Source organism: Lethenteron reissneri, chromosome 6 (genome assembly GCF_015708825.2).
Source record: "Lethenteron reissneri isolate LAM-NWPU_2019-01 chromosome 6, ASM1570882v1, whole genome shotgun sequence".
NCBI classification, from domain to species: domain Eukaryota; kingdom Metazoa; phylum Chordata; class Hyperoartia; order Petromyzontiformes; family Petromyzontidae; genus Lethenteron; species Lethenteron reissneri.
This window is the reverse complement of record NC_083784.1, coordinates 5,699,106-5,770,937: the sequence shown is the minus strand read 5'-3', so window position 1 is coordinate 5,770,937 and position 71,832 is coordinate 5,699,106. Positions and strand designations below refer to the sequence as shown.

Below are 71,832 nucleotides of genomic sequence, written 5' to 3'. Positions count from 1 at the left end.
AGCAAAGCCACAACACATTTACAATCCGAGTACGACGTTTCGCCAGTTATTACAACTAGCATCATCAGGCGACAGCCAGATTTGTGGAGGGAAACTGCCGTTATGTTTACGAGATCCAACCCAAAAAAGTTGAATCGTGGATATTGGTTGCGAAAGCCGACGTGTTAAAACAAACTAAACTATAAACATGTTTTTATTTTCCCAGGTAAGGTCCACTGAGCCTGGTATACATGACGTCGTGGGCTCGATCCCGACCCTGATGCCCGTTGTGTACTTTGAGTTGGCAGGTTCTCTCTTTCTCTCCCACCGTTGGTCGCACAGATTTTTGTTTGTCTCTGGGTCCTCCGGTTTTTCCCTCCACATTTAAAATCAACGCGCGCTTCGAGTTTTTTGCTGCTGTACATTTCCACGTTGACAGTGACAAGACACTTCGTTGAGCTGCTATCAGTTGCGGTGGCCAGGTCGCTTCTGAAAAAGAGCTAGGATAGCGAAGTGGGGCCTTACCTGGTGAAAATAAAAAGTAAAAAAATTAACCCGTAAAAACAAAGTTTTTCACTATAAATCATTTATATGCGTGGCATCGGTTTTATTTTATTATTCATTTCTGTTTTTCTTGAGTAAGAGTTTCATTTTTATAACATTGGTATTTTAAATTAAATATGAAAAAAAAATTCCTAAAAAGTGGAAAATTTGGGAATTTTTTTTGCACAAAAATAAATTGTCACGCACAACGAGTCTGTGTGCTAAATGTCAGCTCCGTTGGATCACGGGAAGTGGGTTAAAATCGACCGAAATATTTGCACGGTTGTAAGCGCGCAAGCAAGCAAGCAAGTGAACTTAATATAAAGGATACAAAAAAAGAAAATGATCTGCTCTTTGTGCGTGCGTTCGTCATTCCCACCAAGCTTGGAGCGAACTCCTCGTCAAGATTGTGCTTCGTTCCCACGACCTCGTGCATGCCGGGCGAGGTGGTCAATGGGTGCACACGTTTCTGATTCAGTGTTTGGCGCAACGACTCCTCCGGGTGGAGTGGAAGTCGCTGTTGAAGATCGGCGGCGCGAGCATCGACGGAGGCGATCACGCAGTGCTTTGGACGTCGGAGGGGGTTGCAGCTGGGGTGTGTCATTCAGACGCTGTCTTCTCGACAGACCTGTTCTTCACCTGAGGACGGCTGCTTGCGTTGGTGGCCGAAACGTCGTGATAATTATTTTATTATAATTGGTTTTTTTACCCTTCTATCTGGCAACGAAACTGACACCTTTTTACAAGGAGTCATGTTTGCATAGACCTCAATACCTGCAGTGCCCTTTTGGCGTCATCTGGTCCAACCCATGTGAGACTAGGCTCTCAGGAAAGCTGTCTCGGGTGTGGACCAATCAACCTCAAGGACAGTGCACATTATCAGAGTTATGTCTTTTGTTTATATTATGACTGCAGGTATTGCGGTCTATGCAAACATGACTCCTTGTAAAAAGGTGTCAGTTTTGTTGCCAGATAGAAGGGTAAAAAACCAATTATCAAATTTTTACTGGCAAATGAGGTTCCCATGGTGTAAATTATTTTATTATGTTTTATTTTTATTATTTTATTATTTCCCTTCTACGTGACTTTACCGAAAGAGCCAAGAAGAGGGGTTGCATCTGTCAAGTCGTCGCACGTGCCACGCCGTGTACAACAACCTCTACGTGTGTGCGCGAATAAATAAATACACACACACTCACACTATCTCTCACTCTCTTCAAAAAAGCACCGGTTCATCAACACCACGAAAACTGTAAATAACCACATTTATTTTGTTATCACTTTAGCTTCTGTTGGTTCGTAACAATCAATGAATCGGTTCGCGATGTGCCACTGCAGCTCGGCGTGGTCTCTGGTTGTTAATATCCCTCCCCCAACCACCCTCCTACTCCTATCCCGCGCACTTCTCCCACGTCTCTCGCTGCCTTTGGCTCCGAGTCGTTGACGGATGTTGCAGCCCCCAACAATATTGGCGGAAAGACGACAGAAACATTCTGGACTTTTAATTTCGCAGCAAAAAAATTAGGCGAAAACCCGCCGGTGGCGCCGCTGTGGCTTGGAGATGTTGACTACCTCGCCTGGTACACAGGAGGTCGTGGGTTCGATGCCGACCCTGATGAGATGTTGACTACCTCGCCTGGTACACAGGAGGTCGTGGGTTCGATGCCATCCCTGACGCCTGCTGCTGCTGTATATTTGGAGTTTGCGTGTATCTCTCTCTCGCATCATCATCACGGTGGCTAGGAGATGTTGACTACCTCGCCTGGTGTGCAGGAGGTCGTGGGTTCGATGCCGACCCCGACGACGCCTGCTGTATATTTGGAGTTTGCGTGTCTCTCTCTCTCTCATTGTTAACTCCCTCGCCTGGTGTGCAGGAGGTCGTGAGTTCGATCCCGACCCTGACGCCTGCTGCTGTATATTTGGAGTTTGCGTGTCTCTCTCTCTCGCATCATCATCACGGTGGCTAGGAGATGTTGACTGCCTCGCCTGGTGTGCAGGAGGTCGTGGGTTCGATGCCGACCCTGACGCCTGCTGCTGCTGTAGATTTGGATTTGCGTGTCTCTCTCTCTCCGTGGTCGCGCGTGGATTTTTCTCTGGGTGCTTTATTTCCCATCCACGTTTAGAATCAACAACACGCGTTTAGAGTATTTGGCTGCGATACATTTCCACGTGATGACGATGAGCCACTTCGTTGAGCTATCATTTGTGGCCAGGCCGCTTCTGAAAAGGAGCTATATACCTGATAATATGAATAAAAAATGTGTTTAGTTTTAGTTATTTCCCCAATGAACCAGGTGAACCGTGTAGGGGGAATTGAGGATTCGGTGCCTGACTGGTGTTCACGCGCACACACTCACCCACTTATGATGCTGATGCATTGCTTTCAAATGACCTGCGGCCTTCGTTAACGACGTCCGTCTCGATGTGTTCCCTCCCACGTGCCTCGTGAAAACATTCCAATAAATCAACCCTAACACTTCGTTCGTGCTGTTGCTCCGATTAGCACGGTTGCCTGCGTACCGTGCGAAATAAGTTCAACATACGCACAGGTGGAAGTCAAGGTACGTGCGTCCTGGTGAAACGAAGTGGTCACGGGTCAACTCGCCCTTGCCATGCTAATGTGGAAGCGCCCACCTTTGGCTGTGGCTCCCCAACGGAGGTGAGCGCCAGGTAAGTTCTTCCTATCGTGACGCAATTGCGGAAAGGGACCTCAGGCGCGAGAATTTCTCGGCCAAATGAAAACCCGCGAGTGGACCCGTCGCGATGCGAGCCGGGGATTTTTTTATTCGTGCCGAGATGTGGTCGCTGATTATTGTGTCGAACCTTACCGCTGCTGTTATGCCGGACAGTTGTGACCTTAGGGCAGGGGTCGGCGAGCAAATGACAAGAAGAGCCAGTTATTTTGTATTTGGTATATTAAAAAAACCTCTGTCAAAAGCCGCAATGCAAAGTTTGAATACGAGACGGAGGCACGAATCAGACCTTAAAGAGCCGCAGTCTTCCTACTCCTGCCCATGGTAAACTGGACTCCATGGCAAAACTGGACTCCCATTGTAAACTGGACTCACATGGTAAACTGGACTCCCATGGTAAACTGCACTCCCATGGCAAAACTGGACTCTCATGGCAAAACTGCACTCCCATAGTAAACTGGACTCCCATGGTAAACTGGACTCCCATGGTAAACTGGACACCATGGAAAAACTGGATTTCCATGGTAAACTAGACTCCCATGGTAAACTGGACTCCCATGGCAAAACTGGAATCCCATGGCAAAACTGGACTCCCATGGTGAACTGGACTCCCATGGTGAACTGGACACCATGGAAAACTGGACTCCCATGGTAAACTGTACTCCCATGGTAAACTGGAATTCAATGGTAAACTGGACTCCCATGGTAAACTGGACTCCAATGGTCAGGGGTCAGCAACCAACGTAACAAGAAGATCCATTTTTTTTTCGTAATCCGTAACTCCCCCCCCCCCCACCTCAATATTTCAAGAGCCGCAATGCAGTCGTTTAAAGAGCCGCATGCGACACTGGAGCCGAAAAACGTTGCCGACCCTGGGCCGTAGACCCAAAGGGCTGACTGAGAAACGGCTCAGGATGTTTTTAAATCCTTTATATTAAGTTCACTTGCTTGCTTGCGCGCTTACGACCGTGCAAATCTTTCGGTCGTTTTTTAACCCACTTCCCGTGATCCAAATTTTTCCCAAAATTTTCCACTTTTTAGGATTTTTTTTTCATATTAAATTTAAAATACCAATGTGATCAAAATGAAACTCTTACTCAAGAAAAACAGAAATGAATAATAAAATAAAACCGATGCCACGCATATAAAGGATTTATAGTGAAAAACTTTGTTTTTACGGGTTAATTTTTATGTTTCATGCGCAGTGAGCGGTGTGGGTGGGGTGGGGTGGGAAGGTGACCAGTTCCCCGCACATTACGATTTCGTAACGTGGTCGGAACACGAAAACGCAATGCGCCAACAGGCATGCCACGCACCTCTCCCGAGCAGAGGAGGAGGCGGCAAGGGGGGGGGGGCAGAGGAGGCAGAGGGAAATGTCACAGGGGGAGGTGGGAGGCTTGTTGGTGTGGCCCGCTTACGTGGACGGAAATAGCGCGGCGTTGTCGCTATTTCTGGCGAGAGATTTGACGGCGCCGTCAAATCGGAGGGAGGGGGGGTCTACTCGGAGCAATAGCACGAGGGGGTGGGTGGTGTTGGGGCAGGAAAAACAAGTGCAGCTCCTCTTTGGCGAGCTTACAAATGTCAGGATGAGGTTCAGAGACGCGGCGGTCACGCTCCTGGGATGGCGCGCGCGCATCTGCCCACATCGCGGTCCAGAAAACTCCTCGGTGGGAAATTCCACATTCCTCCGGCGGAGGACGATGTTTGCCCTTCCCGTAAGACGGCCGCTGTTGTCTCCCAGCCGAGTGTCGCGATCGTTCCGCTGACCCAGGAGAGGAGATTGCCCGAGTTGCCCCCCACCCCGACTGGGGTTTAAACTCCCAGCCTCGGGATTGAGAGATTCACACAAGAAGTGCAGTGCACTGCACGTGTACTGCACTCTACAGGATACACACAGTGCACGTGTACTGCACTCTACACTCTACAACATACACAGTAGTGCACGTGTACTGCACTCTACACTCTACAGGATACACGCAGTGCACGTGTACTGCACTATACAGGATGTACACAGAGTGCACTGCACGTGTGCTGCACTCTACACTCTACAGGATACACACAGTGCACGTGTACTGCACTATACAGGGTGTACACAGAGTGCACTGCACGTGTACTGCACTCTACACTCTACACGCAGTGCACGTGTACTACACTATACAGGATGTACACAGAGTGCACTGCACGTGTGCTGCACTCTACAGGATACACACAGTGCACGTGTACTGCACTCTACACTCTACACGCAGTGCACGTGTACTACACTATACAAGATGTACACAGAGTGCACTGCACGTGTGCTGCACTCTACACTCTACACGCAGTGCACGTGTACTGCACTATACAGGATGTACACAGAGTGCACTGCACGTGTGCTGCACTCTACACGCAGTGCACGTGTACTGCACTATACAGGATGTACACAGAGTGCACTGCACGTGTACTGCACTCTACACTCTACACGCAGTGCACGTGTACTGCACTCTACAGGATGTACACAGTGCACGTGTACTGCACTCTACAGGATGTACACAGTGCACGTGTACTGCACTCTACAGGATACACACAGTGCACGTGTACTGCACTCTACAGGATACACACAGTGCACGTGTACTGCACTATACAAGATGTACACAGAGTGTACTGCACGTGTACTGCACTCTACACTCTACAGGATATACACACAGTGCACGTGTACTGCACTATACAGGATGTACACAGAGTGCACTGCACGTGTACTGCACTCTACACTCTACACGCAGTGCACGTGTACTGCACTATACAGGATGTACACAGAGTGCACTGCACGTGTACTGCACTCTACACGCAGTGCACGTGTACTGCACTATACAGGGTGTACACAGAGTGCACTGCACGTGTACTGCACTCTACACTCTACACGCAGTGCACGTGTACTGCACTCTACACTCTACACGCAGTACACGTGTACTGCACTATACAGGATGTACACAGAGTGCACTGCACGTGTACTGCACTCTACACTCTACAGGATATACACACAGTGCACGTGTACTGCACTATACAGGATGTACACAGAGTGCACTGCACATGCACTGCACTCTACACTCTACAAGATACACAGTAGTGCACGTGTACTGCACCGAGGGTAAAAATCCACCCGCTCATGAATATTAATGACGGGGGGTGCGGCATGTGGAGTGACGTCACGCGCGGGACACACAGACATTCTTGACTCATTATATTCGTAATGCGACAGGTCCCGCACGAACTTAATCCGACACTGTCCTACCTCCATTGTCTCGCAACAGCTTCCACCATCACCTGGTCCCATCTCGTCGTCTCTTGCATCATGTTAAGCCATACTTCACCACGCTGGTCAGTGTGGGCTAGCGAAGGCGGGGATAGCCCATTCAAGCAGATCCAGGCTTCCAAGATTGGGCACGTCAAGATCCTTGAGCTACCTATCCACCCCCACTACCAAATCCCTTAGCTACCTACCCTCACCTACCCACCCCCCACCTACCTAATCCCTTAGCTACCTACCCTCACCTACCCACCCCCCACCTACTCACCCCCCCACCTACCTACCCTCCCCCCACTACCTACCCCGACCTAACCCCCTAGCTACCTACCCTCACCTACCCACCCCCCACCTACTCACCCCCCCACCTACCTACCCTCCCCCCACTACCTACCCCGACCGAACCCCCTAGCTACCTACCCACCCCCACCTACCTAACCCCCGAGCTAACCTCCACCCCACCTACCTCACCCCCTAGCACCCAACCGAGTTACCCCCCAGCTCCCACCCACATTGTTTATGTGGAGGGATGTCGTTCCGCTCGTTTATTTTGATCCTTGCAATGCAGCAGCTGTAGTCGTGCATTTGTCCACAAGAGGCGATCACGTGGCGTGTGTAGAACCTACAGTGCCACGTATCCACCACAACCTTAAATCAATGACCCTATAGCCCTAACCATTTAGCCCTGACCACAACCTTTAGTGCACATGTCCACAACAGCATTTTATTATGTTTTATTTTTATTATTTTATTACTTCCCTTCTACGTGACTTTACCGAAAGAACCAAGAAGATTGATCCCATAGTTCTAACCCGATAGTCCTGACCCTAACCTACAGTGCACATATAGCAACCTCAATCCTATTGCCATAACCCTATTCCCCTAACCCTATAGCCATAACCCTAAACCCTAATCACTAATTGTGGCTCCAGGCAGGCCCGGCCTGGCCATAGGGCAGCAGTCCGTAGGGGCAAATGGCCGGGTGGGGGGAGGGGAAGTGAAAAATGTGATCGGAGCAAAAAATATCTATATATTTTTAAATATCAATATATTTTTAAAAAATATAAAAATTCAAATAAATATTTTAAAACATAGACTTTCATTAAAATGTTTCAATTAGAAATGTAAATTCATTAAGTGTAATTAAAATAATTGTTTTATTTAAAATTAAAATAGAAATCTATTTTTTTTATTAAAATATTGTATTGCCTCGAATGTGCAGGCTTCATTGCTTATTTCCGCCCTCTGGTTGCCACCAGGTCCCCACCGTATCGGGCAGCCCCAAAGAAGATTCTTCCTCACCGGCCCCATTTGTTGTTGTGGACCCAGCCCCAAAGGGGCCCAATGAGATCGCTCGGCTAAAATCACTCACGCGTCGTCACGTCGCACCGTCTCGCTACCAGTACTACGCAGTGTCCCGCACAACCCCATTAAAAAAATATTAAATTATTGCCCATAGCCCCAAATTGGGTCGGTGTTTTTAAATCCTTTATATTAAGTTCGCGTGCTTGCGTGCTTGCTTGCGTGCTTGCTTGCTTGCTTAGGACCGTGCAAATCTTTCGGTCGTTTTTTAACCCACTTCCCGTGATCCAATCGAGCTGACATTTTCCACACAGACTCGTTGTGCCAGACAATTATTGTTCGTGAAAAAAAATTCCCAAAATGTTACACTTTTTAGGCAAAAATTTTTATTTTACATATATTAAAATAGAACGCATTCATGGCTTTGGCTGAACGTCAGAGTGCCCAGAGCGTAACCCCTCCACAGGCCGTGGTGGAGTAGCGCAGTTGGTAGCGCCCTCGCTTCCCATGCCAAAGGTTGCGGGATCGATCCCCGTGTCCTCCACAGGCGAATATATTTTAAATCCTTTATATTAAGTTCGCTTGCTTGCTTGCCTGCTTGCGTGCTTACGACCGTACAAATCTTTCGGTCGTTTTTTAACCCACTTCCCGTGATCCAATCGAGCTGACATTTTGCACACAAACGCGTTGTGCGAGACAATTAATGTTCGTGAAAATTTTTTCCCTAAATTTGACACTGTTTAGGGAAAACTAATTAAATATTTAATTACCAATTGCTTAATACTGGCAGACAATCATCTGACCCATAGGTGGCAGCCATCTCAAGCCAGAGGACGAAAAGACTCTAGCCGCCATGCATATAAAGGATTTAGAGTGAAAAACTTTGTTTTTACGGGTTATACTTATTAAATCCTTTATATTAAGTTCGCTTGCTTGCTTAGGACCGTGCAAATCTTTCGCTCGTTTTTTAACCCACTTCCCGTGATCCAATCGAGCTGACATTTTCCACACAGACTCGTTGTGTGTGACAAGTAATTTTCGTGAAAAAAATCCAAAATTTTACACTGTTTAGGGAAAACAAATTAAATATTTAATTACCAATTGCTTAATGGTGGCAGACAATCATCTGACCCATAGGTGGCAGCCATCTCAAGCCAGAGGACGAGAGGACTCTAGCCGCCACGCATATAAAGGATTTATAGTGAAAAACTTTGTTTTTACGGGATTACTTGTTGAATCCTTTATATTAAGTTCGCTTGCTTGCTTAAGACCGTGCAAATCTTTAGGTCATTTTAACCCACTTCCCGTGATCCAATCGAGCTGACATTTTGCACACAAACGCGTTGTGCGAGACAATTAATGTTCGTGAATTTTTTTTCCTAAATTTGACACTGTTTAGGGAAAACTAATTAAATATTTAATTACCAATTGCTTAATACTGGCAGACAATCATCTGACCCATAGGTGGCAGCCATCTCAAGCCAGAGGACGAGAAGACTCTAGCCGCCATGCATATAAAGGATTTAGAGTGAAAAACTTTGTTTTTACGGGTTATACTTATTAAATCCTTTACATTAAGTTCGCTTGCTTGCTTAGGACCGTGCAAATCTTTCGCTCGTTTTTTAACCCACTTCCCGTGATCCAATCGAGCTGACATTTTCCACACAGACTCGTTGTGTGTGACAAGTAATTTTCGTGAAAAAAATCCAAAATTTTACACTGTTTAGGGAAAACAAATTAAATATTTAATTACCAATTGCTTAATGGTGGCAGACAATCATCTGACCCATAGGTGGCAGACATCTCAAGCCAGAGGACGAGAGGACTCTAGCCGCCACGCATATAAAGGATTTATAGTGAAAAACTTTGTTTTTACGGGATTACTTGTTGAATCCTTTATATTAAGTTCGCTTGCTTGCTTAAGACCGTGCAAATCTTTAGGTCATTTTAAACCCACTTCCCGTGATCCAATCGAGCTGACATTTTGCACACAGACTCGTTGGGCGTGACAATGCTTTTTGGTGAAAAAAAAAATACAAAATTTTACACTGTTTAGGGAATTTTTTTTAAATATTTAATTACCAATTGTTTAATGCTGCCAGACAATCATCTGACCCATAGGTGGCAGCAATCTCAAGCCAGAGGACGAGAGGACTCTAGCCGCCCCGATGCCACGCATATAAAGGATTTATAGTGAAAAACTTTGTTTTTACGGGTTTACTTGTTACAAGTACTTGGACCGATTTTTAAATCCTTTATATTAAGTTCGCTTGCTTGCTTACGACCGTGCAAATCTTTCGGTCGTTTTTTAACCCACTTCCCGTGATCCAATCGAGCTGACATTTCCACACAGACTCGTTGTGCGTGACAATTAATGTTCGTCAAAAAATAATTTCCAAAATTTTATACTTTTTAGGACAAAAATATTATATTTAATTACCAATTGCTTAATGGTGCAATGCAATCATCTGACCCATAGGTGGCAGCCATCTCAAGCCAGAGGACGAGAGGACTCTAGCCACCACGCATATAAAGGATTTATAGTAAAAAAACTTTGTTTTTACGGGTTATACTTGTTTTTTGTCCCAGTTCCGTCACTGCAGAGAGCCACGGAGAGCTGAGGGGTCTCCGATAACAGCGGGGACCCGGGGGCAGGTGCTTGGGTTTTTCGGTGGGACAGATGTGAAGTTCCCACCCCTCAGCATCGCGCTCAACGTGTTTCAGAGGCTCCCAATCGCACAGCAATTTGGGTCCCGCTGTTTTTACAAAATGCCTGGTGCCGATTTCAAGTCCGAGTCCGTCCCTTGGTTACAGGAGTCCAAATTCAATTTCTGGAGTCCCGATTCGGACTCGCGGATGTGGAATTTGGACTGCTCGATTTTGGAATTGGGACCCCCCCCCACCTCCCGCTTTGAAATTGGGTCTCTCCAGTGTGGTTTTGGGACTCCCAGCAATGGAATTAAGACTCATTAGCTCTGCAAGTGAGATGCCTTAAAAAAAGCAATATGGTGTCGATAAATATATCTTCTATATGCCAATAAACGCAACTTGTGGGTCCAGAGCGGCAAGTTTGTATTTAAGTGATTGCGGGCTGTTTTTTTGCGGATTTGAAGCGCACTCTAAGGAAACGCAGTGCGTTGCACTATTTCTGCACCGATTTTCACCAAACCTTCAATGGTGTAAATGCGTAGGCCAGCTTGGGACTTCGCCGCAGTACTTTGTTGTTTGAAAATCCGTGAAGAAATAAAGATTTGCAGTGCAAATCCACCCACAAAGCTTCGTGTTTTTTTTTTTTACTTACCGGCACCGGACGTTTTCAACGGACAAAGTTCAAGACTGACAAACAATTGCAATACACTGTTAGATTAGTCTCGTCGAGACCTTTCATACATCGTATGGCACTCGTTTCTACGTTGTACGCTTCTGAAGTGATAAAATGCATTGGAGTTGCGCCTTACACCGTCCGGTTAGGAACATCCCTCAGATATATGTACGGCGCTGGAACTCGTCTCTCCGTCATGAGTTTAAAGAGCTGAACCTCTTGTGTCTTGGATGCGTGCTTCACTTGCGCGGTATAAATTGCATAGGGGGGGGGGGTCAAAGGGAGATGCAAAGTTGTGGTGCAATGGAATCTCCGACGCTCCCCCCACACTCCCAGACACATCTTGCACAAGACATTCACAACTCGACCCAAAAGCATAATTCTCCAAAACTAGTGAACGGGGAAAAAACACAAAGCTTTATAAAAACTGGGCAGCAAAGCCATAGAAGCAACTCCCTTCCAGCACCGCCACATTAATTTGAATTTTTTTACCTACGTGACTTTACCGAAAAAAACCTAAGAATACACATCAAACCTGCTGTAACCAATCACGACAATGGGGGCGGGTGGGTTCGCAATGCCGTGTACCTTGCGTGACAAGAAACGTGTTCGCGACACTCATGAAACACGATGTTATCCTCATGTGGCATGTCATACGACGGCAGAGGTCGCAAACGGGTTTTGATTCCTTACCCGTACCCGTACCCGGCCGCACCAGGGTCGCAAATGGGTACCCGTACCCGTACCCGGCTGGGTACGGGTAGCCGTTCCCTACCCGTACCTGTACCCTACCCGAAATGAGTGACAAACGGCTACTCACCAGTGACTCGCGGCTTACCCGTACCCGTACCCGGCCGCACCAGGGTCGCAAACGGCTACCTGTACCCGGCCAGGTACGGGTAGCCGGGTATCGTGTAGGGTACGAGTATCGGGTACCCGGTTGCGACCTCTGTACGGCGGTGAGATGACTGGCCCTGGCTCCAGCCTCGCCCCGATTGGCTGTCGGTTCAATTGACATTTTAAATCATTCAGGACCCATATCCAACAGAGAGGGTCATTGCCTAGAAAGATCTGGAATTTTATCAGTATTCGTTTAAGCCTGCCTGCTTAAGAAACAAAATGAATGCTGAAACGGGTCCAGAGTTTACCTGTGCTGTATTGATTCAATGCTGCGGAAATGCATACACACTCCAAGGAGACAGTGCGGCCAAAAGGATGTGCAAAAAAACAAAGTCAAGTGTGTCACATGCAGTGGCGACATGTGCAATGTACACCACATGCAGCGCCTGCATGCGGAGTGCGTGTCATGTAGCGGTTGCATGTAGACTGCACGTCACATCAAGCGGCTGCGTGAAGAGTGCATATCACATGTAGCAGTTGCATGCAGAGTGCGTGTCACATGTAGTGGCTGCATGTAGAGTGTGCGTCACATGTAGCAGCTGCGTGAAGGATGCATGTCATGCGCGTGTCACATGTAGCAGCTGCATGAAGAATGCATGTCACGTGCGTGTCACATGTAGTAGTTGTATGTAGAGTGCGTGTCACGTGTAGTAGTTGCATGTATAGTGCACTTCACATGTAGCAGCTGCATGTAGAGTGTGCGTCACACGTAGCAGCTGCATGCAGTGCGTGTCACGTGTAGCGGCAGCACGTAGAGCACGCTTCACATGTAGCGGTTCCGCACGTGCTGTCGGTACAGCACCAGGTCGTGCCTGCGGGGCTCCAGCGTGTGGCCTCGCGCGGCACGGACGTGCGCCTCGTACACGTCCAGCGCAGGCGCGGAGACGCGCGGAGGAGACACGCGGCGCACGCTCGCGGGAGGGAAGACCGATAGCGGAGTCCTGCGTGCCACACACACGCATAACGTCCCGTCACCATCGCTCCGAATGTTTTATTGTAACCCAAAGCGGTAATTACGTCAGCGTTAACTTCTACGATACAAAGAATTAAGTACGAGCGCAGAGGGTGACGCGGGCCTGGTGCAAACGAGTGCCGAGTGGGTGGACTCACAGCAGCTTAGAGACATCCAGGATGGAGGCCACACGCACGCTCGGCTCCGTCGACTTGTGGTCAACGCCCAGCTTCACAAACCTTGCAACGAAACATACAGCGGTGATGAAAACGTGCAAAGCAAGCAGACTCTGCGCTAACAATTTGCGTACCGTTGCCTTGCGCGTTTTAGACATTTACGTCAGAGGTCGCAATCAGGTACCCGATACCCGTACCCTACCCGATACCCGGCTACCCGTACCCGGCCGGGTATCGGGTAGCCGATTGTGACCCTGGTGCGGCCGGGTACGGGTACGGGTAGACCGTGAGTCACTGGTGAGTAACTTTGTCACTCATTTCCCAACGTCTTGTCTCTTCTCATGCTTCAAGTTCCTAGAATCAACCCACCCGTGCCTGCAACATGGCTTCATCCCAGAGGTCGCAATCGGGTACCCAATACCCGTACCCTACCCGATACCCGGCTACCCGTACCCGGCCGGGTATCGGGTACGGGTACCCGTTTGCGACCCTGGTGCGGCCTGGTACGGGTACGGGTAAGGAATCAAAACCCGTTTGCGACCTCTGATTTACGTCAATTCCGTGTGAAGTCGCGAAACTTGGTTGTCATTCAATAAGGTGGTGAACTCACTTGGCATACAGCTCTTGGTCCTGCAGACTGAGCTGCTTCGTGATGTCGACTCCGTAGACACTCTGCGCCGAAGGGTATATCACCTGCTTAGGAAAGTCAAAGACAATCGCTGCAATTCACATTCGCCAATGACTTTTTCAATTGAATACCCAGGCTAACGAACCTCTCTGCTGCAAACACAGGATTTGTACGCGAATCTGAAAACTACAGCTCCAAGCTATTGCAGATGCTTGATTGATTTGCGACGGACGCCATATCTCGTCCTCATGCCCTGCTACCCTTTGATCTTTCCCCAATGTTTCCGTAATAAAAATGTAGAATTTGTAACCACTCTCAGAATTAATAATAATTCAAGAGGCGCAGGAAGCCAAAGACGAGCAGGATGGCTGCTAGAACGGGCCCAACCGTTGCCCAAGGTCCTGTGGGCTTCGATTGTAATGTGCGGTCACAACTCCAATTATGGATATTGATACATGTGGGAAGCAGGGGGATATATTATTAAATTCCAGGACAAATAGAAATAAATCCATAATAGAGGTTTGTTTGGGTTAGATCGTGTAAATATCTAAATGTGTCGTTAAAACCCGCCACCACCCGACACAGCCAACTAGTGAGGGTTGTCACGTAAACAGAACATGCCAATTCGTCACAGGTACAGCACACCTGTGTGTTGGAGAGCCAAGCCACAACATTTCCAAACTAAATACGACGTTTCGCCAGTAATTGCAACTAGCTTCATCAGGCGACAGCCAAATTTTGTCTGTCGCCTGATCAAGTCGGGCGAACACAAAAGCATGAACCATTCTCCCCGAGTCACTAGAGGACAGGAATCGATCCATTACGCAGGCCACGCACGCCACAAATCACCGACGTGCGAGTGCCTCAATCTTCTTTTTAGTTCTTTCGGTAAAGTCACGTAGAATGGAAATAATAAAGTAATAAAAATAAAACATAATAAAATAATTCTCACGACGTTTCGGCCACAACGCAAGCAGGTGAAGTCATTCAGACTCTGTCTTTCCGACAGACCTGTTCTTCACCTGAGGACGGCTGCTTGCGTTGTGGCCGAAACGTCGTGAGAATTATTTGATAATGTTTTATTTTTATTATTTTATTATTTCCATTCTACGTGACTTTACCGAAAGAACCAAGAAGATTAATCCCTGCAGTCACGAAAGTTTTAAATCGAAATGCCTCAATCTTCCTCGTCCGTCGCACCCTCCCCGCCGACACCCTCCACACGATCCACACAGGAGGCCACACGGACGGCGACTCTGACCTGCTGTGGATCCACACAGGAGGCCACGCGGACGGCGACTCTGACCTGCCGTGGATCCACACAGGAGGCCACGCGGACGGCGACTCTGACCTGCCGTGGATCCACACAGGAGGCCACGCGGACGGCGACTCTGACCTGCTGTGGATCCACACAGGAGGCCACGCGGACGGCGACTCTGACCTGCCGTGGATCCACACAGGAGGCCACGCGGACGGCGACTCTGACCTGCCGTGGATCCACACAGGAGGCCACGCGGACGGCGACTCTGACCTGCTGTGGATCCACACAGGAGGCCACGCGGACGGCGACTCTGACCTGCCGTGGATCCACACAGGAGGCCACGCGGACGGCGACTCTGACCTGCCGTGGATCCACACAGGAGGCCACGCGGACGGCGACTCTGACCTGCCGTGGATCCACACAGGAGGCCACGCGGACGGCGACTCCGACCTGCCGTGGATCCACACAGGAGGCCACGCGGACGGCGACTCTGACCTGCCGTGGATCCACACAGGAGGCCACGCGGACGGCGACTCCGACCTGCCGTGGATCCACACAGGAGGCCACGCGGACGGCGACTCCGACCTGCCGTGGATCCACACAGGAGGCCACGCGGACGGCGACTCCGACCTGCCGTGGATCCACACAGGAGGCCACGCGGACGGCGACTCTGACCTGCTGTGGATCCACACAGGAGGCCACGCGGACGGCGACTCTGACCTGCCGTGGATCCACACAGGAGGCCACGCGGACGGCGACTCTGACCTGCCGTGGATCCACACAGGAGGCCACGCGGACGGCGACTCTGACCTGCCGTGGATCCACACAGGAGGCCACGCGGACGGCGACTCTGACCTGCTGTGGATCCACACAGGAGGCCACGCGGACGGCGACTCTGACCTGCCGTGGATCCACACAGGAGGCCACGCGGACGGCGACTCTGACCTGCCGTGGATCCACACAGGAGGCCACGCGGACGGCGACTCTGACCTGCCGTGGATCCACACAGGAGGCCACGCGGACGGCGACTCTGACCTGCCGTGGATCCACACAGGAGGCCGCGCGGACGGCGACTCTGACCTGCTGTGGATCCACACAGGAGGCCACGCGGACGGCGACTCTGACCTGCCGTGGATCCACACAGGAGGCCACGCGGACGGCGACTCTGACCTGCCGTGGATCCACACAGGAGGCCACACGGAATGGCGACTCTGACCTGCCGTGGATCCACACAGGAGGCCACACGGAACGGCGACTCTGACCTGGATCCACACAGGAGGCCACGCGGACGGCGACTCTGACCTGCCGTGGATCCACACATTCTCCGGGATGCCGGTTGGGACGGGCCGGGGAGCCGCGCACGGACGCCGAGTTTTCATCGTCGGCGTCCGATGCCGAGTCGTCCCCCGAGCTGCTGGACGGAGTGTCCTCCAGGGGGGCCGGGGGTGGAGCGCTCGCCACCGTCTTGCGCTGCACCGCCCCCAGCCCTTCCTCACGTGCCTTACTGCAGACACAGACCAACAGAGGACCACCCCCCCCCCCTTTTAGCCTGAGTGGTTTGTCAAAGCACATCGCCAGGTGCTCGCAATGCTACGTAGCACATGGGCAGGGAGGGGCGGGGCGGGCAGTCAGCACCCCCCAGCACCCCCCAGCAGGGATCAAGTTAGAAGGGTGTCGGTGAATTGGCAACACATCACTAAAGTAAGCCATTGCATATTTTTTTACAATACGCTTTGTACTAAAAAGACGAGCATAACATCTACGCACAATTCTCTTATCCATAACCACAGTGGTGGTGGTGGTGGGGGACTTTGTATACTGAGGCAGCAATGTTCATTATGCAGGAAGTTGTGAGGAAGAGGTCAAAGAGGCACGTTGCTTTAGCGGTGGAGGTTTTTGATGGGCTAAGCAAACCATTTTGGAAGAGAGCAGAGAAACACGGTTAACGAGTGTAAGGAAAATGGGTCCGTATTACTCTATGGATCACAGAGCTGAGGGGCCTGAGCACAGAAAATCTGCACAAGATCAACCGGGCAGCGATTTTGTGTCGGCTGCGAAATTGCGTCGCCCGAAACGTTGAGCGTCTGTGTGCGCGTTCCGATCAGGTGCGAAGATGGATGCACGCCAGCGGTCGCCGGGGGGGCGAGGGGTTGCCATCACTCCCGCTACGCCACCCAATCAGCTGCAAGGAAAAGCGACCCTGATGTAAAATGGCCGACATCGGCGCATCAAGTCCCCGTGCAATATGGCCACCGTGATTTCACCGCTTCAGTCTGTTACCGAGGTAAGTTGTACATTGTACAAATGTTAATGTTTTTTTTAATTATGTGATTTTGCATGCGCTTATATGTGCGAGTGTATGAGCATGTGTGTGTGCAATTGAGTGCGTAGGAATGTGTTCATGTGCTAGTGTGGCAGAGAAGTGTTTTTGTGGGTTTTTAATGCATCTATTGTGTGCAATGCCCGACCGTAATAGGTGTTAATGAACAGCCCGTTTAAAGGCGATATGGGGATCTTTTCCTTTGTCGGTTTGTGACAGTGTGTGTCTGTGCGGGGAGAGTATTTGTATGTGATTGTGCACCTGTGTGTGTTGTACGTTGAGTGTGTAAGAGTGTGGATGTGTGCATGTGTCTGGGTGTGTATTTGTGATTGTGTTTGTGTATTTAGGAGAGTGGTCGTGTAGGAGGCTATATTAGCGAAGAACTTGGCGACCCGAGTTCGACTCCCACTCCTGGCCAACATCGGTGACGGAATATGTGAACCAGTGCTGGGTCTCCCCTCAGTCCACTCAGCCTCAAATAACTATCCGATGTGATGTGTAAAACATCGAAACTAGGCAAAGGCGGTCGGGCGTTGTGGTGATCACCCACTGCCTCGTGCGCCATGCCAGCCTTCATAGGTGCTCGCAAACAGCACTCACCTCAACAGTCTGTAGAGGTTATACGGGGGATCTTTGTCTTTGTGAGCACGCACGTGCGTGTGCGTGTGGACGCAATAGTGTGTGTGGACGCAAGTAACCGCCCCTATGTTTTCATGGAAATTTAAGCAATCCCCACGTGTCAATCCCGTAGTGAATCGGAATTGGGACAAATTCTCGCGACGCAATTTATAGAACTGCGATTTAAAGCTTTCGTGACTGCAGGGATTCATCTTCTTGGTTCTTTCGGTAAAGTCACGTAAAAGGAAAATTATAAAAATAAAACATAATAAAATAATTCTCACGAGTTCTCTCATGAGAATTATTTTATTATGTTTTATTTTTATTATTTTATTATTTTTCTTCTACGTGACTTTACCGAAAGAACCAAGAATATTATAGAACTGCGTAGAATTGCGTAAGCTGTTCCATACCAGGGCCCCCTGGACCGAAAGGAGCTAAAAAAAAAGTCTTTGGCATTTGAGCACAGGTGTCTGGGATGGATGCAAGGGACTGCATATCATGGCAAGATAGGATATGCAACACAGTAGTCTGGATGAGCGCATGGCAGACCAAGATTTGTAGATGTCATGAGGAACAAGGGCTGCACTGTGTGGTACGTGCGGGATGGGGAGGGCCGATTTCAAAGACCAAAGAGTAAGGCCTCAGCACAGATGGTGGGATAATGTTTAGGGCACATCTTGAGGGTCGATTGTCTACTGTGCAAACAGCTGCTGGATCCGGCGAAGGGTTGACAGCATTGCCAAGGTGTGTTGGCAATCGATGGCTTGGCCACGATAACATTTTGATCGAGATTGATTTGATAACCGCACAACATACATAAAAGTCACGTGTGTACACAGTGAACGCATCCTTTAAGCGTAAAAACCAGGACACCTCAGCGAAGGAGAGCTCTTGCTGGTCTCTTCAGGTTTCCGCACGATGAATGGGCTTGGATTTATGGACGCCCCCTTGGGCATGAAGTCTCTGAAACAACACAGCAACATCCATTCAGACCGACACTGCAACCTCAACTCACACAGTAACAAACTTTAATTCGGATCAACAGCATTGGCCAAGATAACCTGCTTACCTTAGGCAGTGACGTGGCCGAGTGGCAACACGTTAGCTACTTGTTGCAGATGTTCACAGTTCGAATCCAGCGGCTGCCCTGGGTATTACTGTTGACGTCATTCGGAAGACTAGGCCATTGTATGCTGGCGTCAGGATCCAAATATGGCAAAATCAATGATCACCCACAAATTATCTCAACTGGAATTATACATAGCAGCAAACATCACCCACCCCCACCCCCCCCCGCTGGCAGACTACTTCCACAGGTAACGCTCGAAAATGAGACTCATCCCGGGTCTCTTGAGTTCTCACCTGGTGAAACCAAAATCATCTTAGAACTCCAAACATCATTCTTGGCCGAGGTGGCGGTGCAGGCCACTCACCGGGTGGAGCAAGGCATCGTGAAGGCGAAGGTTTCTTCGAGGCAGGTCAGCTGATGAGGCTGGAAGAACTCGGTGTAAACGTCCGTCTCCTCATCCTCCTCCTCGGCGCCTTCGCCCAGGCAATCGGACCCCGCGGGCTGATTACCCGTCTCTTGTCCTGCACCTGCAGGAGATCGGGCTCAACGTCAATTATCTTACGTCAGTTCAATTCAACCCCCCCCCCCACCCCCCTATCGTCCCCGCAGCTGCTCTTAGTTTTGACAAATTTTACCTCTCCATGGTTCTTTGCACCATTTTACAGCCGTCAATAAATATTTTCGATCAATGTTCATGTTTCTCATCAAAGTTGATCAATGTACACCGATGAAAGTATTTCTTTCTGGCACAGAGTCAGGAATCGGTGCGTGCATTAACTGGGTAATGAAAAGCCACGTTAAGCAGTGCCTAAGAAGAAACATTTTAGCCATGGGACCTTTTTGCCAGTATCAAAAATTACGAAAAATACGAATAGCTTTTACGCTTTCTGGCAATAAAACAGGAGATGTTAAGATGTTTAAACACCAAATAGAAACCTTTTGCAAGGCATGAAATCTACATTAACCACACAAAACATGCAAACGAACACGCTCTGATATAATATATGCACTGTCTTTGAAACTGATTGTCCTACACCAGAGACAGTCTTGTTCATGGCCTTGTCTCACCAGCGTTAGACCAGAGATCACCAAAAGGCCAACAGTACAAAGACAATGCAGATATTATCAGGACATGTTTGTTTACAGATGTTCACAGTTGCCTTGCAAAAGGTGTCTAGGTGGTGTTTGAGCATCTTAACATCTCCTGTTTTATTGCCAGAAAGCGTAAAACGGGCCCCCCTCGTCACACGGCGTCACAAAAAGTCAGACCTCCCCCCCTCAAATATGACGTCATAAAGCTCTGCCCACCCCCTCCCCCCAAAACCATATTTCCATTTTGAAAATAAAACATGCTTCAAATCGCTTTAAACTATTGTCATTGTAGTGCGTATTTAATGTGGCGCTGCACTCTGATGCTGTAGGAAAAAACATTTATTAAAAAGTCTATTTAATTAAGTAGAACGTGTTGTCTATATTTATTTAAAGTTGCGCATTTTGATGTGACGTCACATTTCTCAAACCCCCCCCCCTCGTCACACATCGTCACAAATGTCTGACCCCCCCCCCCCCACCCCACTAGGTGCGTGACGTCATTTATGGACGGCCCCAAACCTATTCGTATTTTTCGGAATTTTTTATACTGGCAAAAAGGTCCCATGGCTAAAATATTTCTTCTTCGGCACTGCTTTATGTGTCTTTTAATTACCCAGTTAATCCACGCACCGATTCTTGTAACTGTGCCTTTTATTAAAACGGAATGAAAATGGCACTTTACGCAAATCCTCAAGTGATCTGCACAGATTCACCCCAATTGTCCAATGCCGGCGGTGTTAGGCACTGCGGCTGGAGACTGGGGTCTCCAAAGACGAAATTGCTACTGGTAGCTAGAAGTGGGCATCCTGCAGAAGAGCTGTAAGTTACGGGAGGAGGAGAGATGCGTTAACGCAGGAGGTCAAGAGACATTGCTTTGTAAGGGCATATTTTTGATGGGCTTTCGAATAAAAAAACAGAATAACGCGTTTGAGTATAAATACAATAATATTTTAAACAGGAATAGTACGGTATGGATCAGAGAGCTGGTCTCATAGGAACCTAAAAAAAACGTTTCTTACAATTGACCTCGGGTGGCCGAGATGGATGCTAGCAATGTTGTGGCAAGATATAAATCCAGAATTGTTGTAAATGTAATTATGCAATATAGGCCGCACTGGGTGGGACGCATGAAAGATGAGGGATGGAAAATTGCCAACACAGACATTGGAGTGGTATCCACAGGTGTGGCGACAAAGGGAAGACCTAAGGCTATGGAAGGCGGGATTACTGCGAGGGCAGATCTTTGAGATGGCTGTGTGTCAGCATACTGCGCAGCAGCTGAGGGATCTGGCAGAGAGGAGAGAGAGCGTTGGCAATTTCGTGTGTAGTAGGGATGGCGGACTTTGACGACTTTGGCCACAAAAACATGTTGATCTTATAATTGGTTTTTTACCCTTCTATCTGGCAGCAAAACTGACACCTTTTTTACAAGGAGTCATGTTTACATGGACCACAATACCTGCAGTCACAATGCAAACAAAAACACAACTCTGATAATGTGCACTGTCCTTGAAGTTGATTGGTCCACACCCGAGACAGCTTTCCTTAGAGCCTAGTCTCACATGGGTTGCAACCAGATGACGCCAGATAGAAGGGTAAAAAAACAATTATCATATTTTTACTGGCAAATCAGGATCCAATGATGTTGATCTTACCCCACGAAACCAACTCTCAGCTTCCCGAAATGCCGGCGACGAGCGGGGGAGACTCACGTGGAACGTAGGGCAGTGGAAGACATGAGAGTAGCACCGGAGACCACCAGCGGGTGTAGCTGCCACAGAAACACGCACATTTCGCTGAACGCGCCCGTTCCCGCCGGATCTCGGGAGCTGAGCGGATTGAAAATCCTAGTTTCTGGGAGTACCAGCTGTTGCAGGCTTAAGCTACACACACGGTGGCCAGGAGATGGAATTATCTGTGCTGAGCTTTTGAGTATCCAGGATAACTCTCGATTATCCGTGCTAATGACGGGGAGGACGGCCGCGGATAATTCAAAATCTCCGGATAATCCAAAAATATAAATGTTCCACGGATCTCGATGCCAAAAAACATATTTGCCCACGCAGACAACTCGGCTCCACGAAGTGGATAGCAGAGCCACGCCAATCAACATCAATCAAACCGCCTCCACTGTTGTAAAGGTATGGCAACTACTGCACTGTAGAGGCGATCACGTGCATTTCGGATTAACCGGAGCCGCATATTTTCTCTCGGTTTAAGCACGTGACTTGCAATACACACATGTCCGAGAATAACGACGAATTAACTGTTTTTAGAGGTTTCAATTTTAAGCTTTCGTGACTGCAGGGATTCATATTCAGCAAGAAAATGTTCTTGCAAAAAAAATGTTCTTGCTGTGGTTTTCACACCTGACGATGATTGCGCTTTGTGTGTTGCAATCGAAACGTCGTGAGAATTTTAGTTTCATTTTAATTATTTTATTATTTCCCTTCTACGTGACTTTACCGAAAGAACCAAGAATATGAATCCCTGCAGTCACGAAAGCTTTAAATCAAAATCTTAACACCTGTTTTGTTGCCAGAAAGGGTAAAAATTATTCTTACACGAAAGTCTACTGTATATGGTTTCCTCCCACAAGGCAAACATTCCTTAAAGGAAGTGGCCAAACAACCAAACACAGAAACCTCCTGAACAATTGTCTTGAGACTCAGTGACATGTTCTGGGAAAATATTACTCATATTATTACTAATACGTGCAGGGTCTGTGTAACGCACAACAGAAGTGATGTAAAACCCTGTATTAAGACTATCACACTGCGTTAACATCTTCTACCATTTCGGCTGTGGGATCTAACATAAAATTCACTCTTTTCTAGTGCTAACACACCTTCGCATCTGTCACATACATAATCTAATGATTGTCATGATTAACTTGATGCAGCGTCATTCATACAGATTGGGTCTCACGGGCGCAGAGGAACCACAGACCAAGCTGAAAGGTTTCCAGGCAACACCAACACTTGCTCTGCAGTTCTCTACATAATAAGATGTTTTCAACCAATTAGTGAGTCTTCATACATGCGGAAGGAAACCGGAGGACTCGGAGAAAACCCACACATGCAAGAGGGCAACACTCCATTCCATACAGAAGGGACATATCCTCTTTTCGTATGGCCGATGTAGATGCAGATCAACAACTACAAATTCACATTAAGGTGGCTCAAGCCAGACAACCATGTCAGCTGGTGCAGCAGAGTAGCGTATCATCTTCTTAGGTTTTTTCGGTAAAGTCACGTAGGTAAAAAATAAAATAAATAATAAATAATATAAATAATTATAGAAATAAATAATAATGAATCCTTGCAGTCACGAAAGCTTCAAATCTAGAATAGCAGATCATCGCTGTGACGTCTCCTTCGTATATTTGTGGATCGGGGCATTGCATCGTTCCACACTGGACAGATGACATCGGTCAACACTTTGCTATACTCCATTCGGCTTCGCGAGCCAGGATATTGTACCTTGATGCCCACAAAGGAAGTCGCGCAACATGTTTCCCTTTCCACCAACCCTCACCTCCACAGTGTAGAATTACAGGGGTGTGCCACCAAACCTGTAGGGAACGGGGGTCCATTTAATCCCTTAAGGGAATGACATCCAATTCATTGGCTTGTGGCACGTGTTCAGTGTGCCTAGACTCCAAAGAGCTCTCTGTCACAAGGACGTGTCCCTGCCAACCGGTGCCAACGCATACGCCGATATTCTTGGTTCTTTCGGTAAAGTCACGTAGAAGGGAAGTAATAAAATAATAAAAATAAAACATAATAAAATAATTCTCACGACGTTTCGGCCACAATGCAAGCAGCCGTCCTCAGGTGAAGAAACAGGTCTGTCGAGAAGACAGCGTCTGAATTTGTATTATTATTATTATTTTATTACTTCCCTTCTACGTGACTTTACCGAAAGAACCAAGAAGATGAATCCCTGCAGTCACGAAAGTTTTAAATCGAAGCATACGCCGATGTCATGAGCAGCCGCCTCCAATAGGGCACGCAAGACTGCATAGCCGCAGTCTTGAGACGAAATGTGAAATTGCATCTTGTGGGACTAACAGGAGAGACAGGAAACACCGCAAATCACTACAAATAAAAGCAAGTGAACATCAGCTGGAAATTTGTGACGAGAATACATCCCTATGAATGGACAGATCCTTTCGATTTAAAGCTTTCGTGACTGCAGGGATTCATCTTCTTGGTTCTTTCGGTAAAGTCACGTAGAAGGGAAGTAATAAAATAATAAAGATGAAACATAATACAATAATTCTCACGACGTTTCGGCCACAACGCAAGCAGTCGTCCTCAGGTGAAGACCAGGTCCTTCGGGGAGACAGCGTCTGAATGTCTCCCCGACAGACCTGTTCTCCACCTGAGGACGGCTGCTTGCGTTGTGGCCGAAACGTCGTGAGAATTATTTTATTATGTTTTATTTTCATTATTTTATTACTTCCCTTCTACGTGACTTTACCGAAAGAACCAAGAAGATGGATAGATCCTGCGACTGAAAATCAGCCGAGACGGAGGAAACACACACACACGATGGACGCATACAGGAGAAAATGCCGTGGGATTGGGGCGCACAACAGGAAATCTAATTCGACAGTCTGCACAAGACCCAGGCCGTGAGAATCGTGGACAAAATCGACTAGAATCCTCCCCATACTCTCAGTTCTTTCAGTAAAGTCACGTAGGTAAAAAAATGAAATTAAAATTAAAATAAAATAATAAAATCAGTGATTTTATTATTTGATTTTTACCTATGTGACTTAATTACGTGACTTCATTAAAATAAAAGAATAAAATCAGTGATTTTATTATTTTATTTTTATTAATTTGAATTTCAAATTTTTTTTACCTACGTGACTTTACCGAAAGAACTGAGAGTATGAATTCTTGCAGTCACGAAAGCTTCAAATCTAGAATAGAATCCTCCCCATTTGCAGAGTTCACCTATCCGCTTCAACGATTCAACATGCGGATTCAGCGGACGGAAGGGCACACACCTGCGCAGCGCGGAAGGGAGGCGGGTGGCATCCGTGTGGTGGAGGTAGTAATCCGTCGTGAGCTCCCACAGATGCAGCCTCCCATCCCGAGGCACAAACATCCCCAGGAACAGGTTCATTGCATCCTGCTTCTCAGCGTCTGCGCAGCGGGGGAGAGGGGTGGGGGGGTCGGGTCACGAACACAACCCGTATGCGAGTCCACGCACGCGAAGAGTACGAAACGATTTGCAGTCGTGGATTGCAGCGCGTCGCGATGCTACTCGTGGCTGCAGCAGTCACGTGGGTGGATCGCGCGCAATGCATCGTCGGTCATTTCGTACACGCACAACCACACAGTTGTGTATCAGTCTAACGAGGAGCCAAAAAATATCACATACATGGTCTAAAGTCCAGTTTGCGAGAACATTTTTCATTGATTAGCATCACATACCTGTCATCCCATACGGTTTACCTGTATTCTTGTACAGGGAAATTGAGTTTTCAGGTCCACACGGCATGCAGCCGTTTCAATACGGGCACAAAAAATATTTTTGTAGGATGAACGTTGAGATTTACAAGAGCACGGGGTGACCAATAAGGTCTGAATTGGTCTGTAATAAGGTAGGGCAACTGATAAGGGGTTGACAGGTATGCATCATATACTCCTGCAGGGCACATGCACATGAATGCAAAGCAGGCCCCACACGCACGGCGAAGCGTCTAGCCATGTGCATTGCGATTGGCATTGCCTGAAAAGCGTCTAGCCGTGTGCATTGCGATTGGCATTGCCTGAAAAGGCGTTGCTGTAGTAGCGGGAGAGCGTCTGCATGATGTCCCGCGAGTGTGAGGTCCACGGCGTCAGCTTGCGGTAAGTCTTGACACGGTGCACCAGCTGGGAGCCTCCGTACTGCAGGGCCAGCGTGTCACCATGGTCTTCGTACAACTCCTCCAGTATCCTGTAACACGACAACATCCAATAGCCACAAGGAACGTCTCAATGCACAGGCGACAGTTGTGTGCACATGCTGGTCACATTTATATGCTTCCGCTTATGACATTTTTAGTTAATTTAGTAAATTATTTTTGTAATGTATTTATAATATAATTTTTATGCTGAGTGTCTGCTACTGCTGTGTCCTGTGCAAAGCTTTGAGCTCCTTGATTAAAAGCGCTATATAAATGTAATTATTTACGATTAAATTTCGATTTAAAGCTTTCGTGACTGCAGAGATTCATCTTCTTGGTTCTGTCGGTAAAGTCACGTAAAAGGGAAATAATAAAATAATAAAAATAAAACATAATAAAATAATTCTCACGACGTTTCGGCCACAACGCAAGCAGCCGTCCTCAGGTGAAGAAATGTATGATTATTATAAGCACAAAACCTCAATTGTATGCCCAAATCTCAATGCAGGGTGTATGACCAGAGTGGATATGATCTCTGCGATGTGGTGACGTGGTTGGTGCTGTTTGTGTGCGAACACTTCGCTCGCATACTGCCTTGCTCTTTAGAACAGCATCCAACTTGAGGTCACAATTGAGACATCTTTGCTGTGCTAGATGTCATTGCTAACCTGAGCGCAAGACTAAGAATTAGGACGTCTTAAGGCATGTGCCCTTAATCCAGCGAGTTGGATCACGCGAGACTGGAGCCATTGGTGCTATGGTGAGCAGATTTATGGCAGGCTGCGGCAGCTTTGAGTATCCGCCCTTTTCTCAGCGTGTGGGATTTCTTTGGGCACTCCTGTTCATTCCCACATGCAATGCTGCTGATGAAGTTCAACAACATAAGGAAACAAAATAAACATCATAGGCAGGGGCCCACCTGCCTATGATGTTTTCCAAGGCAAGTTTTCCAAGTTAAAATAAATAATTACACTAGCATAGCTTGGAAGATATGATGAGGCAGCAGTGGTTGTGGAGTGGTCTCCATTTACTTGATACAGCGAGCGTGCTGTGACGGTTCCACCTGAAGACGGAGGCTTGTGTTGCCTCCGAAACGTCGTGATTTTTATTTTATTTTAATTAAATTTTTTACCTACGTGACTTTACCGAAAAAACCCAAGAATATGGTCTCCACGAGTCCGTTGACCAAGGGAAAGACCTAAGAGCAGGCGCTGGGATACTATTAGCGCAGATCCTGAAGGTCTCGTTGCCAACTGTGCAGCAGCTGCAGGATCTGCAGCGGCGGAGAGCGTTGCAGAGGTGTGTTGACATCTTGATCTTGAAAATGCCAACCCATAGCCGCAGATGCTATGTACACATGCGTGTAGGTGTATGCACTCAAAGTGTGCGCAGTGTTCTTTGGGTCTTTCGGTAAAGCCACGTAGATAGAACAATAATAAAATTATCATGACGTTTCGATTTGCAACACAAGCAATCGTCATCAGGCAGCTCTCTCACTATATTTTTTCACCTGCTGACGATTGCTTGTGTTGCGATCGAAACGCCGTGATAATTTTGTTATTTTTCTATCCACGTAGCTTCACCGAAAGACCCAAAGAATACGAATTCCTGCAGTCACGAAAGCTTTGAGTCAAGATTTGTGTGCAGTGTGTTCAGGGTTCCATACGTAGCTGTGCGCATGTGCATGGTAGCCCGTGCGTGCACTCCATACCTGGCAGCGTCGGTGTCAAGCTCCAGCTGTGGACTGCCGAGCACTCCCAGAGCGTACAGCTGATATGCGAGCGCACACTTTCCAACCATGAACTGTGCAGTGTTGGTGCGGTCCAGACAGTCGACGCAGTTAGTCCGTAGTACTCCTGTCTGTTCACACACGATAACACTATATTACTTTGCGCATGCCTTGATAGAAAACGTTTGAAAACTTGCATAAAAAACGCACACACACAAAAAACGCACACACACAAAACTAGCATAAAATACTCCAATATATAGCTTTCAGTTTACTGTCATTGCCAACACTATCCACAGCATGTCCTTATCTTATCATCAACAGTCATGATTAATCCACAGCCGGATGAAGCCCTCCCCATGCCACCGCCACCACCTCCCGTGATCTTGCGATGCAACAATAAATCCAGCACCACGTGCTCACGTGTTGTACATTTCCAATTGCTCCACTGCTCTCTCAATGTGGTGTACAGAGCTGACAACAGGGTTATGAGCGAGCACCTGTAACTGTCGACCAGCCATCCTTAGTCCCCCGATCTCATCCAATCTGCTCACCGACACACACACACAGAGATTCAGAGACGCAGTTAAACACTAACCCCACGAGACTCACCTCCTCCACCAGGTGCCGGGTGTATCCCTGGTTGTCCCTCACCTCTCCTCGAGGTGCAGAGCGTTGCAATAGTAGCTCCGCTTGTTCATGAAGAAACCCGTCTTCCTGAGAACTCCCTCCGCAATGTCACTCAGCTTGTCCAGCACGTTCACATGCTTCCTGCAGCACACAACAAAAACATCGACAAAAAACAAACCTAAGCAGCACATCCACAACGATCGCCGCAACGAACACGACCACAACCGGGCGCACGAGTCGGTGTGTGCGCCCCGTACACATCGTAAAAGCTGATTTAAAGCTTTCGTGACTGCGGGGATTCATCTTCTTGGTTCTTTCGGTAAAGTCACGTAGAATGGAAAGAATAAAATAATAAAATAAGACAGACGCTGTCTCCCCGACAGACCTGGTCTTCACCTGAGGACGACTGCTTGCGCTGTGGCCGAAACGTCGTGAGAATTATATTATTATTTTATTATTTCCATTCTACGTGACTTTACCGAAAGAACCAAGAAGCTCGTAAAAGCTGTCGGGTGCGAGCCGTGCGCGTGGCCTCCACCTCTTGCTGTACTTGGCCATGTCCCACGCGATATAGTGGATGTGGTGCTCAGGGGGGAGGAAGAGGTTCAGGTAGCCGACGGCCGCCAGCAGCTCCTCGCTCAGCAGGCTCTCATGGCGACGCTTCTCGTGACGCTTCTCGCACAAGCAAAGGACGCACGCACACCAGCATGCAAAGACAAAGATCCCCCGTATAGCCTTAACAGACTGTCGGGGGAAGTGCTGTTTGCAAGCGCCTATGAAAGCCGGAACGGCACACGAGGGGGTGGGTGGCCAGCACCACGCCCGGCCGCCTTTCTCTCCCTAGTGGCGATGTTTACTCATTTGAGGCCGAGTAGAACCTAGGGGAGGCCCAGAACCGATTCAGATAATCGTCACTGGTGTTGGACTTGAGCGGGAATCGAACTCGGGTCCCCGGGTTCGTAGCGCTGAGCGCTAACCACTACGCCACCGCTCCCCACACACACACAGATGCATACATGTGCACTTACACATGATGCTACACCACACACACACGCACCTCTATAAATATACAAAGACCCCCTGTATAGCCTTAACAGAATTTTGGGACAAGTGCTGTAAGCGAGCACATACGAAGGCAGGCACGGCACGCGAGGGGGTGGGTGGCCAGAACTACGTCCAACAAGCTTCGCCTCCCCAGAGTTGATGGCACACCAAACCAGGTATTAATTTAAGGCTGAGTTGACATAGAAGAGGCCTAGGATCGATTCAAATATCCGCCACTTTTGTTACTGGTCGTGAGTGTAAAGCAGACTGGGGTTTGCTGGGTTCCATGCACACGCACACGGTGGCCAGATGTTAACTAGCTCGCCTGGTCTACAGGAGGTCATGAGTTCGATCCCGACCCTGACGCCTGTCTATTTGGAGCTTGAATGTTCTCCCCGTGGTCTTCCGGGCTTTCCCTCCGCATTTAGAAACATGCGTTTAGAGTGTTGGCTACTGTAAATTTCCACATGCTCAGCGACTTCATTTGTGGCCAGGTCGTTTCTGAAAAAAGCTATACAACTCAGTGGGCCTCACCTGCTAAAATAAATATGTTTTTTTAGTTTAGTACATCTCCTGGCACAGGTGTGCCTTGTACATGGCACTGCCACGGCATGTACGAGGTGTACGGTGCTCTGCGCACGAAATGCCTCCAGGATCACCTTGACCAGGTTGAGGATGACGATGGGGGAACCAAATCGCTGCAGCATCTGATCAAAATGCAGCCCGGCCACCAGCATGTACGGGTCTGCCTGATCCACTGGGAAACAAGGGCAAGACAGCAGCTAGCATTGGATATTTGCTTTAAAAAAACAGCAACAGCAGCAATCACAGTTGACATAACTTAATAACGTAGATTTTGATATAAAGCTTTCGTGACTGCAGGGATTCATCCTCTTGGTTCTTTCGGTAAAGTCACGTATAAGGGAAATAATAAAATAATAAAAATAAAGTCTAATACAGTGATACCTCGGTTCACGAACGGTTCGGTTCACGAACAACTCGGTTCACGACCAGAAAATTTCATAAAAATATGCTTCGGTTCACGAACTCCGCTTCGGTTCACGAACAGGAACCGCGCCCATTTTTATGCTAATTTCAGGCTGTCACATGGTCGTGATTTATTGTAACGGGAGTGAGCAATGCAAAATCAGCCGAGGGAGTACCCGCCTCCTCCTCCTCCTCCTCGTGGGCTCGCGACACGTGGTGCGCCCGCCTCTTCTGCCCTTCACGCGCAGGCTACACGCGCGCGCGGACGCACGCACGCGCGCACGCGCATGCACGCGCGCGCACCCCGGAATGAGCGGAGAGGCACACATGCGCCAGCTGTGACAGTCATCCCTCTTCACCTAAAAATAAAAAAACCCCGAGCGATGGATTTTTTTCCACGTATTTTCGTCAGCGTTGACCACAGCCCCCCGAAACGATCTCTCCTTGAAAAATCCATTATGCAGAAATGGAATGAGTGCCATGACTTTTTTGAAAAGCACCACCCCAACATAGCTGTCACGAACAGAGTGTTAAATCTCATGAATGATAATGTGGTCTCTCATTTCCGGAGGGTTATGCAGTACTACAGCAATGTGTATTGTCATTTGTTTCATATTTTTGTGCTTCAAAAACCAAAAAAAAAGGTCAGAACGGATTAACCGGATTTACATTGAACCCTATGGGAAAATGTGCCTCCGTTCACGACCAATTCGTTCACGACCAGAGTCATTTCACGAAATAAGTTCGTGAACCGAGGTATCACTGTAAAATAATATTTTATTAATAAAAAATAAAGCATAACAAAATCATATATTATTTTATTGTTTTATTTTTATTATTTCCCTTCTCCGGACTTTACCGAAAGAACCAAGAAGATTAATAACGTAGGTTTTTTCAAGTCATTATCATGATGGGTAATTGATTTTGGGTTAGACCTCCAAATGATCTCATGACCGCATCTGTGTCATTAAGAAACCTCCATGACCGGACACAGCCAAACAGATCGTCCCATGGACGCAACCGGTTTTAAAACTCGCCAATCATCGTCGCTTTAGCTCATCGGGCGAGCTGACGACCAAATGCCCACAAAACACATCTCGCGGTTTGATGCGTTTCTCTTGAAAACTGCGGCAAGTCATCGCCGGGGACAAGATGCGGGCAGCGAAGAGCAAGTGCACGGGCAGGACGCACGCGTGATGGGTGGCTTGGGGATCATGGAGGAGATATCCTGGGACCAGTGCAGCGGCACGGAGCCACGCAGCTGCACGTAGGAGGAGAAGCGGCCGTGGGCGAAGGTCATCACCGAGGCGTCCTGCACGATCTGCTCCGTCTCCACCTCGTTCGCCACATCCCCCTGGTGCGGTGACAAAATTGTCGCCATCACAGGTGTCACCGCGGCGCACGGCTTCCGCGGAGCGGCTTAAACGAGTCGGCGAACGATTAGACGCGACGTAGTGGAAATTTCCGGCACCTCGGAGTTTGCTCCCCTCTTGAGAAATCTTGTCCCGGCAAAGCGAGCAGAGCGGCGCGCGATGAGGGTTATGTAGACTGGCCGTCCGTACACGACGAGCTCTGAAGGTCGGAGATCAAGGGAAACACACAAAGTCTCTGCACGACTTACACCTGCCACACAAACGGTGAACTTCCTTTGCACCGTACGTAGCCGACCGTGCTAATTCCACTCCCCCACACCGTCTCGTCACAAAAGTGACTCCGTGCTCATATCAACATTCATGTGGTGTTCATCTCCAGTTTAGAGCCCTGAGCAAGTAATGGAAATTCCACATTCCTGTGGCGGGAGCGTGCCTATCCATAGGACAACCAAGTGGTACTGATTTTGGAGGTCAGATGAGCTGAGTCAACTCCCAACCAGGATATTAACTTGCAGCCTTCCGATTGCGACCTGCTCATTGTACCACCAAGCCACTTGGCCGGTTACGCTTACAAAATGCTCGGACACAAGCGCCGCACAGTGCTCGACATGCCGTTGAAGTTCCACAGGAGACTCTATCGATTGATTGGAGGGGAGAGGCACGGGGTTAGGACAGGATACTGGATTGTGCACAAAATCCATGTGTGATGTGCAGGACCCAATCTGGATGGACGCTCCCTTGGAAGGTCTCGAGCAGAAAACTGTTCCACACATACTTCTTGCACGAAGCGCAGCGCACGCCGGACCTGCTGCCTGCGCACCCCACACAGTGACACACACCACACGGGGAAGGATGTGGCGAGGTGACACACAGCACACGGGGACGGACGCTGACGAGGTGACACAGCACACAGTGACACACACCACACGGGGAAGGACGCTGACGAGATGACACACACCACACAGGGACGGACGCTGAAGAAGGGACACACCACACAGCGACGGACGCTGGGGAGGTGACACACCACACAGCGACGGGCGCTGGGGAGGTGACACAGCACACAACGACGGACGCTGGGGAGGTGACACACCACACAGCGATGGACGCTGGGGAAGTGACACACCACACAGCGACGGGCGCTGGGGAGGTGACACAGCACACAACGACGGACGCTGGGGAAGTGACACACCACACAACGACGGACGCTGGGGAAGTGACACACCACACAGCGACAGACGCTGGCGAGGTGACACAGCACACAACGACGGACGCTGGGGAGGTGACACAGCACACAGCGACGGACGCTGGTGAGGTGACACAGCACACAGCGACGGACGCTGGGGAGGTGACACAGCACACAGCGATGGACGCTGGGGAGGTGACACAGCACACAACGACGGACGCTGGCGAGGTGACACACCACACAGGGACGGATGCTGGGGAGGTGACACAGCACACAGCGACGGACGCTGGGGAAGTGACACAGCACACAACGACGGACGCTGGCGAGGTGACACACCACACAGGGACGGATGCTGGGGAGGTGACACAGCACACAGCGACGGACGCTGGGGAAGTGACACAGCACACAGGGAAGGACGCTGGTGAGGTGACAGCACACAGCGACGGACGCTGGCGAGGTGACACACCACACAGGGAAGGACGCTGGCGAGGTGACACAGCACACAGGGACGGACGCTGGCGAGGTGACACACCACACAGGGAAGGACGCTGGTGAGGTGACACAGCACACAGCGACGGACGCTGGCGAGGTGACACACCACACAGCGACAGACGCTGGGGAAGTGACACAGCACACAGCGACGGACGCTGGGGAAGTGACACAGCACAAAGCGACGGGCGCTGGCGAGGTGACACAGCACACAACGACGGACACTGGGGAAGTGACACACCCCGTGTCATATGGAGTGAGTGACTCCCCGTACCATGCGAGTGGTGTGGGGCCAACCCCTCTTCCTCGAAGATGTCAAAGCTGCTGGGCGGGGCGCGGTGGCTCAGTGGGAGGACGGACGCTTGGGTTGCGGATGTGGAGGGGGGGGTGTCTAGCGCCGTACCCAACATTGTAAGATTGTACTGGAGCGAGTGCGTGAGGTTGTAGCTGTAGCTGTGGTGAAGAAGACGACACGCAGGAGCTGTTACAGAAAATCAGTAGCCGTGGTCATTATTCACGAGGTATTGTGGGAGCTTTCATATCACTGGCAAACAGCCGTAATTAACAATACAATAAGAAAGGGTGCCTTTCTCAATAAGCCATTGCAGTGCACAGTCAAAAAAGGCACTGCATATCCTGACATAAAATACAGTAATGCTGAAGTCATGAGCAAGATTTAGAATCTGTTACTCTTATTTACCGTTGTATTTGTAAACTATGTCCTTGTTGTCTACATACAAGTAAGTGCATTACCTAAAATAGAAGTTGCTTGAGAGGTCCACATTTTGGAAAATCTTCACATATCTGAAACACAGCAAGAACCATGTTAGCGATTCTATTCCTGGATGAAACACTCCCAATCTGAGCATCGCAAACTCTGCTCAGAGCATGACCATGCTTCCTGCAGCTGTACTGAGTCCATGGGACCAGACCAGACCAGACGCTTTGCTTGATGGTGCCACCTGGGGTGGGTAGATCTTAGTGACGCGGCTCAGCGGTTTGTTAGAGGTTCGCGGTTTAGGATCCCACGGGCCGCCCTGGTTAATAGTTCGAGCATAGTAACCATAAAACAAACATTGTCCGCTTCACAGTGGCTGGTAAAGATCCCGCGATGTCATTCAAAGAGTAGGCCATTGTGTGTCGACATGGTGAAAATGTAACCTCGCTCTCCCCTACCGCAAAACTACTGCAGACTACGTGAAGCACAGTGCCTACGTGATAGCCTTGCGCTTAATGGTGTGAAAACCGAACTATACTCGTGATTTGACCCGATTCAGAGAAACCGATTATCCGCACGTGTGCAAGAAAAGTGAAGTCGTGTGTGAGAACACCCATTGAATAACGCGTCACAAGTTTCACCCACTGCACAGCTGACATTCCATAAGCTCAGTGAAAGCGCTCTTGGCGCCAAACCACAAGTGTTTGATATTTTTTTTAAAGCAGAGAGTAACACTCCTAATGTAATACATTTAATTATACCAAACATTAAAGCTCCACACAGGCTTATAGATTCAATGACATCCGGTGTCAATTGTTTTTCTTCCCTGTAGTAGTTTACAGATTCATCTTCTTGGTTCTTTCGGTAAAGTCACGTAGAAGGGATATAATAAAATAAAATTTCTTGCTGTGGGTTTCACACCTGATGATGATTGCTTGTGTTGCAATTGAATCGTCATGATAATTTAATTGGTTAATTTATTATTATTTTATTATTTCCCTTCTACGTGACTTTACCGAAAGAACCAATAATATGAATCCCTGCAGTCACGAAAGCTTTAAATCGAAAAATGAAAGACAGCTTTCGACTCGGTTATAGACGTGGGAGAGGGGGGGGGGGGGTTTGGCGCTTGAATAAAAAAAGGAGGAATCCAAAGGTACCTGGCTTCATCTGGGTGGCTGACGCGCACAGATTCGTGGGGGATGTACGTCATCACGGTGTCCTCAATCTTGTAGATGCTGTGGCCCCCGATATCGGCCACCTTGCGACGCTTAGTAATGAGCACCATGTAGTAGCCCTCCAGGAAGCGCACAAACCCTTAAGGAGGCAACGCACAATGCAGCACACAACTGTGGAACACGATCCCAGTAAAGCACTCACCACGGCACACGGTGCATAACGAAACACACCGCAATGCAGCTCCCAACACAGCAAACCGATGCAGCACAACACAACGCACTGAACATCGCACAGCAGAGCGCCAACGCAACTACAACTCGGCTAGCAACACGGCGAACGACGCAAGACACACACGGGTAAATGCTCGCTACCGTAGCGCCGAGTCTTACCGACGATGCCGTGCGCAGTTGTGGCACGAGAAAGGCCCGGGAGGCCGAGGAGGGGCCCTCTCGCGCCGGAGCGAGCACGGTTGCCCAGGTCGAGGCGGCCCAACAGATCACGCACCTCTGCCTCGCTATACACGTGCTGCATCAAGCACAGGTCACACACAACATTTAGATTGAAAGCTTTCGTGACTGCAAGGATTCATCTTCTTGGTTCTTTCGGTAAAGTCACGTAGAAGGGAAATAATAAAATAATAAAAATAAAACATAATAAAATAATTCTCACGACGTTTCGGCCACAATGCAAGCAGCCGTCCTCAGGTGAAGAACAGGTCTGTCGGGAAGACATTATTTTATTATGCTTTATTTTTATTATTTTATTATTTCTCTTCTACGTGACTTTACCGAAAGAACCAAGAAGATCCCACGCAACAGCGAGCGTCAGTGTCCTTCGAAATAACGTGGGTGGGTAAAACAGTGCCCCGTATATATAAAACAAATTTTTGTAAAAATTATGAAAATGTATAAATAAGCAAATCAACTGAACAGCGTGCAACGAATTTAGCATTTTCACAATCTGAATCAATCTCCATTTAGTAGGCAGCCCCGCTGGCAAAATGAGCCACTGAGCAGATCACGCAGCAAGCTACATGGCATGTAAAAATGCAGGCAGAGCTCACTCGCCTGCGTCATGAGCTAGGCCCACCACCGGGCTCTGTGCGTTCATGGGAACGCAGCACGGACCACGTCTATTGAAGTCTGGCGACATGCTGGAGTGGTACAGTGAGCATCGTAGATATTTTCGAACAGCTGCCAGCATTACAAATCCACATGAACGTGTGGGGCCACTGCATCCGATGTGAAACTCAAAACACTGGACACAATATGCATTTTCTTGGTTCTTTCGGTAAAGTCACGTAGAAGGGAAGTAATAAAATAATAAAAATAAAACATTTTTATTATTTATAAAACATTTTTATTATTTTATTACTTCCCTTCTACGTGACTTTACCGAAAGAACCAAGAAGATGAATCCCTGCAGTCACGAAAGCTTTAAATCGAAACATTAATATACATTTGTTAATATTTATTACGAATTATCGGTTGACTTTATTTAACCTTGGCAACTGCACAAGCTGCTCTGCACTCAGGCCCCAGGGTTCATTTGAAAGGTTATCAATTCATCTTCTTGGTTCTTTCGGTAAAGTCACGTAGAAGGGAAATAATAAAATAATAAAAATTAAACATAATACAATTATTCTCACGACGCTTCAGCCACAACGCAAGCAGCCGTCCTCGGGTGAAGAACAGGTCTGTCGGAAAGACAGCGTTTTGTTGTGGCCGAAATGTCGTGAGAATTATTTTATTACGTTCAATATGCATTTTGCCGCTCAGCGGGTTGACGGAGGTCAAAATGCGCACGACGTTCACTGGCATGTGCACGGCGCGTGAGGAGGCAGCATTTATACAGCAAGCAAATAGGTCACGTGTGTGTGCACAGTCACACAAGCGGGGAACACATGTCACAGGGTGTGCAGGACACACCGAGGGATCAACACGTGTAGGGTACGCAGTACACAGGGAGGGGAACACATGAAGAGTACGCAATACACAGAGAGCGGGATCACACGTGTAAGGTACGCAGTACACGGGGAGCAGGATCACACGTGTAAGGTACGCAGTACACGGGGAGGGGAACACATGAAGAGTACACAACACACGGGGAGAGAACCACACGTGTAGAGTACACAGTACACAGGGAGAGAACACGTGGAGAGTACGCAGTACACAGGGAGGGAACACACGTGTAGAGTACACAGTGCACGGGGAGGGAACACGCGTGTAGAGTACGCAGTACACAGGGAGAGAACACGTGTAGAGTACACAGTACACAGGGAGAGAACACACGTGTAGAGTACACAGTACACAGGGAGAGAACACGCGTGTAGAATACGCAGTACACGGGGAGAGAACACACGTGTAGAGTACATAGTACACAGGGAGAGAACACGCGTGTAGAGTACGCAGTACACAGGGAGAGAACACGTGTAGAGTACATAGTACACAGGGAGAGAACACGCGTGTAGAGTACGCAGTACACAGGGAGAGAACACGTGTAGAGTACACAGTGCACGGGGAGGGAACACGCGTGTAGAGTACGCAGTACACAGGGAGAGAACACGTGTAGAGTACACAGTACACAGGGAGAGAACACACGTGTAGAGTACACAGTACACAGAGAGTGAACACGCGTGTAGAATACGCAGTACACGGGGAGAGAACACACGTGTAGAGTACATAGTACACAGGGAGAGAACACGCGTGTAGAGTACATAGTACACAGGGAGAGAACACACGTGTAGAGTACATAGTACACAGGGAGAGAACACGCGTGTAGAGTACATAGTACACAGGGAGAGAACACGCGTGTAGAGTACATAATACACAGGGAGGGAACATTAGTGTAGAGTACGCAGTACACAGGGAGGGAACACACACATATTCTGAACTGTTTAGCACCAACAGAGTACACAGTACACAGGGAGGATACACACATGAAAAGTACGCAGTGCACGGGGAGGGAACACACGTGCTGAGTACATGAAAGGCACCTTGTCATCACTGAGGCTCAGCTCACGTGGCTCAGTGCGGTCAATCTTGAGCACTCGGAACTTGGAACCTGCGTCGTTGGAGCCCACGAGGAAGAACCTCTGAAACAAACCGAGTCCCACCGCGCCTGTCAACGCAACATACCAACGCGGCTCTCGGACAGCATCGGTTTCTTGCCGCAACGTTAATCCGGCCCAGCAAATTCTGCCACGTGTCCGTGTTTTGTTTTCAATGTCCTACGTCTGTTTTCCTCAAACTCAGTCTGCAGTCTGTGTGTTCTACTAACACACGTTCAAATGCCCCCGCGTGTCTGTGCACGACTGTACACGGTATTGTGTCTGTGTGTTTGTGCATGAATGTGCAAAGGAAAGCGTGGCACTTGCTATACCCCGTGCTACAATTGCACTTTCCCAGGTTCAATTCGTGGCCAGGTACCTGTCAATTATACAATACAGTCTTCAATTATATACTATCTCTTTTGCAGCTGCATTTCCAGAAACTTTTAAATAAACTTTCGATTTTGAGAGAAAAACAAATATGTGCATTATACATTTAAAAAATACAGTAATTAAAATAAGGTTTAGGCTTTTCCAGGAGATTTAGATTTGCAGAGCAAAGGGGGTCTTGCAGGGAGAAAAGTGTGATGTGTGTGGTAATAGTTTCAGAGGTGCTCGCTAACAGCACTTGCCCCACCATTATGTTAAGGCTATACGGGGGATATTTGTCTTTGTGCGAAGTGGGAAGCAATGGTGTAGCGGTTAGCGCTACGCTGCACTACGAACCAGTGGCGGCTCCTGCAAAATCTCTCAGGGGGGGCAAATGTCTGGATGATTGATAAGGATAAGGTCCACCCATGCAATGGATAAATTAACAGCTTAAGCATGTAAAGGCAACTTCACTTCTTTAATATTAATGAAAAATAAAGTGATTCTTACAATACATCTTGTTTGTTTCTATACTCACTATTAAAACAAACCACTCAAGTTTATTCTATTAAAGATTCCACTTGGTGGCGATAAATTATATTGTTGGATGAAACGTGCTTACGTATGATGACGTTAGCACGTATGATGACGTAAGCACGTTAGGGCGAGCCCTCCCGGAAGCCATAGAGAATGCATTGGAGCGCCCGCCGTTCGAAAAAAAACATCTTTCAATGTAAGTCTATAGGGCCACTCGGGGCGATTCTCAGCCGGAGTGAAATCGCCCAAAAAGAGGCGGTACTCCACAGAACGTGACATGACGCTGATTGGACTATATCCAGAGGCTGCAGTGACGGCTAGCGTGACTCTGTGGTTGAATGACATTGGTGGTGCGTCGCCCAATCGCCCTAATGAAGAAACCGCCCCTGCTACGAACCCAGCGAGCCGAGTTCAATTCCCGCTCAAGGCCAACACCAGTGACGATTATCTGAACCGGTCACGGGCCTCCCCTAGATCGACTCAGTGAGTACCTGATGCGGTGTGTAAACATCGCCACGTGGGAGACAAAGGCGGGCGGGCGTGGTGCTGACCACCCACCCCCTCGTGTGCCGTGCCGCCCTTCATAGGCGATCGCAATCAGCACTTGCCCCAACAGTTTGCCAAGGCTATATGTGGGATCTTTGTCTTTGTGTGAAGAGTTGACGTGTGGAGTAATTAACTCAGGCACCAGCCCACGAAGAACTCTGAAGACAGTCACAGCGATCTTGTTATACTCAGTCCGACATTTGATCTGCACCTAGTGGAGTTGGCATTGGAACCTAGTGTGTGTGTGTGTGTGTCTCTTCGAGTCTAGGGGCCGTCCATAAATGACGTCACGCGATTTTGGACGATTCTTGACACACCCCCCCTCGTCACACGGCATCACAAAAAGTCAGACCCCCCCCCTCAAATATGACGTCACAAAGCTCTGCCCACCTCCCCAAAAAATAAAACATGCTTCAAATCGCTTTAAACTATTGTCATTATAGTGTGTATTTAATGTGCCGCTGCACTCTGATGTTGTAGAAGAAAACATTTATTACAAAGTATATTTAATTAAGTAGAACGTGTTGTCCGTTTTCATTTAAAGTTGCGCATTTTGATGTGACGTCACATTTCTCAAACGCCCCCCTTCCTCGTCACACATGGTCACAAATGTCTGACCCCCCCCCCCAGGTGCGTGACGTCATTTATGGACGGCCCCCTACTGCACGTCGCGAGACAACACAAGGCCGATGATGACGGGACGTGGTCCACCGCTCACCGCGCGAGTTTCGTACAGCACCAGCTTCTGCACCGAGCTGATGATCGGACAGGCGTCTGCCATGACGCCACCTGGAGAGACAGACAAAGTGGCGGCATCAGCCCACAACGAACTCTCTGCTGCTGCTGCTGGGGTGGAAAGAACGTTGCCTTCGTCGCTTTCACCGAGCACTCGAGGCGTATTCAGCCGGTGTTTCCGTGACCGCTGGGAGCCGTGCTGGCTCGGGTCACTAAACAAGAGAGCCATGCTGGCACGGGTCACTAAACAAGAGAGCCGTGCTGGCACAGGTCACTAAACAAGAGAGCCGTGCTGGCACGGGTCACTAACCAAGAGAGCCGTGCTGGCACAGGTCACTAAACAAGAGAGACCCGTGCTGGCCTGGGTCACTAAACAAGAGAGCCGTGCTGGCACGGGTCACTAACCAAGAGAGCCGTGCTGGCACAGGTCACTAAACAAGAGAGCCGTGCTGGCACAGGTCACTAAACAAGAGAGACCCGTGCTGGCCTGGGTCACTAAACAAGAGAGCCGTGCTGGCACGGGTCACTAACCAAGAGAGCCGTGCTGGCACAGGTCACTAAACAAGAGAGCCGTGCTGGCACAGGTCACTAAACAAGAGAGACCCGTGCTGGCCTGGGACACTAAACAAGAGAGCCGTGCTGGCACGGGTCACTAACCAAGAGAGCCGTGCTGGCACGGGTCACTAAACAAGAGAGCCGTGCTGGCACAGGTCACTAAACAAGAGAGACCCGTGCTGGCCTGGGTCACTAAACAAGAGAGCCGTGCTGGCACGGGTCACTAACCAAGAGAGCCGTGCTGGCACAGGTCACTAACCAAGAGAGCCGTGCTGGCACAGGTCACTAAACAAGAGAGACCCGTGCTGGCCTGGGACACTAAACAAGAGAGCCGTGCTGGCACGGGTCACTAACCAAGAGAGCCGTGCTGGCACGGGTCACTAAACAAGAGAGCCGTGCTGGCCCCGAGTATCTGTCACCGATAACCATGATTGTTATTAGTAGTAGTATAATGATTGTTATTGTAAGGCGATGTCTGTCAACGCACTATCACATCACTACTACTCATTGGTCAACGGCATTTGACAGCAACATCAGACAATGCAGCAGCAGTGTTCGGTAGCAGTTTGATTCGCCTCACCAGAATAATCTTCACCCTCACCGCCCTCCTCACCCTCCTCACCCCCTTCACACCCTCACCCCCTCACCCCCCCCCTCACCCCCCCCCTCACCCCCCTCCTCACCCCCCTCACCCCCATCCTCACCCTCCTCACCCCCTTCACACTCTCACCCCCCTCACCCTCACCCCCCTCACCCCCCTCACCCTCACCCCCCTCACCCCCCTCACCCCCCTCCTCACCCCCCTCCTCACCCTCCTCACCCCCCTCACCCTCCTCACCCCCCTCACCTCACCCCCTCACCCCTCACCCTCACCCTCACCCCCTCCTCACCCCCCCCTCCCCTCACCCCCATCCTACACCCTCCTCACCCCGACCCCCCTTCCACCCCCTCTCACCCCCCATCCCTCACCCCCTCACCCTCACCCCTCTCACCCCCCTCCCCCTCACCCCCCGATCCCCCCTCCCCCTACCCCTACCCCCCCTTCACCCCTCCTCACCCTCCCTCACCCCCTCTCACCACCCCTCACCCTCCTCAACCTGCACCCCTCACCCCTCCACCCCCTTCACCCTCCTCACCCCCCACCCCTCACCCCCTCACCCCTCCTCACCTCCCCCTCACCCCTCACCCCCCTCCTCACCCCCCCTCACCCCTCACCCCCCTAACCCCCTCACCACCCTCACCCCCTACCCCTCACCCCCTCCTCACCCCCCCCCCTCCACCCTCACCCCCCTCACCCTCACCACCCTCACCACCCTCACCACCCTCACCACCTCACCCCCTCGACCCGTGCACCCCCCTCACCCCCCCTCACACCCCTCCTCACTCCCCCCCTCACCCTCACCCCCCTCACCCCCCTCACCCCTCCTCACTCCCCCCCCTCACCCTCACCCCCCCTCACCCCCCCTCACCCTCACCCCCCTCACCTCACCCCCTCACCCCCCCCCTCACCCCCCCTCACCCTCACCCCCCCTCACCCTCACCCCCCTCACCCTCACCCCCTCACCCCCTCACCCCTCCTCACCCCCCCCTCACCCTCACCCCATCACCCTCACCCCCTCACCCTCCACCCCCTCACCCCCACCCCTCACCCCCCCTCACCCTCCCCCTCACCCTCACCCCCTCCCCTCACCCCTCACCCCCCCCTCACCCCCACCCCCCTCACCCTCACCCCCCCTCACCCTCACCCCCCTCACCCTCACCCCCTCACCCTCACCCCCCTCACCCTCACCCCCCTCACCCTCACCCCCCTCCCCCACCCCCTCACCCCTCACCCTCACCCCCTCACCCCTCACCCCCCTCACCCCCTCACCCTCACCCCCCTCACCCTCACCCCCTCACCCTCACCCCCTCACCCCTCACCCCCCTCACCCTCACCCCCCTCACCCCACCCCTCACCCTCACCCCCTCACCCCCATCACCCTCACCCCCACCCCCCTCACCCTCACCCCCCTCACCCCCACCCCCTCACCCCCTCACCCCCCTCACCCTCACCCCCCTCACCCTCACACCCCCTCACCCTCACCCCCTCACCCTCACCCCCCTCACCCTCACCCCCTCACCCCCCCCACCCCCCCTCACCCCCCTCACCCCCTCCTCACCCTCCCCCTCACCCTCACCCCCCTCACCCCTCACCCCCCTCACCCCCACCCCCTCACCCCACCCCCTCACCCCTCACCCCCCTCACCCCCACCCCCCTCACCCTCACCACCCCCCTCACCCTCACCCCCCTCACCCTCACCCCCCTCACCCTCACCCCCCTCACCCCCCTCACCCTCACCCCCCTCACCCCCCTCACCCTCACCCCCCTCACCCTCACCCCCCTCACCCTCACCCCCCTCACCCCCACCCCCTCACCCCCTCACCCCCCTCACCCTCCTCACCCCCTCCTCACCGGCGGCGCGCAAGCCGACGCTGAGCTGCCAGACCCACACTTCCTGTTGAGCGTGATGTCACCACACGTGACCAACACCACGTGCTTACAACACCACGTGACCAACACCACGTGCTTACAACACCACGTGGGGACGGTGGGGGGGGAGGGGGAATATCCTGACACGTGCTTACAACACCGCGGCGCTTGTGCCAGGCTAGGTGCACTTTGAGGCCACGTGAAGTGTCGAAGGGTGACTGGTAATGGATATCCATTGCAATGTATATTAATACATTAACATACCTGTCAACCCCTTATCAGCGCCTACTTTATTAGAGACCAATTCAGACCTTAGGGGTCGTCCATAAATGACGTCACGCGATTTTGGACGATTTTAGACCCCCCCCCCCTCGTCACACGGCGTCACAACAAGTCAGAAGCCCCCCCTCTCAAATATGACGTCACAAGGCTGTGCCCCCCCCCCCCCCCAAAAAAAACATGCTTCAAATCGCTTTAAACTATTGTCATTGTAGTGCGTATTTAATGTGGCGCTGCACTCTAATGTTGTAGGAGAAAATATTTATTAAAAAGTCTATTTAATTAAGTAGAACGTGTTGTCTATATTTATTTAAAGTTGCGCATTGTGATGTGACGCTACATTTCTCAACCCCCCCCCCCTCGTCACACATCGTCACAAATGTCTGACCCTACCCCCCCCCCCCAGGTGCGTGACGTCATTTATGGACGGCCCATAGTTTGGGTTGCGTGGCCCCAGTTGCACTCCTCTATCTCGTCTTATTGCCCATCAACGCATGGGGGGGACGTGCGCATCTGCGGCCCGTTGGCTTTCTGGTTCGGTTCGTGGTTACCGCCCGCGTCTTCGTGGAGTGAACGTCCAAAGTCAGGAGGTTGCGACGTTGTGGGTCTCGGACAGACGCATTCACACTGTTTCATGGCTTTCATGGCTTTCGTGGCTTTATTTTGGTGATTTCGAAAAGTTTACTGGTTTGACCATGTTTGTTTGTTGTAGTACGGAGTAAGACTGATGGCCTTAATCTAAGTTGTCTTGTGGTTGTTGTTGTTTGACTTGCATCCCACTGGGATTTTTGCACAGTGTTGGTGTACGGTGTTTTTTCTGCAATATTTTGCTGTCTTTTCTTGGATTTTCTGTTTGCACATAGTCACATATTTACTTTAAGATGTTTTCTTGTTCATGTTTTTGTTTTTTTGTTTGTTGCGGTTGCACCCGATTCAAGAGCCGAATGGCTCACAGGGCTATACCTAATAAATGAATTCTAGATTTGAAGCTTTCGTGACTGCAATGATTCATATTCTTAGGTTTTTTCGGTAAAGTCACGTAGGTAAAAAACATTAAAAAGTAAAATAAAATAAAAATCACGACGTTTCGGAGGCAACACAAGCTTCCGTCTTCAGGTGGTACCGTCACAGCCACGACAGCTGTATCAAGTAAATGAGAGATTGCAGAAGCTACCACTCCGTTTATATAATGGTTGGAGAAGGTGGAGTTTTTTTACCTACGTGACTTTACCGAAAAAAACTAATAATGAACTTGAACTTGAACTTGAAACACACGCGCACGACCGTCTTGCCGTCTCGTGTCGCCTTCTACCCTCGTCTCCGTGGTCACTCACGGAACCCGCTTTAGCCCGTGGCTCACCGTCTATCACGATGTGAAATCAGCTAATTCGGGGTACTTAGGGCCCAACGTTAGTGCCGGATGATCCGAGTCGCGAAAGTGGCTGCATACGCTACAAACCCCGCACTTTCAGGGGCCCCGCGCTAAACGCTTTCAAGCTATCGATTCCAGGTTCAGTGATTCTGCACTTGCTCTATTACTATAGTACTATACTGCCTTCAACTTTTATGAACGATTGGGTGTTTAAGGTTAGCGATTTGTCGTATTATCTGGCTGTATAGCAAATGAAACAAGCATAACCCGTAAAAACAAAGTTTTTCACTATAAATCCTTTATATGCGTGGCGGCTAGAGCCCTCTCGTCCTCTGGCTTGAGATGTCTGCCACCTATGGGTCAGATTGCATTGCACCATTAAGCAATTGGTAATTAAATATATTTTTTGTCCTAAAAAGTGTAAAATTTTGGGAAAAAATTTTCACGAAAATAAATTGTCACGCACAACGAGTCTGTGTGGAAAATGTCAGCTCCATTGGATCACAGGAAGTGGGTTAAAAAACGACTGCAAGATTTGCACGGTCGTAAGCAAGCAAGCAAGCGAACTTAATATAAAGGATTTAAAAAGTACAATAACTTTATCGTGCAAGTAAAAAAATGGTGCTTTAATATTAAACATTTTAGGGCCCCTTTATAACATAAGCTACAGGCCCCGCACTATCTTAATCCGGCACTGCCCAACGTGTGGCATTATATTCAACAAGCCGAGAACTTCGGTGGGTTTCAAATGAAATTTATTGTCAAAGGATTTTCACATTTCTAGCAAAAGTACAAGAGGTTATAAACGAGCTCCTTTAAGAACATCTTCACGTAAACACCCACAGCTCAAGTGTAACGATTCGCTGCGTGCACATGACAAGGAGGGGGTTGGAGGTAACGTTAAGCACGTGGGAAAAATGCGGCCAAGCGAGCAACAGCCTGAACACAGCCAGCTATGCAGACGTCCACGAGGCCAGACACCTCACGTGTCGTTACCACCCGTGGTGGAAATCGCTTTGAGAGGTTCCAATTTTTCGATTTAAAGCTTTCGTGACTGCAGGGATTCATCTTCTTGGTTCTTTCGGTAAATGCACGCGACTTTACCAAAAGAACCAAGAAGATGTTTCCAATTTATTTACGTCGCTCATACTCGTGAGCTACGTTATACAACCATTTCAAGCGAGTGGGCTATTTGAAGAGGGGGGAGAAAAAAAACTCTCTTAGATAAACACATTGGTGCCATTAAAAGCTTTGCTAGCTTAGGTGGTAGTACCAATTCGTGCTAAATCTTTGCGAGTGTAAAAAAATAATTGACTGGCAAGAATGTTCCCTGTTTTCTTTCCTTCATTTACGTTTTTGTAGGATTTTTAATCTTGATTTGAAGCTTTCGTGACTGCAGGAATCCATACTCTTTGGTTCTTTCGGTAAAGTCACGTAGGTATAAAATAAAACAAATCACGTTTCGATCGCAACAGGACGACCGTTTGTGTTGCGATCGAAACGTCGTGCTTTATTTGATTTTATACCTACGTGACTTTACCGAAAGAACAAAAGAATAAGGATTTTGAATGATTAGCTTTACAAGCATGTGGACAAATGTCGAGCATGAACGGTAAACTGTTTTTTTTTTTCACGCCATATACACAGGCATACGACGCCGTGATTTCATTCAATTTTCGTATTTCATTCTGAATTGCACGGAAGAACAGTTACCGTAACAAAAACGTAATCCGTTTACAATCAATCTGCTTTACATTTATTTACGAAGTTTAAGGCTTGCGTTTTTGGCTTGAATTCCATGTTTCACCAAGTAGAGACTTGTTGCATAAGATATTTCCACTTTTGGGGATATTGAGCTGGAAAAAGCACAAACCAGTCCAAGGCGAGAGACTACATCAGGATACGACAGCGTGGTCTGGGGGGGTTGGCGAACGCCATAACTGGGTATCAGTACCATGGCAACGCTGGGCAGTGTTGAACCAGGGATGGTTGTTTCCAAGTGGATCGACGGACACATTGAGAAAATCCAATGGCAACCTCGTGGAACAATAGCACAGACAGGTTTCTGAGAAGACACTTGTATAGAGATGCACAGAAACAGCAGCAGCAGTCAGGGAATAATTACCAGCCACGCGCGTAGTTCGACGGCACTCGAGGGGAGACAGAAGTGACACGGGGGTGGACTGGGTGGTGTAGGCTGTGAAGAGGGGTACGGAGAAGCCTTTGACCAGCATTAGATTCTCCCAAGGGGCTTGATGATGAATACAAGGTTATGTTGGGGGTCTTTCAGAGTGGCAGTGATGGCAGCAGTGTTGAGAGATGGAGGAACCGTGCTTAATAAGGTACACGCCACGTACGATTGGTGGCCTATCACACCTTCTTCTTGGTTCTTTCGGTAAAGTCATGTAGACAGGAAATAATAAAATAATAAAAATAAAACATTATTTAATACATTGTATTTTATTATGTTTATTATGTTTTATTTGTATTATTTTATTATGTTTATTTAATTGTATTTTTATTATTTCCCTTCTACGTGACTTTACCCAAAGAACCAAGAAGATGAATCCCTGCAATCACGAAAGCTTTACATCAAAATCTTTCACATCTTGTCCACAGCGGTAGAAAGCGTGTACACAAGTCCATGGACCAGACTGAAAGCTCTGTGTAAGAACCCTGTATCGGTTGCTGCGCAGACCAGCCCATTTATAGCTGCTTCTCGTGTGTGCGTGTATGCATGGCACAGAGAGATCACGGTTTTGTGATGGTCGTAGAAACGAGTCGAGGCACAAGAACAGATACACTCCTCAACCCACAGCTCCCCGATGGAAAATCATTGAAACGAAAAGAAAACAGAACAGAGGTTGAGGATATTCACGATGGAACTGAATGGTTGTACAGTTATCGATGTCATGTGGCTTAACAGGATGTATTAACCAGTGTAAGTTAAAGATCCCGTGACATCATTCAAAAGAAGAATAGGCTATGGCGCAATGGCATCATGGTCAAGATTTGGCAAGTAAAACCAAAAACTTATTTGCAAATTACACAATTAGGAAACAGCGGCATATCGCCCATGGGTAAACAAATAAAACGTAATGTAATAAAATAAGTATTGTTATTTGAACGTATCAAATTGACTCATTCTCAATTTTTAACAGCAATTTATACCGATACAAAAACATCTACTCAAGCGCTTAACACGGTTTGACGGAGCATCGTGGCTACTTTGTTGAGGCACGCACCGGGCAACTTGCAGAGTTGAGTGCAACGTGAGAGGCAAGCGAGTCCAGGTGCTTTGTAAGCTAACTCAGAAGTGCTTTGAGGTAGGAAACTATTGAGAGGGGAAGGGGGGGGGGCATGAGACCCCCCCCCCCCCCCCCCACTTTGCCGCTTGTAAAGTATTCCCTCGTTATTCACGAACGAGCTATCCGCGATTTTGGCTATCCACGAATCGCATCTGAAACTCTGCACGGACACCATCGAGCGATAGAGAGGGAGAAAAAGTGATGAGAGAGAATGTGATGCGGTGAAGTGAAGAGATGTAGTGAAAAGATAATGTGATGAGAGATCAAGCGATGAGTTGCTTTCACATCTATTTATAATATTTGATATTTCTTTTTAATTACCAATGTTTTTTTGATTATGATAATTTAACGTCTTTATTTGCTCATTGATAAGGTAACTCACAAAAAAATGTGAGATTCACAAGCATCGTCGGAACGTATCCCTGGCAAATGATGAGGGAATACTGCAAGCATAACTCGGCAGGAATCAAGGCGATCAATTCATAACGGCCAATCCCTCACGCTCGGTTAACAGCGCATACCTCGCAATCATGAGGTGTTGAGTTCAAATCACAGTCAAGGGTCAACTCGCCCTATCATCCCCTCCGTAGGTCGATAACGTGTACACAGTACCACTTGATAGGAAATCACAGCGGTCATCTTATTGATGAGTTGGCCCTGCATCAACTGAGCAAGGAGGAGCTGGACCCTAGTAGAGTCTGCAGCTCGATTGAGGATTTCCGGCAACTAAGTATAACACTGTGCGGACGAACCTAAAGTATACGCGAAGCTCTACACTACCGTCACCGGTGTAGAGACTTGTAAACCAAACCTACCTACAGCTGAATCTACTACAAAAATGCAATCCATTAAAAAATACAAAAAGGGCTTTAAAAGCTCACAGTGCGTCTAAAAATGTCATGCTTTAAAAACAACAAAAAAAATCAGCGTCGCGCTGTGAGCCAACTGGGGCCCGGAGCGACGTAGTGTCACATCATCGCGAGGGGAACGCCACGCGCAGTTGTGCGCACCATGCTACTTGCGCCCGGCACTCTTTGCGATCAGCCTGGACTCGAAGCGACGATCCCACAGACATCGGCTCATCTAAAAACATCGCGAGCTCCTGCACTGAACAACTCGACAGAATACCCACAGCATGGGCCCGCAGGTATTTGGGATGTCGAGATGTCAAGAAACACCGTGAAATTTTTAGGCCGTACAAGATGATTCCAAAACAAAAAAATGTGGGATGAACATTAAATAGAGGTCAAACGGTTAGTGTTCTACGCGGAAACGTTTAACTCCACGACGAAAAAATGAAAACGCTTCCTTTTACCGACGATGACATTTCGCGCTGCTTTCTTAACAGAGCTCGGATTGACTTCACGGGCCGGCGGGCAGCGGAGCGTTGTCCTCGGCCGGAGATCTGAGCAGGAGCTGCCCCCTTGACCCCGCCGTGTCGCCCGCTGCCGCCGGGAGTCAGCGGAGTCCCCCGCGCCCCCCCCACCTCGGGGCCCTGTTGCTCCTCCTTGGGCGCACGCACGGCCACGTACGGCACAAAACAGAGCACGCCGCTGCCGACTAGCGGCGGCACGCCCGCCAGGTAGAAGGGGATGTCGTAGGAGCCCGTCAAGTCCCGGAGGAGACCTAGAGACAAGCAAGGTCTAGTTACGGAACCCTCGCCGCCCCAACTCACTCTCCACTCGCAAACCCCACACGCTCTTGCTCGTTCACTCACTCGCATTTATACTCATATAAGCACAACGACAACAATCCTCCGTGCAGCCTTTAACAGATTGTCAGGGCAAGTGCTGTTAGCAACCATCCATTGATGCCAGCAAGGCGCAACGAGGCACAACGAGGGATAGTGTGGCCAGTAGCACGCCCATTTTACATCCCGCACAAAAATGCTCAAGCCAAGTCGATCTAAGGGAGGCCCAGAACCAAATCAGATATTTGCTACTGATGTTCGCCATCATCAGCAATCAAATTAAGATCAAGATCAAATTAAGATTTCACTGCTGTCCATGCAAGCGCACAAATACGGAGATCCCCTCCATGGAGCTTTTAACAGACTGATGGGGCAAGTGCTTTTAGCAGCATCTATGAAGGCCGGCACAGCACACACGAGGGTGAGTGGCCAACACCACGCCCGGCCGCCTTCATCTCCCAAGTGCTGAAGTTTACACACCACACCAGGTACTCATTTACGGTTGAGTCAACCTCAGGGAGGCCCAGGAACAGTTCCAATATTCTCCAGAGCGGGAATCAAACTCTGGTCATTGTGATAATTGTTTTTTTACCCTTTTATCTGGCAAAAAAACTGACACCTTTTTTACAAGGAGTCATGTTTGCATAGACCACAATACCTGCAGTCATAATGCAAACAAAAAACATAACTCTGATAATGTATGCACTGTCCTTGAAGTTGATTGGTCCACACCCGAAACAGCTTTCCTTAGAGCCTAGTCTCACATGGTGTTGGACCAGATAACGCCAAATGGCGCACGCATGACTGCAGGTATTGTGGTCAATGCACACATGACTCCTTGTAAAAAAGGTGTCAGTTTTGTTGCCAGATAAAAGGGTAAACAAAACAATTATCATATTTTTTACTGGCAAATGAGGTTCCAATGATGTAAATGTCTGGCCATTGTGTTTGTGAGCTAACCACTACTCTACCACACGCAAGCACACGTGAGCACACACCCTGCATACCTCACCTGCCACCGTAGGCCCAACGGTCATAGGCACAGACATGAGGCCCAGCACGATGCCGATGGCCTGCGAGGCGTGGTGCGGTCCCACGAGCTCGAAGCAGATGGGGGCCATGAGCGACGTGATGCAGCCGTCAAACAGCCCCATGACGATGCACACCGCCACCAGGGAACCCAGCGAGGAGCACATGGGGATGAGCGCCGACATGAGGCCCACCGCCAGGAAAGCGACGATCTGCGCGGCCCGGACACGCGTTCAGGTCACGTGAGCGCACGCGCGCGCACGGCTCCGCGGGGCGTGCCCGGCAATGCGCGGCGCCAGATTCCTCACCGGCACCCTTAAACGACACCGTCGCATCACCGCCACAATACGATCCCTCCGCTGGCTCGCAGTGCAAGCGAGAGGTCGCGTACGCGCGAAGGCACGGTCACGACGTGGAGATGGCTGGCAGCGCGCGGCACCTGCAAGTAGACCTTCTTGACCCCGGGGATGATGTCCGCCAGCCAACCGAAGCCGAGGCGGCCCAGCCCAGAAGATACAGCGATGCAGATGATGAGCACGTAATCGTGCTGCGCAGCCTCCGCATCCAGGTTTTCCTTCACGTAGTTCATCTGCACTCGCCGGTACGGCACGGCGCACGGACTGTCACGCGGCACGCCCCACGGCACGCCACGTGAATCCTCGGCAATGCAGAACAGGGGATCCCGAGTACAAGTTTCAAGTTTCATTTATTTGGTTTTGCCCTGTGAGCCATTCGGCTCTTGAATCGGGTGCAACCACAACAAACAAAAAAATGAACAAAAAAACATCTTAAAGTGCCTAGAAGGTGCCCGCAAAAATGTGTCCAGCAGGAAGCGATTGCGGTAAGATCCGCAATGCCTTCCGGAAGAAACGTGTAATAATTCAAAGGAAATATGGGATCTCAGTGAGATCGCACGACGATGGGAGCGGCAGTGGTTGCTAGGGATGACGTCGCCACTCACACTGCAACAACCAATCAGAAGCCAGGAAGATAACCCCCCCAAGCAACACGCCTGCTGCCATGACATCATCACTCCGTGCAATTCAGCCGGTCTGTGGCACTGGTAAGTATATTCATTTGTAACGATAACTTTATTCACCATTAATGTTATTATTAGTGTTATAACATTAATATATCTTCTTGGTTCTTTCCGTAAAGTCACGTAGAAGGGAAATAATAAAATAATAAAAATAAAACATAATAAAATAATTCTCACGATGTTTCGGCCACAACGCAAGCAGCCGCCCTCAGGTGAAGAACAGGTCTGTCGGAAAGACAGCGTCTTGTTGTGGCCGAAACGTCGTGAGAATGATTATGTTTAATTTTTATTATTTTATTATTTCCCTTCTACGTGACTTTACCGAAAGAACCAAGAAGATGAATCCCTGCAGTCACGAAAGCTTTCAATCGAAGGTTATCAATTACTCGTCGGGCAAGCAAACAAAACAAGAAACCGGGAGACAAATCCCCAAGAACTCACGAGATGGACGTACGGCACAAAATATCCGAAGAGAGCAATGGGGACCCCGGACACCCAGACGCAGAACGTCTTTATTCTCAAAGGAGGGCAGCGGCCACAGCCAGAGGGGGCAGCATTGGTCCGAGCCCCTTCCACATGGAGCCTGGGCATCAGGGGCCTGAACAGAGAGGGGGGGCGGGGGGGGAGATCACAGCTGGTGAGCAAGTGCACAGAGAGATCACAGCAGTGAAATGTGTCGTCAGAATCTTTGTTCGTTTCATTCCTGGGAGGGCATCCGATGGCGGTTATGAAAGTATTTTTTTCCACAGATGTCCAGCGGACGCGGGGGTCGTCAGAGATTTACAACATGCAAACACACGTGCATGATAGGAAAAAGGAAATCAAGTCAATCAAAATAAGTAACTAAATATAAAGTAAAGAAGTACAAATTGCATAAGTGCATAAATGTCAGCCGAATTGCTAGGTTACTCATAAACCAGTTTTACGTACCTTCTGAAAATGTTAGTTGACCAAGTGTTTTAAGAAGACTATCATGATCTACAGTATTAGAGGCTTTTGACAAGTCGAGGAATAGTGCACAGCAAAGTAGTGGCCTTTATCCAGTTTACTGAAGAGGACATTTGACACATTATTGCTTGTGGTGGTGCAGTAATCCTCTCGAAAAACAGACTGTTTACGAGAGACCCACAGAGCAGCAGTGTCACACTTAAACTCACGACGCAGTCACTGAATTGTATGTGCAAGAAGTGAACATTTTACTGGTAGGAACCTCCTGGTTACACCAGCCCACAGGGGATTATTGTGTCCGTCCGTCGTGCAGGGAGGGGCTGGGTGGGGAGGGGCTGGGTGGAGAGGGTGGGGCTGGGTGGGGGGTGGGAGGGGTGGGGCTGGGTGGGGAGGGGCTGGTCACCCCGTGGTGCCCATATAAAACTCAACGTTTAACCTACTCACGCCGGCTTGTGCCCGTCCCTCACAGTCGGCCATATTTGCGGAATACATCACGCCGCCGTTGACCCTGGCCATTGACCGAGCAACCCAACGTTCCTACCAGCTCCCTCCGCAGGAATGTGTTAGATTTATATACGTTGTATATATTCGATTTCTTTATGCTCTCTGCAGCTACTAAATGCATTATTTTTAACAGTTAAAAGTGCAGCCCTGCAACTGCAGCTGTATGTATGTATAACTTCTTTCGCACCGTACATAACCAACCATGTGCTCAGGCCCATGCCGGCGGAACGGCCTCTACTCATGCGAGCTCGAGCGGATATTTGGTCTACTCTTCCCCGACCAGCGGTTGTATTTGGAGGTGGTGGGAGGACCCGCTCTCTACGCCACCACGTGCGACCTGCCGATTGAACCTCTATCGTGGATAATATCGGTCGCGAAAGCCTACGTGTTAAACTGATCCAACGTGGTTTCTGCTGGTACACCGATGGGTGGGGACAGGGGGGTGGTTGTAAGACGCTTGCCCCATTGTTTCGACTTCCTTGCAGAGACGGAATCAAATCTGCGACCTCTGGATTGAAATTCCAGTGCGCTGACCATTGCGCCATGACCACTCTAAGTACGTCAGTCAACATCATAGCGCACAGCAGCAACTGTTCAAACACAGCACTTTAAGCAAAAATATTTGCAATTTTCGTGAACATATTTCCTGAAAGTGGGAAGAGAGTCCCGCCGGTTTGTTGAACTTTAACCTTCAGATTCTTCTGCCAGGTAATTACCGGTAGAGTGATGAACCACCTGGTCATGAGCCGAACATGGATTTGTAAACAGGCCCCTACGATAACACTGAACACAAATCGATTCTTGAATCGCGACAGTCCCCACCGAACTGTGGGCTGGACGGTGGCGACCGGAATCATTTGGGCCCCCCGTTGGGGTACAAAGCACGAGGAGACGCACGCGGCAACGTGGAAGGGCGGGGGGGGGGGGGGGGGTGGGGGGTGGGGGGGTGGGGGTCGTGCCGGTAGGCGAAACCCGCAACGATGAGCGGCAGCATGAGCGCAGCGAGCGCCTGCAGAGTGAGCACCAGCCCAAGCGAGGCCAGCATGTGCTTCATGATGTAGGACAGCGCCACGGTGAACAGGCTGCTGCCCGCCATTACTATGCCGTTCACCAGCCCCAGCCGGCGCTTGAAGTAGTGGCCCAGGATGACGAGCGAGGGCTGGAAGGCGAAGGCGGCACCAACGGCGAACACCACCCCGTAGGTGAGGTACAGCAGGTCCAGCTGTCTGCAGGCCGTGACCACAGAAAGCCACAATCTTTAAGCACATCTCACAGATGTCTACAAACAGCAACCACCGCACCGCCGGGTAAGAAGTCTTTAGAGTCGGGCTACATCTGCCAAGGTCGTTTTAGAAAGCCTGCGTAGTTTACGTGAACGATGCTAATAATACGGAACTCTTGTTGATCTTTGACTCAATCACGTGGCTCTTTGGCCCCTGTGGTGCTTATCCGCTCCAGCACCTACAATAAACCTGATGCGTGATCCGATCCCCCTTTTGATAATACTGTAATGAGAGCCGATGTCCGGCTCACGTGGTGATTGGCTCTGCCGGTCCTGCTCTACAGCCAATGGGGGGAGAGCCTGGGAGCATGGCCCTGGCGTGATCGAGGGATGTCAGCTAGGGTGATTGGTTCTGCTGGTCTTGGCTTCAGCCAATGGGAAGACAAGTCAGGGGCGTGGTCCCGGGAGTTGATGGGGAATCTGGAACATTCAGCGCAGGCTATTAAGGATTGGCTGGAGCGTACCACGTGACCCAGGCATTAAATAAGGGGAGAGATGAGGGACACGTGGTCAGAGGAGGAACGAAGAGAGAGAGAGAGGGGGCCAGGCGCGAGCGGGGCTCCGAGTGCCACGTGGCGGTGCGTCTCTTGCGATCCGTCTGCCCACTTCCCGTTGCCTGCCAGCAACGGGGAGTGCTTGTGAACTGAGATAAGTAAATAAAAGGACCGATTCCACAAGCCGCCTCCAAGAGTATTATTACAATACAACAAAACAGGCATGTGCTATTGGAGAGGGGTGAGTGTGGAGGCAGAGCCATTCAATTGCAAGGGGCTTCCCACTATCGAGAAAGAAAAATGAAATCCAGACACGTCAGACATACGGACCCGGGAAAGCAGCCTTACATGAAAGCACATTGAGGCAAGCAGGCTGTAGGCACGTGCGAGCGTGAAGCGCACGGACGGACGGGGGCGATGCGCGTGAACTCACTTCACAAAGGAGCTGCACAGGAGCCCAGCGAAGGCCACGGTGGCCCCACCCACGGCCGTGATGCGGCAGCCGAAGCGGCCGGTGAACAAACTCACGACCGGCGCGCACAGGAAGAGCATGCCCATGGCCAGCGCGCCCACAAACGCTGCCGGCACACCACCACCCACAGCACATGCGGTTATAGAGCGCACGGCACCGGCAATGCACGGCACAGCTAACGGCGCGCGCGCACACATACACACAGGGCTATCCGTAGAGAGCTCGGCACACAGCGAGCAGGCTAAGATTGTTGTATGAAACATTAACACTACCTTTTGATTTAAAGCTTTCGTGACTGCAGGGATTCATCTTCTTGGTTCTTTCGGTAAAGTCACGTAGAAGGGAAGTAATAAAATAATAAAATAAAACATAATAAATTATTATGTTTTATTTTATTATTTTATTACTTCCCTTCTACGTGACTTTACCGAAAGAACCAAGAAGATTAACACTACCTTTTTATGTGCAGGGTGCTTCAAAAGAATGTTAACACTTAGATGGGACTATCGTTTTTAGTGGAAAAGGAACGGATAATACACTGTAACATGATAACAAATGTATGTTAATCGCTTTAAAAAGTCAGAGTCTCCACTTGTTTCGTCATCGTTGTCAACGCGTTGCCTGGAATCTTCTCCAGGTGGTCTCCAGAGCCCGGAGGCAGCACATTTTTCGTATTGTTGCAAATTCTCAGAAGCGTTAAAAAAATTTTGAAGCACCCTCTATATGTCAGATTGCTTGCATCGTTTGTGTTGACACTTTGGACCCTGTGGTTGTATTTTATTGTACCGATGTTCGCTGTTATTTGCCATTTCTCGCTCGTGCCATCGTTGGTCCCGGCTACTGGCCAACATCTCTTTGTGTGCCATCTTTGCAAGCCCAGTTCCTTTTCTTGACGACGCCACATCGAGCTTGCGCTTCTGCTGTTCTCCGTTCTCTGGCCCACGTGCCCCCTTTTTAAATCCTTTATATTAAGTTCGCTTGCTTGCTTAGGACCGTGCAAATCTTTCGGTCGTTTTTTAACCCACTTCCCGTGATCCAATCGAGCTGACATTTTTCACACAGGCTCGTTGTGCGTGACAATTAATGTTCGTGAAAAAAAAATTCCAAAATTTTACACTTTTTAGGACAAAAATATTATATTTCATTACCAATTGCTTAATGGTGCAATGCAATCATCTGACCCATAGGTGGCAGCCATCTCAAGCCAGAGGACGAGAGGACTCTAGCCGCCACGCATATAAAGGATTTATAGTGAAAAACTTTGTTTTTACGGGTTATACTTATTTCTCTCTCTCAGTGTGACTCAATAGAAGCTGCCATCTCTCCCACGCATCGTCGCGCACTGCTTCGGCTTACGTTTCGTATCCATTCCCCCTTGTGGGTCCGCCCACTGACTCCATAAATGAACTGAAGAAACAGGTTCTGAACAAAATTCACAGGGGGTTTGTTGCACAAATAGGAATAGAGTTTAACAGATTTTTTTTATACTCTTAGGTTTTTTCGGTAAAGTCACGTAGGTAAAATTAAAAATAAATAATAAAAATAAATAATAGAAATAAATAATAGAAAGAAAATAATAAATCACGTTTCGGGCGCAACACAAGCGTCCGTCATCAGGTGGGACAACCACAGCACGAGACAAATGCTGAAGTGGGCAGAAACGTCGTGATTTATTATTTTATTTATATTATTTCTATTACTTTATTATTTATTTGTATTATTTCTTTTAATTTTACCTACGTGACTTAACCGAAAAAACCTAAGAGTATGAATCCTTGCAGTCACGAAAGCTTCAAATCTAGAAAGATTTTTTTATATGTATAAAAAAATGGTTGTTTTCTTAACCAGAACTTTTTTCAAATGTTTACATTTTCCTCTGGATTTTGGAGTAGCCAGACGGCTTTCAAATGATGCCAGAATTGTTGCGACGCATACTTGTCGTTACTGAGGCCCTGTGAAATACAGGTAACCCTCGATTTACAAATAGGGATGCATAGGTAAAAAAAAAACGCGTAAAAGAAATTTAATAAAAAATAATATTTTATACTAAAATTAAGGAGGCGTTTCAGAGTTCAGAGAGTAATTTAAACGCTACTCCTAACCTATTCAAAAAAGAAACACCAAACTATTTTTTATTTCACCGAGTAATGCCCACCAAGCTGCTACATAGCACTTTTTGCAGAAGCGACTTGCTATCACAAATGTCAGCTCAACCAAGTGGCTTATCACGTGGAAATATCTAGCAGCCAAATACTCTGAACGCAAGTTCATAAATGTGGAGGGGAAAACCGGAGGACCCAGACAAAACTCCACGTGACCACGGGGAGAACACGCAAACTCCAAATATAAAGCAGGCTTCAGGGTAGGGATCAAACCCACGAGCTCCTGTATACTAGTCGAGGTAGTTAACATCTCGCCACCGTTACACCCGTACTTTTCACAATAAAAAATAATCATAAAACAAATATTAGAACAATTGAATAATCAGTATTTTAAAACATTAATAATTAACCGTTTCAGGGAACTCACCAAAGGATATACACATGTTCATCTTCTTGGTTCTTTCGGTAAAGTCACGTAGAAGGGAGGTAATAAAATAATAAAAATAAAACATAATAAAAGAATTCTCACGACGTTTCGGCCACAACGCAAGCAGCCATTTCAGACGCTGTCTCCCCGACAGACCTGGTCTTCACCTGAGGACGGCTGCTTGCGTTGTGGCCGAAACGTCGTGAGAATTATTTTATTATGTTTTATTTTTATTATTTTATTACTTCCCTTCTACGTGACTTTACCGAAAGCACCAAGAAGATGAATCCCTGCAGTCACGAACGCTTTAAATCGAGATATACATGTTGTAATGCAGGGGTCCTCAACCCCCGGGCCACAGACCGGTACCGGTCCACAGCCTGTTAGGAACCGGGCCACACAGCAGCAGGAGGTGAGAGCGGTGAGTCCGTGTGTGTACACACGGACTCAACGCATACTGGTGAGCGGTGAGTCCGTGTGTGTACAAACTCTACACACCGCATAGTGGTGAGCGGTGAGTCCGTGCGTGGCCCGCCCCCATTATTTTATTTACCACTTCCATCCGTGCCTCTTTCCCGCACTGCTCACTCGTCTCAGTCACAGTGTTGGTAAGCCCACAAGCTCTAACCCCTAGCCAACATGAGTAAAAAACAAACGTCGCTGGAGAACTTTTTTGAAAAGGGGGAACGACCCAATGATGAAACCCCCCCACCCCTGGTCCATGAAAAAATTGTCTTCCACGAAACCGGTACCTGGTGCCAGAAAGGTTGGGGACCGCTGTTGTAATGGACTGGCAAGGCGATGTGGAGACGTTACTGTTGTACCGCAGGGACACCACGACCCTGTCGCGGATGGACATACAGCCTCCTGGGTCGTTCTTGTTTGACCTCACGGCGCTTGTCAAGTGAAATTCCATTCACGTGGAAATTCGATTTCGTCAAATCGCAAAGTGTTCGTGCTTTGTCAATTGTGTAAAACATGAAAATTTCGTAAAAGCTAAATGTTCGTAAATCGAGGGATACCTGCACAGTAAAACAGGATGGCGTCTTCCTCTCTCTATCACAAGCCGATGGCTTCCCTCTGGCTCCACAGGCATCGGCCAGGGTCCAACGTAGCCGTGGAACTGCACAACGTTGGCATGCAAAGGCCCCCTAATCTCCCAAAATCCACTGCCACTCACCGCGACTGGAAGTTGCTTAATGTGAGTAATGCACTCAGGAATCTGACCCAATTAAAAACATAATTTCCAAACAATCACTCACTGTCGACAGAGCCATGCACAGTAATTGGCAATAAGGCACATGTGGTGCGGACCACGGCACAATGCCAACAATCTATCGTTACACTTTAACTTAACGAAACATTCCTCTGCCCACCACCACTTAGAAAGGCGCTAAAAACATAACAGCGGCTTTGTTAGTTACAGTGGGAGGGAGGGGGCGGGTTGAATCATCTCTCAACCCGACATCCAGCCGAATCTCGCCCAACCCAGCTCCCAGTTCCACCGAAAGTCCTGGCGTGACCCGGGTGAGCCCGGAAACCCTCACGCACCCAGCCGCACGACAGCCAAAGCCGGGTCCGCACACTGTGGGACATCTATGAGCTCAAACCAATGTTCCTCTCATCTTCGTTCTTACATTGCTGCAATCTGCATGGTTATGCGTCACCACTCGCTTTTTGATGTTAGGAATTTTTGTGGCCCAGGTAATGCTTAAAAATCAGACGATCTTTGTTTCTAGAGTTCCCACCTGGTTAAAGATAAATTAACCTCAAAAACGTGTTCAGAACCCACGTACAGTACTGTAAAGTTGCTTAACGCTGAACTTTACTTTGTTACTCTACAACCTTAAATGTTCCAATTTTCCCCAAGTCTGCCGTGCAGAAGAGACATCTGGTCTCAATGGGCTCTTCATCACATTCAACCTCAGCCGTGATCTATATCCACTGTTGGTGCCCCAAAGCCGTCGCCATATAATCACAGTCCTGTGATGCAAAAGTCCACTCAGCTCCTGCTCACGGGCCGATTTCATTGCTCCATCTCTGCAGTGGAACGTGCTTTCGGGCGAGTTCTTGCTTTGCCACTTCGTAAATAATCTCTCCCACCCACCGTCCCCCCTAGCGGTGTATCCTGCAGTTACAATTATATCTATAACCAGTGGATATCATCTAATCCAGACCTACCTCTTTGTTTCACACTATTTCCAAGCGTGCATCTCTCTACTCTTGTTGGCACATATTTCATTCACCTTGCAAATACGTGTCCGTGTTTCTGATCTATTAAGTCACAGTAGGCAACATGCGCCGATGACATACCTTGGACATATTGCCATGCAGATGCTTTTCATCAAGTTCTGTTTTTCCCAAAACCAACTCATCACACACTCCCGCCCAGCTCCAATTCATCATCATCAGGACTCCCCCCGTGTAAAGGAACGGACACCGGGACTGCAGCCTTGAACAATGCTGGAGTTGACTGTTAACAGAGTTCAACAATTAAAACCACATCTGGGTGCATGTGGCGTGTTCTCGTCTAGTGCAGCAATAGCCCATACAAAAGTCCCAAATGTGAAGCACCAGCATTATTATAACATTATTATGAATACGGTATGGCGGCAGAGACCTCCTGCATTCCACTGGGATGGCACATTCCCCAAACGTGGTCAAGGTGCATCCACGCAATTTATTTTTCTGTGTTTTACCAGATAAGGCCCGCTGAGTTCTACAGCTCTTTTTTCAGAAGTGAACTGGCCACAAATAATAGATCACCGAAGTGGCTAATCGTCGTGTGGAAATTTATAGCAGCCAAAGACTCTAAACGCATGTTTCTAAATATGGAGGGAAAAACTGGAGGACCCGGAGAAAAATCCACGCGACCACGTGGAAACAGAGATACGCAAACTCCAAATATACAGCAGCAGGCGTCTGGGTCGGGATCGAACCCACGACCTCCTGCACACCAGGCGAGGTAGTTAACATCTCCTAGCCACCATGATGATGAGAAGACACACAAACTCCAAAGAAACAACAGCAGGCGTCAGGGTCTAAATCGAACCCACGACCTCCTGCATACCAGGCGAGGTAGTTAACATCTCCTAGCCACCGTGATGATGAGAGAGACGCAAACTCCAAATATACAGCAGGCGTCTGGGTCTGGATCGAACCCACGACCTCCTGCATACCAGGCGAGGTAGCTAAACATCTCCTAGCCACGGTAGAATCTGGGTCAAGCGCTCCGGAGTTTTGAAGGTTAAAGTTTAACAAACCGGCCAGACTCTCATCCCACTTTCAGGAAATATATTAACGAAAATTGTAAGTATCAATGTTTTTTGCTTAAAGTCCGAGTTGGACCCCTTAACTCTTCCCCCGGTTCTAGATTTGAAGCTTTCGTGACTGCAAGGATTCATACTCTTTGGTCTTTTCGGTAAATTCACGTAGGTAAAAAATAAAATCAATGAAAAACAACTAAATTAAACCACGACGTTACGGGCGCAACACAAGCGTCCTTCTTCAGGGGGGGGACAACGTAGCGAAAGCACAACCGCTTAAGTGTGTCACTTAAGCGTGTCACTGTGTGTCACTTAAGTGTGTCACTTAAGCGTGTCACTTAAGTGTGTCACTGTGTCACTTAAGCGTGTCACTGTGTGTCACTTAAGTGTGTCACTTAAGCGTGTAACTGTGTCACTGTGTCACTTAAGCGTATAACTGTGTGTCACTTAAGCGTGTCACTTAAGTGTGTCACTGTGTGTCACTTAAGCAGGGTGCTTTCGCTGCGTTGTCCCCACCTGAAGAAGGACGCTTGTGTTGCGCCCGAAACGTCGCGATTTAATTTAGTTGTTTTTCATTTATTTTTCTTCCCCCAGTGTTTTAAATTGCTGTGCCGGGATACAGAACCGAACTGCCGACACGCGTATACATGTGATATGAATGTCCAAATGCTGGTGCCACTTTGTCGGGATAATCATGTGCGGCCAGGTTCCTTCTAAAATATAAGTTACTAATACCTTAGTTGGGGTTTGTCTGTTAGGATGGAGATGGTTTAGTTTTAATGGTATGTGTTCGGGTGATTTGTTTACCATTGTTGTAATTTGCACTACTATCATGTGTTTGAATTGTTTGTTGTTGTAACGTTCTCACCCGCCCCGATCGGACATCTGTGAAAAAGAGCTTAATAGCTCATCGGATTCCTCCTGTATAAATACAGATTCTGATTCTGATATGGATTGGAAATCCAGATGTACCGACGATGAACACCACACACAGGCAGCAGAGAACACACAAGTCTCGTGTGAAAAAGTTCAGTGCCCCCCCCCCCCCCCCAGTGAGCGACCCCCACCACCCCCCAAGTGAACGAGCCCCCCCCCCCCACCACTCACACCCCCCCCACCACTCACAGCCCCCCCACCACTCACACGCCCCCCACCACTCACACGCCCCCCACCACTCACACGCCCCCCACCACTCACACGCCCCCCACCACTCACACGCCCCCCACCACTCACACGCCCCCCACCACTCACACGCCCCCCACCACTCACACGCCCCCCACCACTCACACGCCCCCCACCACTCACACGCCCCCCCACCACTCACACGCCCCCCACCACTCACACGCCCCCCACCACTCACACGCCCCCCACCACTCACACGCCCCCCACCACTCACACGCCCCCCACCACTCACACGCCCCCCACCACTCACACGCCCCCCACCACTCACACGCCCCCCACCACTCACACGCCCCCCACCACTCACACGCCCCCCACCACTCACACGCCCCCCACCACTCACACGCCCCCCACCACTCACACGCCCCCCACCACTCACACGCCCCCCACCACTCACACGCCCCCCACCACTCACACGCCCCCCACCACTCACACGCCCCCCACCACTCACACGCCCCCCACCACTCACACGCCCCCCACCACTCACACGCCCCCCACCACTCACACGCCCCCCACCACTCACACGCCCCCCACCACTCACACGCCCCCCACCACTCACACGCCCCCCACCACTCACACGCCCCCCACCACTCACACGCCCCCCACCACTCACACGCCCCCACCACTCACACGCCCCCACCCTCACACGCCCCCCACCACTCACACGCCCCCCACCACTCACACGCCCCCCACCACTCACACGCCCCCCACCACTCACACGCCCCCCACCACTCACACGCCCCCCACCACTCACACGCCCCCCACCACTCACACGCCCCCCACCACTCACACGCCCCCCACCACTCACACGCCCCCCACCACTCACACGCCCCCACCACTCACACGCCCCCCACCACTCACACGCCCCCCACCACTCACACGCCCCCCACCACTCACACGCCCCCCACCACTCACACGCCCCCCACCACTCACACGCCCCCCACCACTCACACGCCCCCACCACTCACACGCCCCCCACCACTCACACGCCCCCCACCACTCACACGCCCCCCACCACTCACACGCCCCCCACCACTCACACGCCCCCCACCACTCACACGCCCCCCACCACTCACACGCCCCCCACCACTCACACGCCCCCCACCACTCACACGCCCCCCACCACTCACACGCCCCCCACCACTCACACGCCCCCCACCACTCACACGCCCCCCACCACTCACACGCCCCCCACCACTCACACGCCCCCCACCACTCACACGCCCCCCACCACTCACACGCCCCCCACCACTCACACGCCCCCCACCACTCACACGCCCCCCACCACTCACACGCCCCCCACCACTCACACGCCCCCCACCACTCACACGCCCCCCACCACTCACACGCCCCCCACCACTCACACGCCCCCCACCACTCACACGCCCCCCACCACTCACACGCCCCCCACCACTCACACGCCCCCCACCACTCACACGCCCCCCACCACTCACACGCCCCCCACCACTCACACGCCCCCCACCACTCACACGCCCCCCACCACTCACACGCCCCCCACCACTCACACGCCCCCACCACTCACACGCCCCCCACCACTCACACGCCCCCCACCACTCACACCCCCCCCCACCACTCACACCCCCCCCCCCCCCCCCCAGTGAGCGACCCCCACCACCCCCCAAGTGAACGAGCCCCCCCCCCACCACTCACACCCCCCCCCACCACTCACACCCCCCCCACCACTCACAGCCCCCCCACCACTCACACGCCCCCCCACCACTCACCCCCCCCCCCACTCACCCCCCCCCCACTCACACCCCCCCACAACTCACACCACCCCCACCACTCACACCCCCCCCACCACTCACACCCCCCCCACCACTCACACCACCCCCACCACTCACACCACCCCCACCACTCACACCCCCCCCCCCCACCACTCACCCCCCCCCCACTCACCCCCCCCCACACACACCCCCCCACCACTCACACACCCCCCACCCCCCCCCCACTACCCCCCCACCACTCACACCCCCCCACCACTCACACCCCCCCACTACCCCCCACCACTCACACCCCCCCACCACCCCCCACCACTCACACGCCTTGCTGCTGCTGCCCGCGTCGCCCCCGAACTGGAGCAGGGCGAGGAAGAGGATCCCGAACGAGTTGTGGATGCCGAAGATGGCCCCGTTGCACCACATGGAGGCGACCATGACCACCCAGCCAAACCCCCCCTCCGGCGGCTCGAAGTCGCAGGCCGCCCCAAGCTGCCCATCGCTCCCCCCCCTCCTCCTCCTCCTCCTGCTGCTGCTCCTGCTGCTGCTGCTGCTGCTGTTCCCCCTCAACGTTGTCCAGTCGTCTTCTGCACGATCCGTGCCCGGCTGCTGCTGCTGCTGCTGGTGGTGGTGGCATCCACCGTCGACTTGCTCGAGGTCGATGCCGGCCACGTGGACGTCGTCATCTCCATGACGACGGCACGGGCTCGTCATCTTCTCCGGGCATCTCCCGTTGCCTGGCGACTGCTCCGAGTCGAGGTCCTTCAAGTCGCCGTCGTCGTCAGCCGCTTCAGGCTCCGACTGGCGATCAGCCGCCGGCTCCGCGGCGTGCTCAGCAGGGGCACGGCCACCAGCAGCGTGTGACGACGGGCAGTCCTGGCGGAGTGAGGGGGACAGGGGGGGGCAGGGGGGGGGGCAGCGAGGGGGGCAGGGAGGGGGGGCAGCGAGGGGGGAGGGGGGGGGAGGGGGGTGCAGCGAGGGGGGCAGGGAGGGGGCAGGGAGGGGCAGGGAGGGGGGCAAGGAGGGGGGCAAGGAGGGGCAGGGAGGGGGGCAGGGGGGGCAGCGAGGGGGGCAGGGAGGGGGCAGGGAGGGGCAGGGGGGAGCAGGGAGGGGGCAAGGAGGGGGGCAAGGAGGGGCAGGGAGAGGCAGGGAGGGGGGGCAGGGAGGGGGGGCAGGGGGGGCAGCGAGGGGGGCAGGGCAGGGGGGGCAGGGGGGAGCAGGGAGGGGGGCAAGGAGGGGCAGGGAGGGGGGCAGGGGGGGGCGGGGGGAGAGCAGAGAGGGGGGGGAGGGAGGGGGCAGGGTGGGCAGCGAGGGGGGCAGGGAGGGGGGCAGTGAGGGGGGCAAGGGAACAGAGTCACTGTGAGAGTACGGGCATGGACAAGGGGAGCGATGGGGGTGATGGTGGTGGTGGGGGGATGAGTTCACTTTGGGAGACACGTGGAGAGACAGGGAGTGTGGAGTTCGTGCCGCCGCCGCCGCCTGAAGTTGCAACAACGCGAGCCGTGCCGATGCATTGCCACGTTCGATGCGAGTTAATCGATTATCGCCTATCGCACGCACGAGCGGCAACTAGTTATAACCACGGCACAAAAGGCTCTGTTCCTCGGCAGACGGCGATCGGAGCCGCTGCCGGCTCGAGGGATGTCCGACCCGGGGGGGGGGGGGGGATGGTGGTTGTGGGGGGCTTCGTGGACTCACACGGGGACGGAGAGGCGAGGAGAGACGGGGAGAGGCGAGGAGAGACGGGGAGAGGCGAGGAGAGACGGGGAGAGGCGAGGAGAGACGGGGAGAGGCGAGGAGAGACGGGGAGAGGCGAGGAGAGGCGGGGAGAGGCGAGGAGAGACGGGGAGAGGCGAGGAGAGACGGGGAGAGGCGAGGAGAGACGGGGAGAGGCGAGGAGAGACTGGGAGAGGCGAGGAGAGACGGGGAGAGGCGAAGAGAGACGGGGAGAGGCGAGGAGAGACGGGGAGAGGCGAGGAGAGACTGGTAGAGGCGAGGAGAGACGGGGAACAACGTGGGGGGGGGGGGGTGGTGGGTGGGAGATGAGTTGGGGTAGGGGGCACCGAGTGGGAGACGAGAATGGAGCTGGGGAGGAGCATTCACATTCTTTAATCGGGCAGCAAAGAGGCCCAAGTAAGTTGTTAGGCTCCAGGGGAGAGGAGAAGAGAGGGGAGATGTAGAGACCGCAGCTCACCGCGGCGGACATCGCGGCGTCTCTCCTGCAGCCCGCGGCTCGCTCCGCCACGCAGCCGCAGCGAGGAGGAGCAGGAGGAGGAGGCGCCGCTCATTGGTCGCGCCGAGTCACGTGGGCACGCGCGCGCGCGCGACAGGTTACTTCCCGGAAGTGAGGGGCTCCACGTGGGGGAGGGGGGGATGGTGGTGGGGGGGGATCGGTGCGCGGGGGTGGAGGGGGGAGGTGGAGGGGGGAGACGGGGGGGGGGGGAACAGGGAGGTGGGGGGGGGGAACAGGGAGGTGGGGGGGGGGAACAGGGTGGGGGGGGGGAACAGGGAGGTGGGGGGGGGGGAACAGGGAGGTGGGGGGGGGGAACAGGGAGGTGGGGGGGGGGAACAGGGTGGGGGGGGGGAACAGGGAGGTGGGGGGGGGGAACAGGGAGGTGGGGGGGGGGAACAGGGAGGTGGGGGGGGGAACAGGGAGGGGGGGGGGACGGGGGGGGGGGGAACAGGGAGGGGGGGGGACAGGGGGGGGGGGGGGGAACAGGGAGGGGGGGGGGGGAACAGGGAGGGGGGGGGGGGGAACAGGGAGGGGGGGGGGAACAGGGAGGGGGGGGGAACAGGGAGGGGGGGGGGGAAACAGGGAGGGGGGGGGGAACAGGGAGGGGGGGGGGGGACAGGGAGGGGGGGGAACAGGGAGGGGGGGGGAACAGGGAGGGGGGGGGAACAGGGAGGGGGGGGGAACAGGGAGGGGAGGGAACAAAGAGGGGGGGGGACAGGGAGGGGGGGGGGACAAGGAGGGGAAGGGGACAAGGAGGGGGGGGGAACAGGAAGGGGGGGGGGAACAGGGAGGGGGGGGGGAACAGGGAGGGGGGGGGAACAGGGAGGGGGGGGGAACAGGGAGGGGGGGGGGAACAGGGAGGGGAACAGGGAGGGGGGGGGGGAACAGGGAGGGGAACAGGGAGGGGGGGGGAACAGGGAGGGGGGGGGGAATAGGGAGGGGGGGGGAACAGGGAGGGGGGGGACAGGGGGGGGGGGAACAGGGAGGGGGGGGGGGGGAACAGGGAGGGGGGGGGGGAACAGGGAGGGGGGGGGAACAGGGAGGGGGGGGGGAACAGGGAGGGGGGGGGGAACAGGGAGGGGGGGGAACAGGGAGGGGAACAGGGAGGGGGGGGGAACAGGGAGGGGGGGGGAATAGGGAGGGGGGGGAACAGGGAGGGGGGGGGGAACAGGGAGGGGGGGGGGGGAACAGGGAGGTGGGGGGGGAACGGGGAGGTGGGGGGGGAACGGGGAGGTGGGGGGGGAACGGGGAGGTGGGGGGGGAACGGGGAGGTGGGGGGGGAACGGGGAGGTGGGGGGGGGAACGGGGAGGTGGGGGGGGGGAACGGGGAGGTGGGGGGGGAACGAGGAGGTGGGGGGGAACAGGGAGGTGGGGGGGGAAACAGGGAAGTGGGGGGGGAACAGGGAGGTGGGGGGGGACAGGGAGGTGGGGGGGGGGAACAGGGAGGTGGGGGGGAACAGGGAGGTGGGGGGGAACAGGGGGGGGGGGGGAACAGGGAGGTGGGGGGGGAACAGGGAGGTGGGGGGGAACAGGGAGGTGGGGGGGGGAACAGGGAGGTGGGGGGGGACAGGGAGGTGGGCGGGAGGAAACAGGGAGGTGGGGGGGGAGGAACAGGGAGGTGGGGGGGAGGAACAGGGAGGTGGGGGGGGAACAGAGAGGTGGGGGGGGGGACAGGGAGGTGGGGGGGGGGGACAGGGAGGTGGGGGGGGGACAGGGAGGTGGGGGGGGAACAGGGAGGTGGGGGGAACAGTGAGGTGGGGGGGGAACAGGGAGGTGGGGGGGAGAACAGGGAGGTGGGGGGAAACAGGGAGGTGGGGGGGGGAACAGGGAGGTGGGGGGGGAACAGGGAGTTGGGGGGGAACAGGGAGGTGGGGGGGGGAACAGGGAGGTGGGGGGGGAACAGGGAGGTGGGGGGGGGGAACAGGGAGGTGGGGGGGGAACAGGGAGGTGGGGGGGGGGAACAGGGAGGTGGGGGGAGGAACAGGGAGGTGGGGGGAGGGGAAAGGGGGGTGGGGGGGAACAGAGAGGTGGGGGGGGGGACAGGGAGGTGGGGGGGGGGAACAGGGAGGTGGGGGGGGGACAGGGAGGTGGGGGGGAACAGGGAGGTGGGGGGGAACAGGGAGGTGGGGGTGAACAGGGAGGTGGGGGGGGAACAGGGAGGTGGGGGGGAACAGGGAGGTGGGGGGGGGGGAACAGGGAGGTGGGGGGGAACAGGGAAGTGGGGGGGGACAGGGAGGTGGGGGGGACAGGGAGGTGGGGGGGACAGGGAGGTGGGGGGGGGGAACAGGGAGGTGGGGGGGGGAACAGGGAGGTGGGGGGGGAACAGGGGAGGTGGGGGGGGAACAGGGAGGTGGGGGGGGAACAGGGAGGTGGGGGGGGACAGGGAGGTGGGGGGGGGGGGACAGGGAGGTGGGGGGGGAACAGGGAGGTGGGGGGGGAACAGGGAGGTGGGGGGGGGGAACAGCGAGGTGGGGGGGGAACAGGGAGGTGGGGGGGGGACAGGGAGGTGGGGGGGGGGGACAGGGAGGTGGGGGGGGACAGGGAGGTGGGGGGGAACAGGGAGGTGGGGGGGGGACAGGGAGGTGGGGGGGGAACAGGGAGGTGGGGGGAACAGGGAGGTAGGGGGGGGACAGGGAGGTGGGGGGGGAACAGGGAGGTGGGGGGAACAGGGAGGTGGGGGGGGAACAGGGAGGTGGGGGGGAACAGGGAGGTGGGGGGGGGAACAGGGAGGTGGGGGGGGGGGCAGGGAGGTGGGGGGGGGGGAACAGGGAGGTGGGGGGGGACAGGGAGGTGGGGGGGGAACAGGGAGGTGGGGGGGACAGGGAGGTGGGGGGGGGGGAACAGGGAGGTGGGGGGGGAACAGGGAGGTGGGGGGGGACAGGGAGGTGGGGGGGACAGGGAGGTGGGGGGGGAACAGGAAGGTGGGGGGGGACAGGGAGGTGGGGGGGGGGAACAGGGAGGTGGGGGGGGAACAGGGAGGTCGGGGGGGGACAGGGAGGTGGGGGGACAGGGAGGTGGGGGGGGAACAGGAAGGTGGGGGGGGACAGGGAGGTGGGGGGGGGGGGGGAACAGGGAGGTGGGGGGAACAGGGAGGTGGGGGGGGAACAGGGAGGTGGGGGGGGAACAGGGAGGTGGGGGGGGAACAGGGAGGTGGGGGGGGGCAGGGAGGTGGGGGGGGGAACAGGGAGGTGGGGGGGGACAGGGAGGTGGGGGGGGAACAGGGAGGTGGGGGGGGACAGGGAGGTGGGGGGGGGGAACAGGGAGGTGGGGGGGGGACGGGAGGTGGGGGGGGACAGGGAGGTGGGGGGGGAACAGGGAGGTGGGGGGAACAGGGAGGTGGGGGGGGAACAGGGAGGTGGGGGGGGGACAGGGAGGTGGGGGGGGGAACAGGGAGGTGGGGGGGGACAGGGAGGTGGGGGGGGAACAGGGAGGTCGGGGGGGGACAGGGAGGTGGGGGGGGAACAGGAAGGTGGGGGGGGGGACAGGGAGGTGGGGGGGGAACAGGGAGGTGGGGGGGGACAGGGAGGTGGGGGGGGACAGGGAGGTGGGGGGGGAACAGGGAGGTGGGGGGGGGAACAGGGAGGTGGGGGGGTTGACAGGGAGGTGGGGGGGGGAACAGGGAGGTGGGGGGGGGGAACAGGGAGGTGGGGGAACAGGGAGATGGGGGGGGAACAGGGAGACGGGGGGGGAACAGGGAGACGGGGGGGGGGAACAGGGAGACGGGGGGGGGGGCAGGGAGACGGGGGTGGGAGAGCAGTCCCGTGCTAATAGCTTCTGCAGCTCGGTAGTGGTGTTGCTTGTGTAGGTGGACGTGTGTAGGTGTACTTGTGCAGGTGTACTTGTGTAGGTGGACGTGTGTAGGTGTACGTGTGTAGGTGGACGTGTGTAGGTGGACGTGTGTAAAGTGCCGGGCGGCTAAAGTGCAGCAAGTTGGCACAGTAGGGGGGTAACAGCTGGTGCAGCTACAGGCCATCTCCTGCCAGCGAGCCTTCGACACTTCACGCGATTGCCTCAAAGTGCACCTGGCCTGGCACAGGCGCCAGTGGTTCGACGTCACAGTCACCTCGTGGCGAATGGCGGTTGCGTTGGCACGTGGCGTGAGGTGTTGCCGCTCGACGGATGCGCAAGCCGCGTGCGTTTTACGGGGGGCGGCCATAAATGACGTCACGCGATTTTAGACGATTTTTGACCCCCCCTCCCCGCTCGTCACACGGCGTCACAACAAGTTAGACCTCCCCTCAAATATGACGTCACAAACCTCTGCCCCCCCCCCCCCCCCCCCCCCCCAAAATAAAACATGCTTGAAATTGCTTGAAACTATTGTCGTTATAGTGCGCAGTAACCTCTGCAACATTCGGCACCACCGTTCTCGACTCTCCATACAAACACATTCCTGCGGAGGGAGCTGGTAGGAACGTTGGGTTGCTCGGTCAATGGCCAGGGTCAACGGCGGCGTGGTGTATTCCGCAAATATGGCCGACTGTGAGGGCGGGCACAAGCCGGCGTGAGTAGGTTAAACGTTGAGTTTTATAAGGGCACCACGGGGTGACCAGCCCCTCCCCACCCAGCCCCACCCCACCCAGCCCCTCCCCACCCAGTCCCTCCCCACCCAGCCCCTCCCTGCACGACGGACAGACGGACACAATAATCCCCTGTGGGCTGGTGTAACCAGGTTCCTACCAGTATTACCGGACAGTTCCCTTGGCGAGACCACACCACTGATTCTTAGCTTTGGCAGGTTCGCTTGTACGCACGTGTTTTAACCACGTGACGCTGTAGGCAGCCTCTTCGCTCCCCATGCTTGCCCCTCTGCTGGTCTGCCCGGCTTGATCC

General features: G+C 51.7%; 2 protein-coding genes across 4 annotated transcripts; both read right to left on the bottom strand.

The window, feature by feature from the left end:
- Window positions 1–11,513: 11,513 nt before the first annotated feature.
- FIG4 (FIG4 phosphoinositide 5-phosphatase) lies at window positions 11,514–43,707 on the bottom strand. Of its 3 annotated transcripts, none has more exons than XM_061571056.1 (24): window positions 43,619–43,707; window positions 40,595–40,665; window positions 38,371–38,469; window positions 35,765–35,900; window positions 35,357–35,513; window positions 34,232–34,282; window positions 33,753–33,931; window positions 32,487–32,618; window positions 31,905–32,005; window positions 31,625–31,787; window positions 30,106–30,203; window positions 28,941–29,074; window positions 28,427–28,543; window positions 28,273–28,318; window positions 27,755–27,903; window positions 25,927–26,093; window positions 25,159–25,297; window positions 21,851–21,909; window positions 19,411–19,573; window positions 18,851–18,940; window positions 16,339–16,540; window positions 13,758–13,840; window positions 13,130–13,210; window positions 11,514–12,960 (listed from the first exon to the last, which is right to left on the bottom strand). In XM_061571056.1, the coding sequence occupies exons 2-24, from the start codon at window positions 40,655–40,657 to the stop codon at window positions 12,783–12,785; spliced, it is 2,787 nt and encodes a 928-aa protein (XP_061427040.1). In that variant the 5' UTR covers window positions 40,658–40,665; window positions 43,619–43,707; the 3' UTR covers window positions 11,514–12,782. The 3 variants fall into 3 exon arrangements, with proteins under 3 accessions (XP_061427040.1, XP_061427046.1, XP_061427045.1); XM_061571062.1 differs by having other exon boundaries at window positions 13,758–13,819; XM_061571061.1 differs by having other exon boundaries at window positions 19,411–19,567.
- Window positions 43,708–46,025: 2,318 nt separating this feature from the next.
- On the bottom strand, window positions 46,026–67,099 carry LOC133354327 (monocarboxylate transporter 10-like). The gene is given in 9 exon segments (XM_061571074.1): window positions 46,026–50,041; window positions 50,043–50,221; window positions 51,298–51,526; window positions 51,754–51,903; window positions 52,795–52,951; window positions 54,765–55,031; window positions 56,015–56,159; window positions 65,090–65,642; window positions 66,961–67,099. Coding segments are annotated over 9 exon segments (1,776 nt in total). The 5' UTR covers window positions 66,973–67,099; the 3' UTR covers window positions 46,026–49,957.
- Between the last annotated feature and the right edge of the window lie 4,733 nt (window positions 67,100–71,832).

What these genes read in the sequence shown, in the direction of transcription:
- FIG4 (XM_061571056.1), bottom strand. Translation starts at nt 40,657, where the DNA reads ATGGCAGACGCCTGTCCGATCATCAGCTCGGTGCAGAAGCTGGTGCTG. An exon ending in TCATCCTCAACCTGGTCAAG is followed by an intron (nt 29,075 to 30,105) that starts GTGATCCTGGAG and finishes TTGTGCGAGAAG; the next exon opens with CGTCACGAGAAGCGTCGCCA. An exon ending in CTACAGCAACGCCTTTTCAG is followed by an intron (nt 25,298 to 25,926) that starts GCAATGCCAATC and finishes CCCGCTGCGCAG; the next exon opens with ACGCTGAGAAGCAGGATGCA.